The sequence below is a fragment of the Gymnodraco acuticeps genome, unplaced genomic scaffold, assembly GCF_902827175.1.
Source record: "Gymnodraco acuticeps unplaced genomic scaffold, fGymAcu1.1, whole genome shotgun sequence".
Lineage (NCBI taxonomy): Eukaryota > Metazoa > Chordata > Actinopteri > Perciformes > Bathydraconidae > Gymnodraco > Gymnodraco acuticeps.
The window spans coordinates 24,557-96,645 of NW_022992300.1; the positions used below are offsets into that span (position 1 = coordinate 24,557).

At 42.5% G+C, this 72,089-nt stretch overlaps 1 protein-coding gene across 1 annotated transcript; it reads left to right on the top strand.

Moving 5' to 3' along the window:
- Positions 1 to 3,586: 3,586 nt before the first annotated feature.
- kcnn3 (potassium intermediate/small conductance calcium-activated channel, subfamily N, member 3) lies at positions 3,587 to 48,752 on the top strand. Its single transcript, XM_034208060.1, has 10 exons — positions 3,587 to 4,106; positions 4,731 to 5,845; positions 14,834 to 14,929; positions 24,872 to 25,168; positions 26,176 to 26,297; positions 28,454 to 28,595; positions 33,443 to 33,553; positions 42,840 to 42,967; positions 44,326 to 44,395; positions 45,742 to 48,752. Exons 2-10 carry the CDS (start codon positions 4,757 to 4,759, stop codon positions 46,159 to 46,161), a joined length of 2,475 nt encoding a protein of 824 aa, XP_034063951.1. The 5' UTR covers positions 3,587 to 4,106; positions 4,731 to 4,756; the 3' UTR covers positions 46,162 to 48,752.
- The last annotated feature ends 23,337 nt before the right edge of the window (positions 48,753 to 72,089 follow it).

The following is a 72,089-nucleotide window of genomic DNA, read 5'->3' on the forward strand; positions in this document are numbered from 1 at the left end:
GGGAAAGAAGGACCTGAATTTTAAACTGACAGGAAGAGTGTAGATGAGTGGAAATCTGGCAGTGTCACTTGTCTGTTGACTTGTCTTTCAGTCGGCAAAGAGCTGACACAAAACACACATCCAGTACACCAGCATAACCACAGCATACACTTTTCTATCATGCTGACACTGTGAAGCTGCAGTTAGCCTTTGAACTCTTCAAAAACATCAAAGTAAGTAATAACATGACCCGTGTAAGCAGCCAGATTTGACACTAATTTGCTCCTTTTATTTTTCTTTATTCATTGTTATCATTTGTATCTTATAAAACAAGACCGGACATATTATCAGCAATATGATATGACTGCCTGCATGTGTCCTTTTCCTTTCATTAAGAGGGCACAGTTCTTTGGAGGCGAGACTTGAAGCGCTGCTTGCTTGCGACGTAAATGGGCAAGCGGACGCATTAGCAACAGCTTTCTGCGAGCTCGGCCATTCCCTCCCCCTCCTCCTCTGCATCTTGTACCCCCTGTAGTATCTCGCTCTATGTATTTGATTAGTCTCTCTCAGGCAGTCAGATTAGAGTGCTGTTTGCTGTGCAGAGACCCATCTGCATACAGCAGCGGTTTTAGGCTGTGGGTTAGCCCCCACAGCTTCCAGGCCCCTAATGCAATCTGAGCCATTAGGATACAATGGAGCTGGTGTAGGGCAGCGATTAGAGCATGTCTGATAGAGTGGGGCCAACCCAGTGGTCTATTAAGAAGAGCCATGCAGCTACACAATGCACTTACTCATCACCTCTCTGATGTTTATCATGTTGGCGGATTTTTCGTTATTTTTTGACTGATCTTGAGGTTCAGTCAGTGTGCGGCTGTGTTATTCAGTGCTAAGAAGTAGCCTTCTGTACTCTGGCATTTCTATTTAATTATTTTCCATCACATATTAGAAGGATATATTGGACTGTGTCTCCACCACATTTGTCTGACAGCTGTAGCTACAGGTTACTTTGCAGACAAGGAACAAGGAATTGGCAACAAATACTAAGCATATTTTTCAAAATATTGAACTACTCCTTTAAAGTAAAGGACCTGAACACTTCTTTGACCCGTTTGATATTTAGTGAGGTCTTCATAGTTAGGACGAGACAGAAGGCTAAACAAAAGGGCTTAATATTGTACGAGTCAGCGTTAGAAAACATGTGGTAGCAAATATGTTGAGGTTTATACATTTGTTGTTATAAGAATGTGATTTATACAATATAATTGTAAAGCTTTTATGTGGCTTTAAACTCGGAGGAAGACAAATGAGAGATGGAGATCAGGTGGAGTGAGGACTCATCTGTATACTACAGTGTTGGCATAGCAACTGCCATCCCACTTTATTATTCCTCATTGTATTCTATTATTCACTTTCTGGTTCACATTATTTCTCACACCCTACATCTGACGTATGCTGCGGGGCAGAACTGTGCGCTAACCTTTTCATTCAATGGGCCCATCATTACTCCTCTGTCACTCCCCTCTGCTTTCATTGCTCCAAACTCTCCATCTTTCTCTGCTGCCCCCTAACCTCTGTCGACAATATTAAGACTTGTGAAGATATATACAGTGTGGCCTGCCACCATTCCTATTTGCTGTCAGTCCTAATGTCACCCCAGACCTCTGGCAGCCCTTTTCCCATTTGCTGTGCTTTGATGTGTTGTGTTTGGCAAAGCTCTTTTTCCCTCTTGCTCTCTCTCCTGTGTTTTATTGGCAGAACAGCTGTGAAGAAACTACTGCCAGAACATTGAAGTTTATGATGATTATTCTTTTATATCATTTAGTTGACTCTTTTATTTTTTTAGAAGATGACAAAAACATTAGGGATGCCAACTGTGCAGGTGTGATAAAATCCACATGAGCTAACATCACACACTGAATTCATCCTTTAAGGGGTGCAGCTAATGATTATTGAAAATGCATCTTCACAATTTAATCAAGTTGAAACCTTTCAATATTGTTGCTTTAAAAAATACATAAACGATGACTTGGTTATCGAGGTTATTGCTTATTAATGTTGTCAGTGTTTGCTTTGCATTTGTTCATCTTGAAATTATCAACAAAACTAAGCCTATCCCTGACTTTAACAAAAACCCTGAGTCTCCTTAAAACTAAAGTAATTTCCAACATATTACAGCTACACTCCCAAAAACACATTTTCTATTCTACTATTTCTGTCCCATTGTCCCCAGTAAAGCTTTATATAAATTGTTTTGATTTGTGATGGTGCGGACCTGACCTTTGACCTTTCTTCGGTCCTTTCTGTGATGGATTTACAGTTGTTGAAGCAGACTCTCCATCACTGACCGATCACGAATCAGCCCAAGGCAGAAAACAACACATTACTACCCTAATGAGGAAGAAACCGGTGAAACAATCCACAGTCAAATTCAAAGGGACTCGTGTAGAGCATTTAGGGAATAAAAAATGGTAAAAACTAAAATAATACAAATTGATCTTGACAACAGATCAAACCACGACTGACCATCATGTCAGAGGTCTTCTTTAGCTGCGTGCATGGGTTAAGCGGGGGCCAATGAATGGCATTGCATAAATACTTGGAAATTTCCTGCAAACGATATGATTTGCTTTAGTGATATCTGTCAAATTGCATAATCACAGGATAGGTTGACCTGTTATAAAGAGACATTCTAATCCGCTCCCACACAATTCCGCGTCAGCGCTCATCCGATTAAGGGTGCGCACAGAACTACAATGTTAAACGGATTAGGACAGGTACAATACTCTAATTATGCAGGATTATGTCTTATACTCAGTAGAGGTATGGTTATAAATGTATAAGTCTAATATAATCAGACAAATCCCTTACCTTAAAACTACTGTAGCATGATCTCTCTCCTGTCAATTGTGCATAATTTTAATGAGGTCATTAATTGTATTATATGAATGAAATGCAATATAACTTCAGGCTACTTTAGTGAGTACATTTGTCAGCTCACTGCTCAGATCAACAGATTGGAAAACAAAGAACAACTATAACATATATAGGGTTAAATTAAAAACACCTTTTATAGTCTAAACAATACATATTTGAAGGGTGTTTCTGTATTACTCAATTTGGCTATTTCCATGGTGCTCCTGCTTCTCCTGTTTCCACAACCTCCTCCCAGTCATCCGTGCATTTATTTTGGACATAATAGTATTGGTTTAGCAAGATAAACGTTTTTTAATATATAAAATACATATTGCTCCTAAAATGCGAAAATGACTTGCCTAACATGAGGTTGCCAGATACAGCTTCCTTTTACGGGTGTAACAGGTGCTTATTTACGCGACTAGATATGCCTTTTATTATAGAGGCCGCCGCCTTTAAGCAGTTTCAAATACCAAACGGATCACATGTTTTCTGTAGCAACAGCACAACAAAAAGATAACCCCCAAATAGCAGGAGTAGCCTACATTAAATTAGACATTTGTTTGGCGCCTACATCTTACAAACCCTGCCACCTGTTTCCGCGCTTATTTCGCTCCTCTGATTCCGTCCAATGGGAATGAACGGCAGGTCTGGAGGCGGAGAAAGAGGGAGAGAAGTTGGAGGAGAGAGTGAGAGACAGATCCGGGGTGACACAGAGCTGTAGATTGAGTAGAAGTCGGTGGAGCCACACATTAAATCACAGACTTCACTGCTCATCTGAGGAGTGTTACTTGACGTTCAGCTTTGCGTTTTTTTTTGTTGCCAGTTTATGTCGCTGCATATTTTTTTGACGTGCAGCCACAGGTTGACTGATGTAATCCAGTCACTATGGATTATTCCTCTTCATCTCGAGTCGATTGTCACTGACGGGATCGAAATGGGCACCGTCGAGAGATCAGCGGTGATTGAGAAAGAATCAAACTGATCGTATCAGGTGGAGACGGAGGCAACATCTGTGGCGAGCGACGCACAATTTCTATAGACAAGAGAGGGACCTGTGGAGGAACCTTTATGAGAGGAGGCGAAGCGAAAAGATGATGGGATGGCCGTGACAACATGAAAAAGAAAAAGTGTGGTGGTCTATTTTCATCCAGCCAGTGATCCAAAGCAACTAACCTGGGGGACAGGGACCGAGAGAGAAGAGGTAGTAGGAGGTAGGTAGAGAAACAGACGGGGAGGAGGGGGCCGTGAAGGTGTCTCGTTATATCATGCTGAAAGTAGGTTATTATTTTTGGATTAATCAAATGAAGCCAATTTATGGTTAACTGAGGCATACACACAGTACTTCATGTGCTGTCAAAACGGACTGATGTGGAATTATCCTTTAGTCTCGGAGCTTGATCTCATTGTGAAGCCAGAGGATCGGCACCATCCCTCTGGTTTACATCAGTGTAACACAGATGACATTTTATTGCATAGATTGCTGGAAGCACTGTGGGATGTGAGAGAAAGAGAGGACACTGGGAAACAGAGAGAGAGGTCACTGAGGGAGGCTGGCTGGGCAGCTGACTCAAATGTGACTCAAGGAATAACATATTCCCCAATTATGGCCACTCTTCCTCACTCTGATGCCCCTCTTTGTCACACATCTTTAGCTTTTTGAGTTCAGACTTTACCCTTATTTGTTTTAACTAAGCGTCATCCATCACAATGCCCCCTCCAGCCACTCGCTCGCTCTTTCTGTGCTGTTCTCTCTGTCATGATGAATAGTCTGTCCGCGTGTGTACTCTATTTTTCTTTATAGTTCTGCTCTTCTCTTGTTTTGTGTTTGTTTGTAGAAAGGTGCGTGGCCACCGCCGTGACCATGGAGCCTCCCCCCTCTCTGAGCTTGGCTCTGCTAGGAGGGAGCAAGGATGAGGACCAGCGCTTCCTCCTTCCCCTGAGCAGTATTTCCCATCCCTCAACAACTGGCAACCAGCCAGGATCAAACCACTCCAACCACATGGGAGGATCAAGCGTTGACCGTCTAAATGGCAGCACCCTGTCCCTGTCCCCTACCACGCCCAACTTACCTCCATCATCGCTCCCTAAGTTGCCCCTGTCATCCTCTGGAGCCCAGCCTCTTCCCCCAGCCATCCCCAACGCCCTGCACCCCACCAGTACCCCCCTCTCCTCCTGCCTGGGCTCGCAGCACAGCCTGAGTGGGGACTCCCCAGTCTACAATGCCCTCTTTTACTCGTCCCACTCACCCTCCATGGAGCGGGACAGGGACAGGGAGAGAGAGAGGGGCTGCAAACACAGGCAGGCCAGCCCCCTGGTCCACCGCCGGGACAGTAACCCCTTCACGGAGATCGCCATGAGCTCCTGTAAGTACACAGGCGGGGTCATGAAGCCCCTGAGCCGCCTCAGCGCCTCCCGCAGAAACCTCATCGAATCAGACAGCAGCAGCGAAACCAAAGAGGGTGGCGTTTCAGCTGTTGCCGGGGCAACCGCCGCTGGGGGGCACGACCGACAGCGAGAAGCCCCTCCTACCTCTTTGGTGGCCCTGTCTTCTACCAATCCACCCCCAATTCATAGCCCTCCAGAGATTGTGATTTCTTCCAAAGAAGACTCGCCGTACCTCAGGGTGGGATATGACATCACTGACTCCACCTCCAACCAGATGTCCATCTACCACCAGAACCACGCGCTGGTGGAGAGCAGGCGGGCGCAGCCGGGGCGGGGCAGCAGGCAGGGGGCAGTGGGGGGGGTCGGGGGGGCGGGCACAGGGCCCAGGGGCAGCACCTCAAAGGCCTCCAAAAGGAAGAACCAAAACATTGGCTATAAATTGGGGCAGCGCAGGGCGCTGTTCGAGAAGAGGAAGCGGCTGAGCGACTATGCCCTGATCTTCGGGATGTTTGGCATCGTCGTCATGGTGATTGAGACGGAGCTGTCCTGGGGCGTGTACAACAAGGTGAGAGGACAGTCAAGGGATACTTCACTGATTTCACACCCACAGTAAAGGTCACTTCAAAGACATGGTTGTATAAGTTGTTATCTCAGGAGGAACAAATTACTGAGATGAAGTCATACTAACGTCATCAGGGAGATCTTTCATAGACACTCTGGATTTATAGACAAAAGGGTGTGAGAAGATACATTTGAAAAAAAGTGTTGTTCCTAGTCAGGTAGGGTCCATAGTCAGTTTAGGATCTGGTAATATTGGGGTTTGACTCTAAGTATGGACTAAAAGTGTAAATATCTCCGCATCTGCTTCTTACATTTTGACCACTCTATGTTTAATCTGTCCCTCTCAAATCCCGCGACTTTAAGTAAATGCAATAATAAATTGGTTGATTGCTCCTTTAATGAAGATGAAAAATACCTCAAATCTTCCACCAAGCTGTCTTTATGGGTGTAGATGTGTGCACTGGTGCTTAGCTGGAATCTCCTTGGGTGACATTTTGGTTACTTTTTGCCTCTATTTTGACTGTAGCCAGTAAAACTGACAGGAAAAAGGACATGTTACAACAGTCACCAGTAGGTATGTGCCTAACGACTAATTTCCCTGACGTTCAAATCGTCGAATATGGTGACTGGTAAAGAAAAGTTGTCCGAAAACTATAGAAATCTATTTTTAAGGCAACAGGACTACTCTGCATTATCTTTCCAGATCAAGCAGGATAACAATGTCTGCATTAGGGCGGTAGACCTAAATCTCATTGTGGTTTCCAATGTTTGGCTAACACCAGCAGCCTGCCCTCCTTGTAGCTTAACATCCACAAGCTTGTGCTGGATGTGGTTACGCATTCCTCGGTCGAGTGGTTATATGACATTTTATTTTGACACCGCGTACATACAGACTTATTTCCATTTTCTAGCTGATCTTAATTCAACCAAACTGCGGTGGTTTTACAATAAGTCATCATTGGCCCACTCTCCATCTTAATGCTTGTGGGATGACCAGGCGAATGTGTGGTTTGTTTGATTTTCCTCTTGTAATAAATGTGTTCAATTAACTTCAAAACATGTTATGGACAAATCATATCTGCAAATACGAAGTCTGAGAGTTTTTATTAAGAAATATTTAATCGACTAATCGTGCACATCTCTATCCACCAGCCAGATTTGAACCGTGGACACTGAATGGTAATGATTGTCTTCAAACCAGGACGCCCTAACTTTGGCAATTATGGGGGCAATTATTGGCCTCTCACCCCTCATGCATTGATGATTGGAACACCACCTCACCAAATGAAACCAGCACCATGTTGTTGTTGTTGTTGTTAACGTTAACGTTAACGTTAACTGTTGTGACCAGGCTTGACAGTTTCTTCTTCTCGATGATGTAATACAATGCTGCTAAGGACATTGGGGGGGGGGACCAGATTATCGGTAGGAGGCCAGGATCTCATTTGTCTGTGTAATGGGGAGTGTAATAAGCTGAATCGGCCTCTGGCTACTATTGTCTGTTTATTTTGTGTGTGTGTGTGTGCGTGTGTGTGTGTGTGTGTGTGCGTGTGTGTGTGTGTGTGTGTGTGTGTGTGTGTGTGTGTGTGTGTGTGTGTGTGTGTGTGTGTGTGTGTGTGTGTGTGTGTGTGTGTGTGTGTGTGTGTGTGCGCGTGCGTGCGTGTCACATTGTCTCAGCGAGCTCGGGAGCATGTTGAGCTCACCTTCATGATGCAGAGATACTTCTGGCCTTGTTCCATCCCTTTTCTCAGTCTGACATGTCACAGTAGCTTGGTTTTCTTTAGCTAATAAGGTGGAAACATTACTTCTACTTATGCAGCTTGTCATTCATGGATCACTGACCATGTGACGACGGGTAAAAGATGATGTGAGGGCACAGGTTTACAGGTAAGCCATTGGAATAGGCCACTTGGATGTGTTTTTCGTCTCAGAGAATCTCTTTGTTACTGTCGATGCTGGAAAAATCTGCCTCTTCCTGTTCCACTAGTGTCTTTGCCTCTGTCTCCCACCCATTTCTCGAGGAAAACCTTTTTTAGAGTCTATGTATTTTTCTTAATGAAAATCCATGTTTGGTATTCCCCTCTTTCAAGCTTTCCCTGTGTCCTTTCTTCCTTTCTGTGGACCCATTCTCCTCCCTGAAATGGACGGCGGACACTTATAATGCTCTCTTTCTCTGCCCGTCTCTTTTCTATTTCAACTCCACGCCTGTCTCTTTATCTTTATCTTTCTTTCTTTCATTATTCCCCTCACTTTCTCTCTCCCTCTGCTCCACTGCTCCTCCAGTGGGCGTCAAACTGGGGGTGTGTGATCGGAAGAGAGAAGCGGCTGGGCGAGAAATGAAAGGCTGAAGGAGGAGAGAAAAAGGGAAAGGCGTTAATGAAAAGCCTGATTTAGGACCTTAAGCTACAACCAATACAGTCTTAATCTGAATCCAGCAGCATTGGCCAACATAAGAATCTATGGGCAGCCGTGAATTTGAGCAGGGCGGCTGAATTGTTGCCAGTGCTCTCACTCTACATTGGTTGGTAGAATATCGTGTAAACTTCAATGTCTCCATTCAGGGTGGACAGTTGAGAATGCTTCAGCAAAGCCTGATCGAAATTCCTTTCTAAATCCAGATTAACAAAGTATACTTCTTTCTTTTTCATGGTTTGGAGATTTGATTTGACTCCAACAGATACTGGAGTTCCTTCAGACAGTTCAGCCCTCACTTAGTTCATTGAGATGGAAAGAAGCCCGCTGGTTGTTGTGAAAAATGGATATCGAGGTTGTCAGGGTGAAAGAGAGAAAGGGATGGGAGGACAGTCAAAAGAGAAGTGTAGAGGTTGATGCAGTGCTTTAAACCAGTCTAGGGGGGAGGCCTTCAATGATTTCTTGTATTGATTATTGATAATCACTCACCCACGCACTCACCGTCCACCCTGGCACACACATGCCGTACAAACTCACACACTGAAAATGGAAGCTGCCATTCTGAGGTGCTACAGTGCGTGCATCAGTGAGAGGTAGCGTGAGAGCGTGTGGGGAAATGTGATAGTACAGAGATCATTTTTCATTATTGAATATAAACTCTTCAATATAGTCTCTCTTCATCTCTCCCTCCTTATCTCTTTCATATATATATTTATAAATATATTTATCTACCCTGTTAACAGCACAGTATGCCTTTTGACTCTTTTACAATAGCTGGAAACTAAATGTCACTCCATGTGTGTGTATGTGTTTCTACCAAACCAGCTGCTCTATCTTGCTACCAAAAATAGAGATGAAGAATAAGAATGGAACTAAACAGTGGGTGTGTGTGGGTATGTGGGTGTGTGTTTGTGAGTATGTTAGGAAGGATACATGGATAGGGGTTAACAGAGGAGGACATGGTGTTCGTGACTGTGGGTTTAGTGAGTAAGCATACGTATATTCATGTACAGTAACATATTTCAAACACACAATGAAGCGGAGATTCATTGTATTTTAGTATCTATCTAGTTACTTTTCTATACAATCCAGGTCAAGGCCACTTTTTAGGTCATTAAGATAAGTTTGAATGGAGATAAAACATTGTTTTGTTTAAATATTCAGCAGTGGTGGAAAGCCTAAGCACAATTTTGAGGATTAATGCTAATTTACTTTATCCGAATACTTGCATTGATACTCAGCACTCTAGGCAGCGCAGTAAATCCCTGTACTGAAAGTGTCCAATCACAGTTGTTGAGCCACGGCATATTATGCAGAGGGAATATTGAATAATGAAATAATTCATGAAAGTGAAATTGTTTTATTTGCTCTCCAGGCAGACTTGTGATTTTTCCCACAACGAAAAAAATAAAAACATCCAATTCAATAACTAGTCGAGAGACTTTAGAGTCTCATGCATCGCATTTTCTGGGGCCTCTTCTCATGATCAGTGTCCCTGTGCCACTCAACCCAGGACCGTGACTCCTCATTAGGTGTTAATGGCATTATGATGACACATCCTTATAAAACACTTTTATGAGCTTCTATTATTGATTTGATCAGGATCGTGAATCCCGCTCTGACATGTGTGTTTATCTGAGAATAACTGAGGCTATCTGACACCTGGGACCTCACGATGTCACTGTCAGATCAATAGATCACTTCACAAAGGCCCATGTGGCTCCCCGGGGGACCTGGCTCCACACCACGGTTCAGGCTCTATTCTGAGGGAACACACAGCTGCTGCCGACTTCACCTGTCACGCCATCACTACTCACACACAACACCTCGATGTACAGGATGGGAGTTGTGTGTGTGTGTGAGCATGTGCAAACTTCTCACCACAAGCATTGATGATTTCGCAGATCTGTAGCAGTGCTCGCTTCCATTCTCCCTTTCCCTCCTTCTTCTCACTTACGAGGAGTGTTTATGTTCCTCCCCTGGAGAGTCTTAAATATGTCTTTGTTTCCCCAAGAGCGTCATTGCCATCTCAGCGGGCTTACACCATCTCCCACATTCCCCCTGCACTCCCAGCGTCTCTTCCTCACAACCCTCGCTTCCTTATGTATGACATTTCCTCAAGATATTTACTGGGAGACCTTTTAGACCTACATCTTGTGAGGCCATTAACAGCGGCTGCTTGATGCTTTTCAGACGGTAGGGTACCTGAAGATCACCAGGGAATTAAACTCACCAACTATCACCGTATTCTCTTAAAGAGCCATCTCAGCACTTCTGCACGTCACTCCCCCTCCTCCCTTCTGCCTCTTCTTCTACCTCCTCCTCTCTTTTCCTCCTCTCCACATTCCCTTCATCTTTAGATCAGAGACTTCTAAGGGACGGTAGATCCCACAGGTCTTGCTACTAACAGGTACAAAATGTGCTCATGTCTTTTAGTGTAACAGGCTAGGCTACCTCTCTCTATGAGTGTGTTGTTAGACCTGGGTGTTAGCATCATCCATCGGTAACCATAAACACTCACGTCACTATACGCGTCATCTCCTGTCATATTAGTTCTCATGGATGCACCTGGGTAGTGTGTATGACTGTAATGTGTATTTGCTCTCACATCTGTGTCAATAAGGGTGAGGGACAATTGAGGAAAACCCTCATCTAGATACTACTTGTTCAGTGTTTGTGAATGTTTGACTGCTGATTGAACTCAAGCAGCTCAAAAAGCTCATTATCTCTACAAGGCATTGATCAATAAACACTAATGGCACACTTATGCACAGCTGAACACACACTTACAGACACATGTAACACATGCACTCAAATGTGAGCATTATTATATCTGATATTGTAAACGATTGGTACAACTTTAATCTTACATTGATTCAAAAGACTTCTCTTTTCCTCTTCTGTTTTTTCCCTTTGAATTTCCAGAATCAAACAAATATCAAACTGATTTAAGAGAATTGCATTGTTGTCCTAATTCTATTGTAGATTTTGGAAGTTGTCATGCTGTCTCTTAATGAACAACAGTTTTCCTGTTTGCCTTTTCACATCAGACCTTTTGACTTGTCGTACTGGGAAAAACACAGGTTTTATTATTGACATTAATTATGGCTCTGTTCTTTTCAAGTGTCACAGTTGCCTGACAGTCGCCTTGGCAGTGTGACAGTGAGCCAACATGCACAACACAATTCAGTCATTGTTGATTTTTTACAAATGTGCTGGTTACCTGGCAACTTCTGACTATCCTGAAGAACTATTTATTTCATGTAACTTTGCATAAAAAACACATGTTGTGCCTTTTAAGAAAATACATCACTGCACCCAAAACCCCCCTTGTGAAACCATAACTTGTAATTAATTGGTAAACATGGCCGACGTTGGTAGATGAATTTGTGTTTTTATGACTTTTGATTAACTGTAGCTGAGCTACGATAATTGCCTGTATGCTCCATCTCCAACTTAACTGAAGGCTTGTTGTCATTAGTTATTTTACATAGAACGTTAATTTTACTTCATGAAAAAGCAAACTGTTTTTTTCTCTCCCAGATATATATATTTGATTTCTCTGAGCTTTTGCACTTCAAATAAAGGTATCATTGAGATTGTCTAGAATGGATATCACGTCAAAACATACTCTAATCCCAAAGAAAAGGGATATATTTGTAATTGTTCTCCAGTGCCATGGACCACAGTATGTAGAAGTGTGTGTGCATCAGCTGTCAACATCTGCAGTGATGGGAGGATTAACAAAACCTAAAACCTAGCTGCTGACCTTATCTAAGGTTTAAATCAGGTGCATTGATTAAGAATGACAGCTGCATTAGATGTGTTTAGTAACCAGAAACTATCCTGCCGACCAACTAGAATAGAGAATCAGTGGTCATGGTGTAAACAAAGCCTAAATAAACAGAAGGTGAGCATGTATGCACAAACGTCTCCGTCCCAGTTATGTCATTCAACATATAGGCAGAGTAAGGGAAGTAGAAACAGGCAGAAACTAAATGACAGCGTGGGCAGAACTGAAAAAAGCTGAGCGGGCAACAGACGGCTGGAGGTAGACGCAGTGAGAGAGGTGAGACAGAGTGAGGAAGTAAACTCTAAACAAATCACATTTCAGCTCACCAGTGTGACTGTGTTCAAACAGAAACAAGTCTGAATTGTTCTCATTAGCACAACAATGTTGGCTTCCTTTTGTACCTAGTTCGCTTCAGTGATTACAAATGAGATGTAAGCAGAAGAGAGACAGACCAAGACAGGCAGAGTTTGAGCAAATAAAGAATATAAAAACGGTTCGATTATTGGGCAAGCAGATAAAAGAAATCGGTTGATAAGCAAAGCTAGACGGCATTTTTCCTGTGGTGTGAAGTGGCCCTTAACCACCGTGTGTGGTGTGTGTGTGTGTGTGTGTGTGTGTGTGTGTGTGTGTGTGTGTGTGTGTGTGTGTGTGTGTATGTGTGTGTGTTGTGTTTAAATGGTAGAAAGGGTTCCCTGTTTCATTTCAATTCTCTCATATGTTGATAGTGAAGAGGAAAAGGAATAATAAACTGAGGGTGTGAGGATTTACAAGCTAGACTGTGCATTTGTGTGTAAAGTTCATATCATTATTACCATTAAGGCCATCAAGCATCTGCAGGCCCTCGTAGACTCAGTAACACACTCCATTTTCCAGAAGGCTGACTTGCAATATATATTCATGAACCCAAAATGCAATGTAGATTCTACCTAATAATGTCATGAAGGAAAGGCTGAGTACTATATAAAAACCCACCAGTGTACACTTAGATTAGGAGTGTGTTTGGTCATGAATGCTTAACAGCAGGAATAACTGATCTGAGATGCTGCGGTCTTTATGGGGCTCAACTATTCTCTTGAAGAATACAGCAGGCTTTGGTGTTCGTCACGTGACCCTGGTGATCTCGAGAATGAATTCACTTTGTTTTTTGCCTTTTATATTCTGCAGTTCAAGACATAGTCCTTGATCTGGTGTAGACCACTGAATCAATTAAGCTATTGTGGTTTATAGAAACCCAATGAATGCCTTTTATTTTTATGCTTGAAAAAAATGATCAGGCTGCACAAGCTTTGAAACTGAATATTAACACTTAAATGCTCAATTAGAAATTATAATCTGTTGAACTACAACAAAATACACACACCTTCTATTCATTCTTATTTATATTATAGATAAAGAGAACAATCTTTAGCTTACATCTCGTCTCACATTAACTTGACACTAACAAACATTGTTTACTCCGCTGTGCTTTGTAACTCCATTTTTAGCCAAAACTACTACACAACAATGAACCATACTGTTGCACAGGTTTTTTTTCAAACATCGTCCTGCTAGAGATACTCATCAGACGCTCGGCATTTTAATTGGCATTATGTAGAGCATATTTCTAAAAATAGTACCCAACAATTAGCACTTTACCCCTGTTTGAATATTGTAGGCAAAAACAACAGTGATCTGCTGTCTGATGAACTACCTTTGTTTAGGAAGGGTTTTACAATTGTTTAGGATTGTTTTTATCCAAATCAGGGGTATATATTTTCAAATATAGAGAACTTCAAGACAATCCAAACCATAGTAGTCAAGGTATTCTAGTCCGTACCAAAGTGGTGAACCACTACAGACCCTTAGACAGACTGACATTTGCATCCCTCGGGAGCCATGCCATTAGCACGGCTAACAAGGTTTCCTGATGCATGACAATTACGGATGAGGTGGAAGCAAGGAATAACAGATGGTAAAATGGATTGACATGTCCTCCACCAGAACGCATGAACATTTCAGATGTCATTAATTCACCTAAACTAACTAAATAAATAAAAAGAAAGCTGTGTAAAGCTAAAATGCGTGTTTTCTAATTGTCTTTCATTTATAGTTCCTGAAATTATTCATTTATTCCCAAAACACATTTGGCTCACAATCAAACTAGCATGCTCTCACTAATTAAAATAAAAATATAAATGAACACAAAGACCAAAAAAACGAATATACATTATTCTTTTCTCGTTTTATCATGTAATGTAGATGTAGTGTCTTCACTTGTATGTTTCCAGTGTAAATGTGCTGATGCGCAGATGTGTTTTAGTATATGTGTGTACGCACTTTCATATTATAACTCGTTGCTGTGCTCTGAGTGTGTGAGGTGAGGGGGTTAAAGAAGCCACTGAAGTGCTATGAGTTGTATTGATTGAACGTTCCCCAGTGCATGGGTTAGCAGCCATATGAAACCAGACAAGCAGAGGGTTGAAACCTCGGCTGCAGTTATATTGACGGGTGAAATACTTCCATTCTACATCTGCTCAGTGTTTGAACGTCTCTTTTGTAAATGTTACATCCTATTGGCTATGCTGAGGCTGACACATGCCATTTGAGCAGAGTAGTGACAGAAGACATCTGGGACTTGCTCCAGATTGAGCTATACAAAATGTGGACTATCATGAATGTGGGTTCACAGATGTTTTCTGTCATTTTACTCTCAATATTAAAACAATCATTGTGTCAAAATGAAACTTAAATGTGTATTTTATTTGTGCTGCATGTTTCTGATTAGGTATATGTTCTTTTTCTCTACAGAGCTCCATGTATTCTCTGGCCCTGAAGTGTCTGATCAGCCTATCTACGGTCATACTGCTGGGCCTCATCATAGCCTACCATGCCCGGGAAGTTCAGGTAAAAACACACATGCACATACACACTGACACAGACCAACTCACTGGCAGGTGTTCCACATTTTGGTAGCTTTAGTTGCTTAGCTTTGATAAAACAGTATAAGATCACCAATACTCTGTGATGACAATGACTGTGCCTATGGAGGCCAATAGCTTAGCTTAGCATAAAGACTGGAAGCACTGTAGCTAATCTGTATCAAAATCAAGAAGCTCACAAGTTAACACAATATATCTTGTTTGTTAAATTGTACAAAAGCTATATGCCATAAAAATATAGTTAAAGTGTCAGAAGTACAATTTGTGGTTTTGCGAAGGGTTATGTGCACGACTATTGCAATGCTGCAGAAAGTCACATTGTCTGGCCAAAATGTAGTTATACACTCTTAAACCCTTTTCTTTAATTATTGAACATTATAGATGCTGGAAGGAATACATTTAACTTCAAACGAAGACATACTAGCTGTTTCCCTTTGCTTACAGACTGTATGCTATGCTAAGCTAACAAATTGCTGAAGCGTATACTTAGTTGAAATCCTGGGTCTATTATGGAAAACATGGCGCGCACATTCCGTCCAATCAGTGCCGGGCTTTTTATAAAAACAGTCCTGGCCTCTGATTGTGCTTTATAATACTAGCTGATTTAGATGTTAAATACTGAACAATCATTTTCCTTTCTGATTTAATCAGAAGAAAATACATAGACTGTTTTTGCTCTCACCCTCTGACCGGCTGCAAAACACTTTTTTGTTACCCTTGCCCTAAAATAGATTTGTTTACACATTTCGTTTGTGGTAGGTCATACATTGGAATTGTATCAATATTCTCGTACTGTATTAACAAAGTGGTTTTCGTTTAAGATTAGTCGATGGCTCGATGCACATATTAGCTCTGTAAAAGCGAACACATAATGTGGTCTCCCTCCAACTCCTGAGATAGACCAAGAGACCCAGGTGTGTGTCAGCTCCAGTCCATTAATGACTATAATGAGCGTCTTTGTGGGATCGAAACAACAGTCTGAAACCGAATGTTGAATACACACTCAGCCAATAACGACCCTGTCTTTCAATAGATGAATACACACATAAACATATAAATACACACACACACACACATGCAAGCCACACAAACACACACACATAACTTCAACCTCTTCTAAGGCTGAAACAATCAATCAGAAAATGCTTTCATGCTTCTTGATATCTGCTTTGCTTTTTGTCATTTCACTAATATAATGGTACCTCAGTAATTTAGCCTGAGTTTTCATCTGAAGCCATTTGCAATCGATGCACATTGACTATTTATGGGAGCCTTGCGGGAATGAGACCCAAAAGTGCCCCCCACACCAGCTATTACTCCCACTAGCTAAACCACGGAGCAACACTCATCCATCTCTCCCCGTATTAGTTTAATGCTGTGACCTTTTTTCATCAAGTCGCAGCTTGGATGTTGCTGGAAATGTCTATTACAGCTACAGCGAGTTCTGATGCTTGCTGCTCTGAGGCTCTCAGTCTGTAGATCAATAACTTGATGGCCATCGCTTATTCACTGCCGCACACAGGGGCAGATAGACTGGCCTTAAGTCTGTAAGGCAGCCGCTTTGTATTAAGATTCACAACGATGCCTGTGTTTAAGGATAAAGATTGAGCCTTCATTGATAAATAGCCCTCATTTTTGCACACAAGTTTGATGTCACTTTCACATATGGAGTCAGTCATCCTCCCACGCTCACTGTGGCTGGCTCACGTGACAGGCACACTGATACCGATGGCAGAAGAAAATATTGATACTGTAAGGGCCCGTGGTCTTCTGTTAATCTCTTTGAGAAATCATTCCTTTTATTAAATGAAGTCAGGAGTTTCAGGAGGAGTGCGATGAAGATATGGATGGAAATGGCAGCAGGGTGGGGGAGGTGAAGATTTGATATATCCCCAAATCACTTTTGATAATAACTAGAGTGAGGATGGTGATAAATTATAAGCATTTTTGTACTCTCTGGCAGCAGACAGCTCAAGGGATTATCCTGGTTTATTACAGCTTGTATTATTTTGTAGTTTTGGCCATCATTTCTATTGGTTATGATAACACTGTACTCACGAAAATGGCTGAAACCTGGGAACACAGTGACATTGCAGTCAGATAATCAGGTTTTAACCGCTTTATTAAGAGGTGAAACCAAAGAGCAGCACATTTGAAATGCTGGTGATAATTCCTTATTGCACAACAACTAAACTGTCACAGGTGGCAGTGAAACAAACCTCTAAACAAAACATTGACATATTTGAATAGCTTTCAAGTTGATATTTATTATAAAACAGCTGCTTGCTTACACATTCAGCAGTAAGGGGTAACATATGTTCTTCTTAGGTGTCGTGCTCCCACTTGCTTGTTCAATATTCTTCCTCTTTCAGCTGTGTTTTCGGTCCACTCCTGAGGGAAGCAGATGGGTTTAAATGCTGAAAAGTGGCCTACAGTTGGAAGCAGTATTAAACAGCTAGCCTGGCTCTGACAGTGAATATGTGCAGCATCCCAAATTGCCTGCTCACATATAGGCTACGCCTCGAGCAATACACATGTTTCATTACATCCATGTTGGTTTTATTATTCAATACTGATGCCGAGCCTGTTTGCCTATATATGAGCAGTATAACACGTCTCCATTTGTCCCTGCTTTTATCGGTGGATGGGACGAACACAAACACTCACAGATACACCCCAAGAGAAGTAATGCTGTGCAAAATGAAAGGCATTGTTCAATAAAGATCTCATTCTTAGATTATGACACACTCTGCTGGAGCGTTTTGCCCAGCATGTAACAGGATATTACATGCACATGCACACACAAACACACACACATATGCACAGAAGGTAGGAGAGGCAGAGAGCCTAGAGATCAGAATGATATTATCGGGTTTAGCTGGCATTTATACCTCCTTTCTCTCTCCCTCCTCATGTCTCCCTCCTCTCTGTTTCTTTCTTTTTCTTTCTTTTCTCCTTCTGCTTCTTCGTCATTATCAGATTACATCTGTCTTCCTTTTTCTTCACAGGGCTTCAAGGAAATGTTGTGAGTTTCAGATCCTTTCTTCCTGACTACTCTCCTGCTACTCAGCATCCAGCTTCTCACCTATTCACCCCTCTCCTGTGGTACTTCCACACTCTCCTGCTATTCTCACCCTCACTGTCTTTTTTTGTTGCCTTTTATCTTGTCCCGTTTTCATTCATCTCTCGTATCGTTCCTCTTTGGATGCTTCTTCCCTTCCTCCCCTCTCTTCATCTTCACTGTCTCTTCTAATCTGCCAGGGGACAGCCCAAACCAATTGTGCTCAGCATGGAATAAGGGGGAAAGGGGGGAGATCAATGTTCTTGTTAACTATTGACAGTAATTATCTTGTTATGGAAGAGAGATAATTGTCCTCAAGCAAATGAGAGCTTGTTTCAAGAAAGAAGATTGTGACGCAAAAGGGAAAAGCTTTTTGTTACAGGGAGCTGACATCAAACACGTTTCATTTAGTTTTTATTTCTTTCATTTTGATACCATAAAAGGGAAAATCCTGGCCAAGAGTAAAAAAAAATGATAACAAAAAGAAATTCACCATTTCAATTCAACTTTGATTTTCATTTGTTTTATTTATTGTTAAAATTAGCGTAGCATAAATTCACATTGACAAACCCTTCCAACATCATTTTACAGCGTTCTATTTGCTGTTAAAATACCCAATGTTTGATCGTCACAGTTATCATTTATGTTCCAACATTTTGATGGGATGGCTTCTGATTGTGAAATGTATCAAGTCTGTCTTGCTCTCTTGGTTGTTCTCACATACTTCTTTGAGCGAGCTAATCCCTAAAATCCTCCTGAAATTCAGCTGGGGATCTCATTGGATAACAATGAAATGATCCCTGAGTTACCATTTCATCATTGTTTACAATGTACTTATTAGATTGTGTCAGTGTTGCTGCACAGTTGGGTTTAGACCCTTTACCGTATTAACGGTACAAGAAATCAAAGATGTTGGGGATTTAGTTACGTTGATTTTGCCTGCAATTCTGATGAATGGGATGAATTTCTTTTCATTATGGGAATTTTCTTAATTGATTAATACACTGATAACTATGTAGTACAATTACAGCCTCGTGCTGTTGCTTGTGTTTATAGAGCAGTGACCAGAGAAAACTGTGCTGACATAACAATAAGGCACATAAATAACTGGTAATTATAATATTCCTAGATTGTACTGTACATGTCCTTTTTTGGAAAGGGTCGGCTGTAACTGACCACCAGACTTTGCTGGCTCTGGCTCGGGGAAAAAGTTATGGCATTTAATGTGAAAGCAGTAGTGAGTCAATCATTTCCAAACAGTTCAGTTGGGTGCACTGTTACTTTCATCAATGTAAGAGTGTTTTCTGTTAGTAGTTCTTTTAAAATGTCTTTAGAAAAAACGTATTTGCACAGATTCCAGAGAATGTATACTATCTTTCAAGGAGAACTATAGAAAACCCAAAGAAAGAAGTTTGAAAGTTTTTTTGAGAGTTTACAAAACCTTGAGGCTACAAAGGCTACACCCAAATCTATGACTGAGTTTGTCAGCTGTCAAAATCCATTGTGGATAATGTAGGGACCAGGTTTTGACAAGTGCATGACATTTCTTTTGTATCTCTGCTAGATACTTTTTTTTTTAACTGTCCATCAGGAGTCCAACAGTGTGCTGGACTGCAATACTACATTGATGGAGTGGGGCTTAATCAGATTTAATCCGTACATTTCAACATTGGTTTTGAGAATGAGAACACTTTTTAAACATTAATTTACACTATTATGTATAGTGTATGCATTGTTGCCACATTTCGCATAAGATTTAAACGTATTAAAGATAGAAACACTCGTAAAATGTGTTGTTACAGTCAAGATTGTATTAATTTGAACAGTGTTACCGTGGTAACGCTACCATATTCCTGCTTGACTACGACACATCACTTAGTTTGTACCTACCTTTTCAAAATCTTTAAGCAAGATCGATAGCAAGAAGATGACATACAACTTATTGTATATTTACACACATAACACACTGGCCTGGTTATTTTAGCATTATAGTGGAATAGACTGAAAACACAATATGATCGAGGCTTAAACACTTTATCACTTTATTAACTCTTCAACATCAACCCGCAATAGTATTGTGTGAATTATGAATCAGTATCTTTTACAAGTGAGTTTAACCTTGCATTTAGTTTTTTTCATTTGTAAGCTCCACTGATTCTCTGTTACGTTGTTCAGACAGATAACGGATGGAGACTATTATCATGCAGATATTATTAGAATTTGAGCATAGATTGTTATCGCCTGCATGAACTCGGGAGACATTGTGAGAGAGCTGTGATTGAATATCAAATTTGTGCAACCCCACGCCATTAGTTTGAGTTAACACAGAGTGAATGAGATAGGTCAGGAGTAATGCCGACAGAGTATTAACAAATAATTAGTTTATCCAACGATGGAGCAAGAAATGCAGCTATATGAACCCCGGTTTCTAAGTGGCCCTTTGGTTGATCAGAAGATACACAATCCATAGGGCCAAAACCAAACTAGATTTTTGTTTTAAAAACGGCAAGTGTATCTTTCATGTGTTTAATGCAGCATCCAGGGACGTCCATGCATGTGCATTTATTTGATGAGCTGGTTTGTTGTGTGACTCCCTTATCTGCCAGCTCAACAATAACCTTAATTTCCTCAGACATTTTTTACCTTCCCAACAACAAGAAACTGAATGAAAGGATTCATTTTAGTGAATACACTTACAACAGATTCAGACTGAAAGGCAAAAATTGAATTGTTGAAATAAATCAAATAGAAACTCTAAAAGAGTGTGTGAGGAAAGGATATATTTCTCCATTAGTGCACTTTAAGCATTGCTGAACTGTGTTATTCAGTTAGATTTTAGAAGCAGTCCATTGATCAAGAAGACACACGCTTGGCACCCTCAGACACTCAAATACAGGAAGATGCTATTAGGAACATAGAGTAGCAGTAGCTTTCGAAAAATTGAGTTTTCTTCAAAGTGAGCCTGCAGTTCTGACATGTCCAACACTTGGATGCTCGTTTCATGATGTCATGTTCTGCATTGTGTACATCCGTCCTGGGAATTATAATGGAAGATACAATGATAGTGAGGTAAACCACAGCCCCCTCCTCAGATATAGACTTGACAGAAGCATTTAACTTGCTTATTTCTGGGAATTGTTTATTTATTAGATTCTATTTGCATCTTGTTTCCATCTGGCCGTTTTCAGATATAGTTTATTCATTTAATTTACACTGAATGAAGGAGATTCCTGGTCCCAAGACACCACTGGGGGGGGATTATCTCTTCACTCTCTTCCAGTTGCTTTTTTTAATTCTGCTTGTGGCAAACTAGGCAACATTGCTAATGCACACACAGAAACCCTGAGCCTTTCTTCATCTCTCACAATTTCCAACACTTCCTCTTCACTTCCATAACACCTGCTTTCCTTCCTTCTGTCGTCTGTGCAGAACTGGCAATGGGGGTGTTTTCTCAAAGCTGCAAATACAGTCAAGGAAATCGTGTTATCGTCTCTGCATATTTACGTATATCTATGTGCGGGATTCTGTGTTTGGCTATCCCTATTTATTATCTGCCTGTTCTAGGGATTTCCATGCTGTCGGACCCAGACATTTCCCGGAGGTGTCACTATGTGCGCAAAACTATGCGTGCATGCTTTTAAGTTTTTCACTTTTTCCGTGATTAGGGCCATCTCCGTCCCAGACTAAGGTTTAGTCGGACCCCCATGTGGGATATTCCCACTCGAGGCTGATTTGCCTGCATCTCCCTCTTCTTGAAAGTCTGTGCTGCGTTTAAAGGGCTGTCTGAATGTGTGTATGCATGTGTATGTGCGCTTGCATGTGTGCAGAATTGCCTCTGCATGTCTGGGTTGTGCTCTCGGCAGAGTCTGGCCAGCACTGAGTCTGCTTCCGTGATGAGAGAGGCATCTGCAATCAGGGCCGTAACGCGATTACCGAGGTACGATGGCCCTGGGCCTTGGAAGGGGTCGAGGCACATGTGGATGGATGGAAGGCTAAAGAGGAAAGATGGAGGGGGGGACAAACCCATCATGCATTGCAAGTGGGGGATGATTGAAATCGAGAATCTCATCTTAGACACCTGTGAATTTCATACATGTGTTGTCTCCCACTGGCCTGCTTGTGCTTGTTAGGTTTTCCTATTATTACGCTTTCCTTCTGTCCCCTGTGCTTTCTGTTGCCTTCCAATTCCCCTGCCCTCTGCCCTGTGATGTCAGGTTTTTTTTTAATTAACAAAATAACAGAAGATTTTCTGTGGTATTGGTTATTTTCCCCCGTAGGCTTGTTCTTTGTGTCCAAGTATATTTAGCTTCCCTGTTCCCTGACCTTCCCCCCTGTTTCTCTCCTGTTAGACTTGACAGTTTGTGTTTGGACTCCCTCACACACACACACACACACACACGTGCGTGCGCACACACACACACACACACACACACACACACACACACACACACACAAATACACACATTCACAAAGACAATCCCTACCTATTTTCTCTCTTGCCAAACCCTCCTCCCTCATCCCCTCCCTCTCTGGCCATGCAGGGGCAGTGGCACTCACTCACTCCCATTGACAGATTACTTTCCTAATGGAATTTAAATATTTATCCCTTCCTCATGGCGATTTAGCCAGGAAAAGACCGACGGCAGGAGCACGAGGGAGGACAGGACAGGAGGGGAAGGGAGGGGCGGAGGGAAGAGGAAGGGAGAGCCGCTCATTTCCTCCAGTGGCATGAAGCTGCATCACCTCTGTTTTGATTTGGGGAGATGTCATTCAGAGAGAGGAGGAAGGGGAGTGGAGGATGGTTGGAAGGAGGAAAAACAGGGAGGTAGACACAGAAAAAGAAACAGACAGGACTGAATGAAGATGAATGATGACTGGTTTGCAGATGAAAAGCAATGTTCTGATCTGAAAGTCATAATGAATATACATGAAGTTCGGTGACCTACTCTCCAACAAGTAAACAAACAGGAACGTATTTCTATATATATTTTGTTACATTGACTTACATTCATTTCCTGGAAACTTAGCCTCACTTTATCCAGAAAACAAGTCGTAATGCATAAATTCAGTAGTTTACCTTAGGGCAACCAGCTTTTTGTCCCCAATGGGAGGTGAGTCCCCGTAATGTGACAGTGCTACTAGATTTGTGTCCCCAGAACATGTGACTACACACTCACACATAAACCTTTGCAAGTGTCAGACAACCTGTCTGTGCTTTCCTCTCTGTGTACCTCTTTAGTCGCTGTCACACACACCTCTCCGTCTTATTCCCTATATCTCCTCTTCCTTTCTTCTTGCCTCGTCTCTCGCAGCGTTTCTCTCTTTTTGACTCTTCCTCCTGCTCTCTCCTTCCCTCTCTCTCTCGCTGGGGATCCTAATTAAGCTTGGCTGCTCTTTGATGTTGTCGCCTTGGCAACAGTCACCATGACGAGGCTGGGACTGCACACTCTCCCTCAAACTCACTCAGGCATACACAAGTACACAAATACAGTACACACAAACACACACTAATGCACGCTCGATAAAATCATGAAATAATACAGGCAGTGTTTGACCCTTGGTTCAAACGATAGCTTACACAATGACTCAGGCGTGTGCGTAGGCTACATATGTTTGTAAACATGTTGGCCACATGCGTGCACACGCATGTTACAACAGCTGAACAAGGGAAACACTTACAGCCTGCTGAGCCAGATATAGATAACAATGAAATATGCAATGTGTTAATTCAGCGGTGGTGAAGGAAGCAGCTGAGCTTCGGTCCTCGTGGCAGCAGCCGGCTGTCATGGTCTGACGTTTGACCTGTCATTGTTGTTTTATTGTTTTCCTAAATAAATGTTTGTGTGTGCTTAAAGCCCTTGAGATGAATCATGTGGTAAAAAGCAATTGTTAGCACCGGCTGTTTCTCTGGGCAGTATAACACCGGATAAACAGATTTACAGCAGGGGAGTTCCTCATCTCTCTCGCTGTGCCACAGCCTTTCTTTTTCAGGAGAGATTTCACACATCTCGCTCGCAAGCGTGAAGACCTTTTTGCTCATCATTTATTCCTCAGTGTTGTAAAAGTGCACATAATTGCTATTTAGCAAGTCAAATGTAATAAAGGTGACCAATTTCAATCAATGCCACAATCATTTTACAATTTGCAATTATTTTTCAGTTTTTCTGAAGAACCCCATTGAACAGAAAAGATTAACACCTTCTTAGTGCTAGAAACAGATGGAAATAGGTTTCCTGTAATCTAAAATCGACTGGCAAATTTCTCTCCGAATTCTCCTCAGTTCCTCTGCACTTCATCCATCTTTTTCCCCCTCTCATCAGCCACACCACCCCACCCACCCCCAGCAGCTCCTGTCACCGCCGTCTGGAGGAGGGCCCTCTAATGAAACCTTGCCACTTCCTTATAACAACAGCTTTGGCGACAATATCAAGAGTAACCACAGCAATTATGACCACGAAACACCAACATACAGAGAAGGAAAACTGCAATTAAATTCATGTTTTAAGTGGTCCTGCTCATGACACTGGCAGAGAAACAAGCAAGGTTTTTTTTTAATGAGAAAATATATTGTGAGTCTGATCAGAAGTAGCCTGTTTCTGAGGAAAAGCTGCTTCAGATGACTTTGGTTTATTTTAGGAAGAATCTTAGGTTATTATGTAAATGAGCCAAAGCGCTGAATAGATTACTGATTGCATGGATGGTGTTTTACATCTCAGGAAAAGAAACATTTACTCTAAATTGCTGCTGGTTTGTTTAATCATCAAATCACTTGCATAGGGACGCAGTAAAAAAAAGTGCAACTCCTTCCCTCTTTAAACTCTCCTCGTGTCCTTCCTGTCCCTGCAGTTGTTCGTCATCGACAACGGAGCAGACGACTGGCGCATCGCCATGACGATGGAGAGGGTTCTGCTGATCTCTCTGGAGCTGCTGGTGTCCGCGGTGCATCCCGTGCCAGGAGACTTCAAGTTTCAGTGGCGGGCGCGGCTGGCCTTCTCGTACGCGCCGTCGCAGGCCGAGGCCGACCTGGACATGGTGCTGAGCGTGCCCATGTTCCTGCGCCTCTACCTCATCGCCAGAGTCATGCTCCTGCACAGCAAACTCTTCACCGACGCCTCCTCCAGGAGTATAGGCGCCCTAAATAAGGTGAGAAGGGTTTTGTGTGTGTGTATCTGCAGTACACATTCAAAGAGTGTCTGTCAAAGCTCTGACCAGAGAGACGTAAAGGTATTAAGGTCAAGAGCGTTCTGCTCAGAATTAAATCTGTGACCACCTTGTCCCTTTCATTCTTGGCCTCTAACTCTTTAACTCTCTCAATTCCCTTCTGCCGCTTTGTCCTCCTAGTAACACGGTTTCTATTAATCTACCACTTCAAATGCCCTTCCTCGTCTTTGTCATTGTCGCACACGGAGACTTAGATGTAAGCTTTGGTGGATCTTTCATAATACAATATGAGACAGGAGCGTGAAATGAGAACAAGACACTGCGTACGCCTCAAATGGGGCATGAAAGCAAAGGAGTAGAGTGAGATTGCAATACGAGCGCAGAAAAATATGTACAAGCAATGAAATAAATGGTAGGTGCCACGTTTGTAATGACGATAAACGACAAGCGTTATTGTAAATTCAGGAAGTAGGGATGTAGCGTGTGGTGGAAGTATGCAAACTACACAGAGGAGGAGGATAGGAGATGGAGTAGATTTTGTATTGGTAATTTAGCGTTATGAGAGCGTATCTGCGATGGCACTGTTCTGCCCCTTCAGGCTGTAGTGACAGGGAGTGGAGGTGAAGCTGCAGCTCTAATATGACAACTCATTTATCAGCTGCTTAACCCTTCATGGTCTCACCCATTGCTCTCAGATCATCCATCTGCCAGTAGCTGATAACAAATGAGCCACGGATAAAAACTACTCTGAAATAGGCCAATTACTCAAAGGCACTGTATAGCTTGACCCGAGTCAGAGGGCGAGCCCTGATGATCTTGACTCCAATTACAGTGAAAATTCTCAGACTGCTGCCGCTGTCAAACGCTACTCAGAAAACTCATTAGTAAAACATCAAGTCTGTGTGAAATACACGTGGAAAACGTGTGTATTACAATGCCATTTATCAGCTCTGCTATACTGAATGTTTGAACTTGTGTGTGTCTTGCAGGTGCATTTTAATACACGGTTTGTAATGAAAACCCTCATGACTATCTGCCCCGGGACGGTGCTGCTGGTCTTCAGCATCTCTCTGTGGATCATCGCTGCCTGGACCGTGCGAGTGTGTGAGAGGTCAGTCGCTAAGCTGCTCCGTTTGGGCGTGTTGTGTTTTAAATCATGCATTAGAGTGACAGACTGTGATTGGACTAGGGATTCAACTGAGCAATACAATTCATTTGGCAGGAAATGTGATCTGGGACATGTGTGCAACATAATCCATCATTAGACTTCAGTTTATGAGGCTTTCTCACCAGTTGTACAATTCATTTGATCCAGGCGATAGAGTTGTTACTTCGTTTGTCCATTTCCTCTCATGAATCCACAACATAATTGTCTGCTGTAAGACAGCACTTTATTTTAAGCAGTATCCAAATACGTAATTTTGTTACAGCAAACTCTAATGTAATTGTAAGCCCATATAAGGACATTTATATTGGACCATTTGTCAACCATACCTTCCCCTATGACGCAGTGTAACAGGTATGAATGAATGATTGGTAACACAGTGGAAAACATGCTGTATGTTATATTAACATATATGAGCAGCATGTGAGCATGTTCTTACTGTTTATTCATGTGTACAATCATCCACAGGCCGGTTTAAAACTTTTTATGAATGTGATGCCACATGGGAAATAGCATTTTGAAAAATTATTCTATAATAGTTTACAATTTGGGGGAAAGAGCTAGATGTCAAGGGGATTACCATTACTCAGATCTGGCAAGAAAATCAAAAAGCTTATTTCCCAAAAGGTGCATTAACTTAATGTGCAGTTACTACATTTCCGTCTCTGCTGCTGGCCTTGTCATCTAATTGGATGATGATTGCTAAGGAAAGTGAGAAAGTATTTAGTGATTAAAAATTCTTCGTTAACACATTAAATACGAATAAATATACATATACATACCAAAACCTATATTTATATCATAATGACTGTTGTATTAATTATCAATCATTCATTCGTCATTTATATTTAGTAATTGATTAATATTTTCTGCTTATAAATGCAAAATAAAGGGTTGAACTGAAATATTGAAATCCCTTTAATACGTTGCAATGTATTTTAGTCATTTTTCCCGTGATATTCTGAAAGTTGTTTCTATGTACATAGGTAGACGAATATATTTTACTTAATACTAAGTATAAATTGATAAAGGGGCCCTATTATGCTTTTTGGGGGTTTCCCTTTCCTGTAGTGTGTTATAAACAAATGTGTGCATATTAATGGTCTGCACGGGCTGAAATCCAGAGGGAGTTTCTCTCCCATAAAATCCCCACTCTACCTGAAACACCTCCATCACAACAGAGCCGGCCAGCTGCCCAATCAGAGCAGACTGGGCTCTGGTTTCAGACAGAGGGTGAAAAGAGATGCTGCAGCACAGGCAGTATGAGAAAATAAATACCTTTTTGAACATTAAAGTATCTAAATATGTCAAAGTAGAGGCACTAAATAGACATTTGAACCTGAAAGTACGCGTAATAGGCCCTCTTTAACATAACACAACATGTTCAAATATAATATCTGACCGTGTCCTCTCACTCTTATTTCAAACCACTTTTGAATTGTAAATTAAATTGTCTGCTCAGATTTAAAGATTGATAATCTGATTATGTGAATGATGTTATTGATGTAACATCAAGTGGAAAGCAAGTAGTGACCATCACTTTCAATGAGTTCAAACGCTTTTGGAGATAATCAAGGAAATATGGGAAAATGTCAGTTGGTTAATAAGCTTGATTAAATGCATCATTGCCCAGCTGCTGGGAAGCTATCATTCAAGTTTAATTGGCATTTCCTCTCTTATCCAAATAAAATGATCGAAAGATAAAACATACAAAACTCAATTAAACTGCTTCAAACAGGGTGAAATCTGAGAGTTTGGAGTGTGTCACAAGGCTAGAATAGAGAAAATCTAGCTTAGAGCAAATGTTTCTCTTGTTAACAATCAGGACTACAATTAACAGGTCGTTTTTGTTGAATGGGTTTTGAGAAAACAACTTTGTTTCAGATGCACACCGGTTTAGTCGCTATGGCAACAGTGTTGTGCACAGGGCAGGAAGGATGGTGGAAAGCGATGCTGTTTATGTGTTTTTAGGTCACATGTTTGAGGTTTGACGCCCACGTTAGCAGACAGGACCAGTGGGCCAGTCGTGTTGTTTGTTTATGTATTTATATTTCACTATTGACTGACTTTATTCTTTGAACACGGACGGTGATTCTTTTTAGGTACCATGACGCTCAGGATGTGACCAGTAACTTCCTGGGAGCCATGTGGCTTATCTCCATCACCTTCTTGTCCATCGGCTATGGAGATATGGTTCCTCACACTTACTGTGGCAAAGGAGTCTGTCTCCTCACAGGGATCATGGTGAGTACATTCCCTCCCTCCCTCCCTCCCTCTTGTTCTCCCTCCCTGAGGCGCTGTCCTTGCCTCGTTCAAAGGTCAGCAGATTAGAGAGCATGCTGTCATTTTCTAGAGAAATTCTGCCATTTGTGTAATTTGGGCAATCCTCTTTGAATTAGCCTGCATCTGTGCTTGTGTGTGTGCGCTTGGGTGTGTAGGCACGCAAACAAGATCCTGTTAGGTGTGTGTGTGTGTGTGTCTTCATGCTATTGCCTGTCCTCATTGCATAATGAAGGTCCCACCTATCAGTGTGCCATGTCCTCCCACTCTCTCTCTCTCTCTCTCTCTCTCTCTCTCTCTCTCTCTCTCTCTCTCTCTCTCTCTCTCTCTGTTTATCCCTCTCTCTCCCTTTTCCTCTCTGTCCGTCTCTCCTTCCCTGAGGCCATGTGTTTATTTCGATCTCATCCATCTGTTAGTATCAGTGTTCAAGCCGCCGCCTTCTCCCTCTATTTGCATCCCTCACAGGTGTTCTTCCCTCTTGAACTTTTAATTTCTGTTTGTCTCTCCTGCTTTCTTTCTGTCTTTGTCTCCTTTCCTGTATATGTTTTAATTCACTGACCTTTTCTTCATTCTTCTTTGTAACCTTTCGTGTAAGCGAATACCAAGTTTTTAAATTGGTCAACTAATTTAATAATTTGAACATAGCCTCATATTTCTACGTGCTCTCATGTTAACACAACCTGCTCTGAATACTTTGGAAATGATTGTCATTTCAAATGAAAGAAAGCTAGATTTCTTTTTAATAGCTCCACAGCTAAATGTCAAGTAAAGTCTAATTTAATGTGCTTCTAATTACGGCGGCTTTGGCTGATTCTTAATAAGGTCAGGAAAGGAAAAAGAAAGAGCTAAAAAATGATGATGCTAATATGTTACCTGGGATTCTTCCTCTCATAGGACACGGTGTGCCACATGTTTTATATTGCCAGTGGGGAGAGTACCGTGAGTAATAGAAGACTCTGCGCAGCTAAAAAGATGAAATTCACTACACAGTGGGTGTCTGAGTTAGAGATAACGCCGTTTTTTTAAAATAAATTATGTAATTGTATAACTAATGTAACTTGTTTACTGCAGCATCCTTATGTGCCACGAAATCGCATACCTACAAAAAGATGAGAAAGACCTGGATGAGACATTTGAAATGTATTTTTTCATAATGCCACGGAGGTCACTATTGTCCTTTTTATGTTTCTAAAAACTGAGGAAATCATTGCATATAAGCTTTAACAATGCCAGCAGCAGAGATGAGCCTGTGGAGGCAATGTGCTCACACAAAAGAAGAACACTACTTAACATTTTAATAAGCACAGTGCTGCCATTAGTCAAGTTACATTAGATGTGATAATGTGACCACTATCACAGTGATGATAAGAAACACGCAGAAGAGTCTGAATTTCGTTTTTGTGTTATTGAAATAACAATATAAGCTGGTGAAACAGCATTTCTACATCAGCACATGCCTATTCTTAATGCACTTGTGCTGAGTGTATGATGTTATTTGTACTTGAAGTCAAGCAGCAACCATCATGCCTTAATATTGAAGATGTTGTATAAGAACCTTTCAAATCTGTTCATAGACTGCTGGATGAGGGTTGAAAAAAAATCAACAGAGCAATTAAAAAGACCCTCGGCATAACTCTCAAATTAAAAAGTAAATCAATATTTTCCACAGCAAAAAAGCAACCTCACTTATTGTAAATATTAGTGCCGTTTGTATACAATATGCAGAGCTGGCTTGAACACATAGATCACATTATTTTGGTGTCCATATTTCTCTCTATCTTTTTATAACATCCCCACAAAAAATGTGTCTGTCCAACTCCAGCTCCTACTTCCTATAATGTGAAGGCCATTAAATGTGCAAATAAACACACTCATACACAAAGACTCACACAAACAGACCCCCTTATTTGAAGGGTGAATCATCCAGTTTTAGAGTACAACTCTTTAATGTGAACACACTCACAAAGACAAAACAGGGGGTGGATGTAGAACGTCCCGAGCCCACTGTTACAGACTGCATCCCCCACACAACTCTAACATAGAGCTTGACATTCACTTTTAGTGTAACTCCCACACGCACTCTACTCTCCTGTCACACAAACACACTCTCGTTGCACTCTTCAGAGAGGCTTATTCTCGTTGATCATCAGAGGAGTAGTGAGGATGCAGGTAGAGGCTGAGGTTTGAGAGGAGACGTTTTTTAAAGTGGGTAAAAGGTCGAGGCCAAGGAACAGGATTTGATTTGTCTCTTTATAATAATAATTATGATTGTAATGAGTTTCTTTATAGGAAATTCTTGCCTTAGTTACTATGACAACACATGAAGGCCAACAGTGTTGGAATATACCATCGCCCGAGGCTATCTGTGGAGGTGCCAGGTGTGTGTGTGTGTGTGTGTGTGTGTGTGTGTGTGTGTGTGTGTGTGTGTGTGTGTGTTGTGTGTGTGTGTGTGTGTGTGTGTGTGTGTGTGTGTGTGTGTGTGTGTGTGTGTGTGTGTGTGTGTGTGTGTGTGTGTGTGTGTGTGTGTGTGTGTGTGTGTGTGTGTGTGTGTGTGTGTGTGTGTGCAAAGGGTGTTTGTTGTTTTAATTACAACTCATATTGTATGCTACAGTTCATGTGTGTTTTTTCCCACACCTATGTTGTTATGTCACTTATTGTAGTTATATGCAAATATAACTGTTTAATGTATTCATATATTGCTCACCAACTCAAGCACTCATCTTCATTGGTGCTTGATGTTTAAACAGACATTTATATAGAAAACATTGTATTATATAAAATATGTCTTCATATACAAAGCTATAAATGTAAAATAAATTGTACCTTGAAGTCTTAAAATGGTCTAATATCTGCATACTACAATATCTTTATGAAACGTTTATATACTGGTTACAAAATGTGTCACTGTTTGCCATTGACTAAAGCCTCTTGATATAAGCCCTCTGTAGTTCTTGAAGGGCCATCAGGTTGAAGAGAGTGTAGTTGCCATTTCAAACACATGTTTGCTTCTGCCTGTCTCTTTAGTGTTTATACTATGCACTCTAATTAAGGAAAATGTATTGTCACTTTTGGTTTGTTTTCCCCTCCTTCCTCTCTGTGTTCCTGCTGACCTGTTTGAGAAACTTCTTTCAACTGCATCAGGCTTATAGGGATGCTGTTTGTTTTTAGATGTTACACAGGAGCACAGATGGGTGATTCCTCCTTTTCTGACAGCGTAGATTGCTGCACTGTAGTTGAGGAAGCAAAGGAAACACCCGGGCGTATGAAACAAATCACAGCAGCCATCATCAGCCGTGTCACTCTGGAGATTGCACAGGGAACCCTGCTGAAATCAAATGGATGCAGGCATATACACAAACAAACTCACGCACACACACAGCCTGCCACGACAAACTAATCAGCACCCCGTTGTTTATGACCGAGGAGGACAATTTCAAACGCACACTCGCACGCACAGTTGGATAAGTGCAGGCTGCCCAGCTCTTGTACATACTGTACTGTAGAAATCCATCCAGGGGTCTTTTCTCTGAAGCACCGGCATGTATGAATTTGCTCTAAGGGTTTTCCATCTGCGCTATCATATTTTATTCATAGTTTTTGAATAAACACAAATAGAGTGGATGAGGGTATAGACGTGGGCACTAATGCCTGTTTGTGCGTTACATTTGACTGAACCCAGCCAAAGTTATTTATGGCAAACCTGTCTTATCATTCAAAAGTGTGCACGGTGAAGTCTTGGCTTCAAAATGTTGAATGCCCCCTCGCCCTCGCTCTCTAACTCACTACGTCTCCCTCCTTATCTCTTTTGCTCTCTCTGCACACACTCTCAAGCAGGAAGGAAGAGCACTCATACATTTTCATTAAACACTCTTAATCTTAATTCATTACTTATCAGGAGATGTGTGACCCCATTAACATTGCCTTCTTCTCCGTCTTTCTCTCCTCTTATTCTCTGCACACACCCTCGCCTCGTGAACCGCACCCTCTCTCCAACCCCCTGGTTTTTCTTTCCTTCTCCATTTATATTTACTCGTGGCTCTTTTTTATCTTCACCTCCTTTTTTCCTCTCTGATCCACCCCTTCAGAGGTACCTGTGAGCGCTCGACAGCCCCACTGAAAATAGTGTCTAATCTGAAAGTCAATTAAGTCTGTCTTCCTCCCCATGTTCCTGCTCCTCTTCTCCACCCAAGCATGTCTTTCTGGTTGAGGGACTGCTGTCACTCTCTCCCAAATGAATTTGCCACATGTCCCATGTGGATCGAGCTGGAATACAAACCATTTGGTGTTTCATACTTTTTTACACTTCCTGCAGGCCTCGAGCCTCCAGTGACAGGAGAAGACCCACACCATGTAATTCAGATCGACAGCATCCAATTAAATGAAATTAGGTGGTGTCAATCCTTGATGTGTTTTTTTATCTAAAAGTAAGATATTTCTTAGCTCCATATAGAGGCGATATAGAAGGGATCTCACACCAGATGGATTGGAATTGAAAATAGACTTGGCTCGCCGCTCAACATGAGGAAATGTGGATCTTGAACAGAGCTATCCCTCTTAATCCTTGCCTTGCTCACATGCACTTCTCCTTCTGTCGCACGGCTCCCATCCTCATATTTGTCCTCGTTCCCTTCAATCATCTCGACTAATTCCCCGGCCAAAAGCCACTGATTTACCAATTCCTCCTCTACTGACTGACTGAGTGCTCTCTTTTCTCCTCCATCCCCCCTCTCTCTCTCTCTCTCTCTCTCTCTCTCTCTCTCTCTCTCTCTCTCTCTCTCTCTCTCTCTCCTCTCTCTCTCTCTCTCTCTCAGGGTGCGGGCTGTACAGCTCTGGTGGTTGCCGTGGTAGCCAGGAAGCTGGAGCTCACCAAAGCCGAGAAACACGTACACAACTTCATGATGGACACGCAACTCACCAAGAGGGTAGGCTTGTGTGGTGTGAATGAGAGCTATGATTGTCAAAGAAAGCACATGTTCTCTGCACACACCATGATTGGCACTCCAACAGCACTTTTGTTATTTTGTTACAGTTATTTTGTGAAATCGTCGTATGGCACACAGCCTACTATATTTTCAGATTTGTTCTGGGCTATAAGGAGGTGGTTGAGAGCCCGGTAAAAAGGCTTGTTCTTCTCTCGCCCCTCCTTCACCCTCCAAAACTGCTTCACACCACTATCACTCTGTATTGGTGTGACAGATTGCCGTGTCATTTGAGTGAGTGAAGGCAATAAGAGGTCAACTCTTTCTCGCTCTCTGCTCTGCTCCCTCACTCTCTCCATCTTCTCATTTCCAATCTTTTTTCTCCCACTTGGCTATCCTTCCAGTATTCCCTTTCTCTCTTATTTTTCTTTCTCTGTCATCTTCTCTCATCCCTTTTTCTCGTGCCCTTTCCTTCCAATAGTCCTTGCCCCCTCCGTGCCTCCTGCCTTCCCTTCTCTGCTCCTTTTCAATTTTTCATACGGTTGAAGCCCAAGTTTTAAAAATAGCTCCGATATCAAATATGTAGGGTACATTATGGCAGCAGCGTATCTAGGATATAGTTGACTGAACAGGGCAGATTTATCAATATTTTGAATAAGTGCAGGCAAAATATTTACAGAGAAGCTGAATGGGTTCTCTGTGGAGGCTCCTCTCACCTGAACGCCTGCAGCCTCTGGGCAGAGTGTGTTTTCACAAGACGTTTAACACCTGGTTGTGGTTGTGTGTATCTGTGTGTATTTGCATTTACTTACAGTGTGGAATTCAGCTGACCTCCTGATGAAACTGTTCCCAACTTTAACCACCATTTTAAATTCATTTTAAACAGCATTGATCTTTTAAGGTGGATAGTGTTATAAAATCGTTTATGTAAGTACAAATGTAGTTCTTTTTTTAATGTAATCAATGCTATCAATTGTGGTTCAGTCCATCAACCACTTTGGTGGTGAACCGACAGAATATCTCATCAATTATTACTGGCCATGAGAGTGATGATATTTGATGTTCAGACAATTAGACCTATGACTTTGGAGATTCCTCAACATTTCTTCCACAATCATCAACTGGAAATATTTGGCCCCTCGTGTTTGGTTTAAATCTGCTCTCATGCCATTGATACAAATGGAAACGTTATACCACTCATGGTGTTTTATTTAGCCAGTAACCAGTACAACTGGTTGGTTGGAGTTGTGTTATTGTGTATTGGTTGGTGTGACTGGAAATATTGGCAAGATCAGCAGACTCTGATTTAACATTTTTATTTTTGTATTTCTATTATTATTATAGATCTTTATTGAACAAGGACCATGCATAACAATACATTAAATGACATTTATACATAAGAACATATGTGAATATATCTTAAATCAAATATGTATTCATTTTATCAAATTAGCTACCTCTTTTCCACATGCCCCGGGCAAATGTCTATTGCTCATGAAGTCTTTCATATTTAAAATGGAAAATAATGTTATGTATCTCTCTTTACGTCATTGCATTGATATTTATTGCATAAATATAGATCAAACTGATGGAGATCACCCCGTAGATAAAGACCATACATTTTAAAGTGTATGTCCTCCTCAATCAAGTAAAGTACTATATTGTAACAAAGCCAGTAATCATGTTGTGGAGGCGCCAAACAGCAGTTCTATTCAACACAATGCAGCATGCTGCTTGATGACATTTCCTTCAAAGGGTCTTTGGTTTATGTGGTGGTAATCGTCTTCTGCCCTCTATTACTGAGAGAGCAATGATTGAAGCTGTTGTATGCTCATTGATTTACATGGCTGGGGCCATTCTCTGCCATATCGTCGTAACAAGAGAATACAATCACTCAAGGCTTCATAATGAATAATGCAACGATCGACTTTACATCCTGCTGTCATCGTATGTACACACACACACACACACACACAAAAGCACACCCACTGTTTTGTACTTGGGTGAAATGGTGTTTCCTTCCCTTTGAAGGATTACCAAGAATGTCAATTAAATGTCAATCAGTGTAGCTTATTACCAGTGGCCGCCTGTTGTTTGTAATATCTGTGTTTAATTGACAAGACTGAAATCTTGTGTGGTGCAGAAGACCTTACAGCCTTATCAAGGAAGATGATGTGCTTTGAAAACATTGATCAAAGTTCAATGCACAGGGTTCATTTTAATGCAGTGATCAATTATTACAATTAATTTATTTTTGTATTACATAACAGTAAACTTTGCCGCCATGTCATTTGTACAAACTGTAAAGTCCACTGAGACAAATGTAACATTTGTGATATTGGGCTATATAAATAAACATTGATTGATTGATTGATTGATTGAGTGATGTCGACAATGTGAGTGAGGTTGTAGGCACTCATGTTTTATGTCTGGACTTGTTGTCTTGATGCAGAGTGTTAAAGCGCCTTCACAGGCTTCCGCTCTGGTTGCAGCGGTGTACAGTGGCTCCACAGTATTGGTTCATTCAGAGCACTGCTGAAAGTCCATCTGGTCAGAACATCGCTCTAACGTTCACCGAGCACTCTCAACACGGAGAAACAGGACACACTTACTGTAGGTGCTACGCCAGTTAAGTGGTGTGTCCTTCTTTTTTTCAAGGCACTTTTGAATGCCATTCATTGAAGCAATGGGCCGTGACCGTGTAAATATGGCTGTTTCTGAAGTCACTATTTCTGTTTCAAGCTTCTTCTTCTTCTTTTTTTAAGTCTCGGTTAAAGAAATTGTATTAATTTCTGTAAATTTGCACTCAAAAAGTGTCTTCAGCCTTCACTCTGGACGATTGGTTAAATCAGAGCACTTTTAGAAGTCCCTGCGGCATATTCAGAGCTTCACCCTTTCTGAATAGTGCACTTTGGGCTCCGGCCAAGAAGGAGGTGCTGCAGCGTCTTCCAATGTTTACACCACTAGCCAAATGAGAGCAATCTAACCCCCAAAGATTTCTACTAAGCTATCTTTCACTCCACTTAGTAAAAATAACTCCTCTTCCCACAGCCTTTTAACACATATGCAAAGCCAGATGAATCATTATTAGTGTGGATGTATTGTGACACTCAGTAAATGCATTTACACGTCCCCCTTCTTTAAACCAGATGAACATGAGCGTCCTCTAGCTTTAAATGCAGCCCTGTCTAGATCTGACCTCATTCAGGAGACAAAAATACACATATATAACCAGTGGAAGCTAATTGTAATTTCAATTTCACTGATTTGTTTGTGTTGTGTTTGTGTGCATTTGTGGAGCATGTTTGCGCGTGAGTCTTACTGGGTAGAGGAAGGTCAAAGCAGATAGGGCCACGGGTCGCAGGTGAGGTGGGAGGTTGTTTCCAAGGTAATTAGTTTGTTTGTTTATGTTTTCTGCTCTCCTAGAGAACACCATTGAATCTCTAGCACCACAGCACCTAATTACTAATTACATACATACCGCAGGTCATCAAGGCTCTCCTGGGTTGAAGGGGTCAGGCGCCTCGGCTTTTCCCCTGATGTTTGTCTAGAACTAGATAAATACTTGGGATTTTATGAGAGATCTTCAGAATTGGTTGGGCAGGAGCTGTGTCACTTTGTGTCTGCAGCAAATGTCTTTGTCAATTCTCCGGCCGTAACTTCAAATAAATCTTCAGTGTCTGCCAATCAAGTTCCAGCTCTCCTGTCTTCCATCACAACAGCAAATGAATGGAAAACAATCCAGGATGTTCTTTCCTTTTCAGTATAAGTAACAATGGAAGAGACCAGTTCTAATTTCGATATATCTTTGTGGTATCTTCATTGTTGGGCCCATTTGTATTAGAGAAAGAAAAATGTGATTATTATTATTTTCAGTGTTTGTGTCTGTGATGACATTCCTAAAATATTTCTATTTGTACTGATTGATTTATACTCCACAATATGTCATCGACCATCCAACATGCTGAGATGTAGGAACCCCTTGTTTCAACATATTTTTCAACATATTTCTCTTGTACCTGCCATAAGGTGTGCCACGTAGGAGGCAACCACAACAGATCTTTGACCCAAACCAGCCATATGGCGCCAACATGCAGGCCCAAGAACACACCATATGCTCCGCATATAGCTGCTGCTGCCGTCGTTTGGTTTCTTGTGGAGTATTCTTAGCGGCTTACATGTTTCTGTAAATGGAGTGGCCTCAGTTTCTACTATTACTCCCAGGAGGAGGGAGAAAGAGAATTAAAGAGGGCAGTGGGGAGAATTAACCATATAATCAAATCTAGGCAATATTATCGGTGCCTGTCATTTGCATGCAGAGCAGTCTGCAGGTTTTAAATGAAGGGTGAGGCTTTAGCATCATCTAATTAAATGGCCTGAAGCAGTGCAACAACATGCTGGACAGGTGTTTGAAGTGTGTGTGAACACTTCCACAGTGGGCCGGCCGGAGCGATACACAATGTCATTATTCATCATATTTCACTGCAATGATTAATGAGCTGATAAATAGGATTTGACATATCAATTTACCTATTGACCTGTAGATATGAGGAGTGTTAAATGTGCTCTTCAGTAACCACGCACAAGATAACTAAAGATAAGACATAATGCAGGTACATTTAATTTTTACTGAAAAAAATACAAATCTACCATAAAGAAATTAGAAGATGATGTTGATGTATATAGCCTTGGGCCCACTACCAAGATGATGCCTCTTCTGGATCTTTGCAGCTCTGTCAGGGTCTGTTGTTGCTACATGGATGGGAGCGCTGTAATCCTATTGATACACTGTGAGACGAGGCTCAGAGGGAGGAACATGGGATAGCCGGCTTTAAATCATACAGCAGGCCTAGATTTACATTCAAATCACATTGGTCATGGCCTGTGAACTGAACATACATTATCTTTAAATTAGTGGGGTTTATTAACATGAATTGCCAATCTTATATGTAAACAAGCCGTTATAAGATAGTGATTGTTTTGACTTTCATCAAAAGTGATAGGTGACCCGATCTCCTAATGGGTTTTTGTATATTTCCCAGAATATGTTGGATTAGCTGGTTTCGGTTTGACTTCCTCCGTCATTGAAAACACATCTGCAAGACAGGGCCTCCTACTCTCTTCATCTGTGGCCAATAGGGGTGTAACGGTACACGTACCCGTACCGAAATTATTCGGTACGGGCCCTTCGGTTCGGTACAGGTGTGTACCGAAGTGTACCGAACGAATATAACGTTAAACGTAAAAAATTGAGAACGTGAACAACTTGTTGGAAGTAATCTCAGGTGCTGCGTCGCAGCATTCAGAGTAATTTGCTCACATTGGGTTCAACGCGTCATAGAGTGAGCAAGTCATTTCATTGGATGAGAGGCATACGATGAGAGCTGGTCACAGGGATGCGTTCAAATGTAGTCAGTAATTTGAGGAACTGTCGAAAATTAATGGCGAACGCAGATAAAGTTGAGCTCGAAAATCCTCCAGCATCATTGAAGTCTCCGGTTTGGGAACATTTTGGTTTCGCAGTTACGAACAAGGATGAAGGACAAAGACAGGTGGACCGAACCAAAGCTGTTTGTCGGCATTGTTCAACTAACATTGGTTACGCGGCTGGCAATACATCAAACTTGCACACTCTTGAAAAGGCATCACCCGAACTTGAATATCACCGGTACCAAAAGAAAAAAGACTGAAGTGCAAACCCAACTCCCGCTAGCATGTAAGCCTCCACCACTCGCAGAGAGTTCAGACCGAGCCAAAGCTATTACAAACGCCAAATATCCTTACGGCCCGTCTACACTACAGGCGTCGAAAAAGCTTGAAGCTGGGCGTGTCTGACGGCCCGTCTACACTACAGGCGTCGAAAAAGCTTGAAGCTGGGCGTGTCTGAGGCTTGGCGCTTTCTCGCGCCCAAGGCGACCAACAACCAATCAGGAATCTCCCGCCCGCCCCCAGCATACAAAGCAAAAAAAAGCCCGGTTCTTCTACACTATTGCCAAAATGGATGCCGGTTTTGTAGCAACGGTAGCGTTGGTTTATGCAATGTCTCGCAGGAGGCCACGTATAGTGCGTCGCTGTTGGGTACATACAATACTCAGAAAACAGTTGTTATGCTAAACCACATTGCCCTTCACTGGATGTATAATGAGCTGCACTAAACTACATTTTAGCATTTAAAATACCTAGCCATTCTTTTGCAGTTATTTTGGTAAAGTAACTAAAAAGTAGTAGTGTAACTCATTACATTTCAGAGACAGTAATATTGTAATGTAACTTATTACTTTCAAAAGACAGTAATATGTAATATATTACATTTTGGAAGTAACTTGCCCAACACTGGTCGCAGCATTCAGAGTAATTTGCTCACATTGGGTTCAACGCGTCATAGAGCGAGCAAGTCATTTCATTGGACGAGAGGCATACTAGAGAGCTGGTCACAGTGATGCGTTCAAATTTAGTCAGTAATTTGAGGAAATGGCGAACGCAGATAAAGTTGAGCTAGAAAATCCTCCAGCATCATTGAAGTCTCCGGTTTGGGAACATTTTGGTTTCACAGTTACGTACAAGGATGACAGACAAAGACAGGTGGACCGAACCAAAGCTGTTTGTCCGCATTGTTCAACTAACATTGGTTACGCGGCTGGCAATACATCAAACTTGCACACTCATTTCAAAAGGCATCACCCGAACTTGAATATCACCGGTACCAAAAGAAAAAAGACTGAAGTGCAAACCCAACTCCCACTAGCATTTAATCCTCCACCACTCGCAGAAAGATCAGACCGAGCCAAAGCTATTACAAACGCCAAGTATCCTTATGTTGCCATGTTAGCAAAGCGCTACCTGGCTGTATCTGCTACCTCTGTCCCTAGAGAGAGGGTGTTCTCCACAGCAGGAGACATTGGTAGTGCCAGCAGATCTGCCCTTTCGACAAGTTAATTTTTCTTTAAAAAAACATGAAAATACAATGACAAGCAAGTCATAATGTCAAGCTGGCTGCTTAGGTGCTAGTACAGTACAGTTCAAATACAGATTATTTCAGTTCATCGAAAAGCTGCACCTTAATGTTTATTTTATTATATTTTGTATTTATTTGAGTGAATATTCACAGTTTAATAATAATTAAAAACCCAAAACTAATAGTTTATGTTTTGTGAGTACTAATAGCCTACAGTAAAGTTCAAATACAGATTATTTCAGTTCATCGAAATGCTGCACCTTAATGTTTATTTTATTATATTTTGTATTTATTTGAGTGAATACATTATTCACAGTTTAATAATAATAAAAAAAAAATATATATATATGTTTTGTTTTGTGAAAACAAATTCTGCTGTACCGAAAACGTACCGAACCGAACCGTGACCAAAAAACCGAGGTACGTACCGAACCGAAATGTTTGTGAACCGTTACACCCCTAGTGGCCAATAGTGTGTTTGTATAGATGTGTTTATGTGTAGGCGTGTATGTGTGCGAGCAGTCCTTGACTGCGGTGGATAGGGGCTGATTAGCCAAGCTGCCGGGGTCTTTTGTGCTCCTCGGACGGGTGTATAATTGTTCTTTGTTCAGTGCTCGGCATCCCTTTGAAGTCTCTCATTCATGTTATGTCCTTACAGATTCCCTCTCCCTTCTCAATGGTATCCACCCGCGTTATAATTTTTTCTGGGTGTCAGAACCCCTGTGTTTTAATAACATAGCAACGTACAGAGATGTTCAGAATGTGAACATTACAACAGATACGGATACAAATGTATGTTACTGAATCCTTATTCTAGTCCAAATTGATCTGAAGCCTAAACATTTAAACAAGTCTTTTATTAAATCACATCAATCTTACATTAAGATGGTCCGTATAACCTTATAATAATAATAATAATCTTGTTATTATTTCTGATGGCTGTTAGGCTTGACCATGAGTGAGCATCATTACGTAGGCTATTTCTCTATTATGTCTCTACTGCAGGGATGGGGATTGCCTTTGACAGCTCGTTTAAGAGCAGCAACTCATTATGCCATTGTTTCTTTCAGTTGCTGTCATAATTAAATGGAAGATCACTGGTTTTAATGTGCATCGACACTGTAGTGCATTACTTCTAACCAGCTGAGATGATGCAGCCCATTTTAGTTAGTCTAACATATTATGTGGTGTATAGACAGACCGAGAGGGGAGAGAAGTGTGTGAGGGGGAGACTCCTGTTGGTTCTCATTGCCTAAACTCCCAAAGGAGAGAGCTGTTTATGCGTGCATGAAAAGCATTAGCAAGGAAGCCAGTGTGTAAACAGAGAGAAGGAGGGCAGATTAATGCGATTAATCGCATGATTGTCCATAGTTAATCGCGATTAATCGCACATTTTTTATCTGTTCTAGATGGATATTTTTCAAGTTTTTAATACTCTTATCAACATATTCAATTCAACCTGGAACCTCTCTCATACAATACAAAGTGTGGTGTGGGTGTGTGTGTGTGTGTGTGTGTGTGTGTGTGTGTGTGTGTGTGTGTGTGTGTGTTGTGTGTGTGTGTGTGTGTGTGTGTGTGTGTGTGTGTGTGTGTGTGTGATGGATCGTTGGAGCTATGTGCAGCTCAAGGCATATATGCTCGAACGGGAGCTGCCTGGACGCTGCAATCATGTTGCGCACACTATCAGTGCTGAGTCGTGTGCTGACTTTTCGTACAATGTCCCACTGTCTGGCTTCCTGCATAAAGTCAAGTGCTCGGCGCAGTTGTCGGTGAAATGTCGCTCCTGTTTTCATTGAAACAGCTCCTTATATCCGTTAGCGCAGCTAGCTAGCACTAGATGCTAACAACAACAACAACACGTAAGGTGTGCCTCGTTCGCGCCACACATACACACACCCTCCCGGTCCTCCCGATGGCCAGTAGTGCCTGCCGGTGAGCGTGGAAGTGTGGTCTGCCGCAAGCGGACGGCAGGAGCGGGGCTGTCAGCATCAGCTTGTAGATGGTATTTTAAACTCGATGCGCTCTGAAACTACGGGGCGGCCGAGGACAAAAAATACACATGCGTTAATCGCGTTAAAATAATTAGTGGCGTTAATAATTTTTTTGCGTTAACTTGACAGCCCTAGTAATAATATTATTTAATATTTCACAGGCAGACAATGGAGAATACAGTGGGCTCTGTTCTCCTGTACAATAGCTACAAACCTGTTTGAAGGAGAAAGGTTTGGTTCCCAGGTTTGCTTAGCCACTGGGCTACCTGTTGCCTGCTTCTGTTGCCAAGGGCTACCTGTTACTAACAATGTGTGTGTCTGTGTGTTTATTGTCTGCGAGCAGATAAAGAATGCAGCGGCCAACGTGCTGAGGGAAACCTGGCTCATCTACAAATCTACCAAGCTGATGAAGAAGATCGACCACTCCAGAGTCCGCAAACATCAGCGGAAGTTCCTCCAGGCCATACATCAGTAAGAGCACACATTACATCCACCACACACACACACACACTCACACACATGCGCACACACACATCTGTGCTGCTCAGCTGATGACGCCTTTGAAATCATCTGTACTTTTTATCCACCCACAAGTTGAATGAATGAATCCCTTCACACACACAAACACACACACACACACACACACACACACATACACACGCACACACACACAAACACATGCACACACACACACATACAATGAATCATCATCTACTAAAGGTCAGGTTCATTCTAGGCAGGTATAGTTGTGGATAATCAATGCATTGTGTACGATTCGAAACACTCTTATCGTCATATCATCGCTACTTAGAGATGTTGTTATAGAAACAAATTTATGCAGCAGAACTTAATTGTGCGTTGTAATTCTTCCTTAGTGTAGTTGTTTTTCTGAAAGGCCACAAGGGTAGTTGTCTTGTTAAAGGTTGTTTTCCTCAAAGCTTTTTGTTTATCCTCTGTCTAGCATCACAATTAGGCATCCCTTTGCTCTTTTGATCTTCAATAGTTCAGCCTAGACCTGAGAACATATAACAAGTTCCTTCAAAAGCCAGAGTCAAAAGACTCTTTTAATTGTGACAAGAAAGTCCAATCCTGTGAATTCTAAATATGAATCTGATTCTGTGAACACAGTAACAAAGTGATTTAAGGAAAGAAGTTCATGCTGAGGTGCAGCCTCATAAAATCCCTCTGCACTTCATTATAATTGAGGAAGCCGGAGGGGATATTTTATGAAAACAAAGATTAGACCCTCAGTTCCCTTATTATTTTATTGTGTTTTGAGAGTTGGCCAAGTGTTATTTTTAATTGTACTGAAGAAATTTGATTTATTTTTATTTTATCTAATTTTATGCTATTGTTATATTCCCATAGGCTTTATTTTCTGTTCGCTTCCTCTAGAGCTTAAAGGGACCGTTCACCCCAAAAAAATGTCCCTCTTAGCTGTAATGCTATTCATCAATTTAGTTTCGTAAATAAATGTTGTTCCTTATTTATTTTGGGGGCTCTGAGCAACACTACTCAAATTGAAAATAGCAGGTAAGAGAAAGAATATGGGTTTTTTGATTTGTACTGTCTCTTTAATGTCTTCGTCTTATTCCAACATAACATGTATGCAGACTTTCCCCTGCTTACAACATGACAGTGTTTCAGAGCACACTGTGTTTGTACATTTGAATTCAGCGACACACTGCAGGTAGAAATGAGGCTGAATTAGGCAAGGTGACCGCTTGTTGTCTGGACCCGGAGGGATTAGCTCTCTGGACCGACCACTGTGTACCTACTGGGTTTCAAACTTGTGTGTGTGTATTTAATATGTGTGTATCTGTTTGCAGATTACGCAGTGTGAAAATGGAGCAGAGGAAACTCAGTGATCAGGCCAACACACTAGTGGACCTCTCAAAGGTGAGTCACACACACACACACACACACACACACACACACACACACACACACACACACACACACACACACACACACACATCTGTGGACATCCACTTCACAGACACATAACAATTGAACGAGGGCTAGTAACCTATACCAAACATACACCTGCCTCCCCCCCAATAAACAATATTTGGATACATTCCTCCGTTTCGATGATGACCTGCTCATTTCCATGGCTTTGCGTCTCTTAGCAACCGAAACAAGTGTTAAAACAGAAATGACTGAGTGAGAGAGCGAGTAGGAAATGAGAAAAGGGAGGGGGGTGCTCGTGTGTGTGTGTGTGTGTGTGTGTGTGTGTGTGTGTGTGTGTGTGTGTGTGTGTGTGTGTGTGTGTGTGTGTGTGTGTGTGTGTGTGTGTGTGTGTGTGTGTGTGTGTGGAGAGAGAGAGGGAAAGAAGGTCGGGCGTGTGTGTGTGTGTGTGTGTGTGTGTGTGTGTGTGTGTGTGTGTGTGTGTGTGTGTGTGTGTGTGTGTGTGTGGAGAGAGAGAGGGAAAGAAGGTCGAGCGTGTGTGTGTGTGTGTGTGTGTGTGTGTGTGCGTGTGTGTGTGGAGAGAGAGAGAGGGAAAGAAGGTCGAGCGTGTGTGTGTGTGTGTGTGTGTGTGTGTGTGTGTGTGTGTGTGTGTGTGTGTGTGTGTGTGTGTGTGTGTGTGTGTGTGTGTGTGTGTGTGTGTGTGTGTGTGTGTGTGTGTGTGTGAGGGGAGAGAGATAGGGAATAAAGAGGGAATTGTGTCTTCCTAAGGAATAATGCCTTTAGCACAAAATATCTTTGGCCAATTGTGCATTTACCATGGTTACGGAGGCCATGATGTGCAAGGCAGGGACACTCTGTCGCCACGCTTTCATTCCCTGTTTCCTCTCTTACTTCACAATGTTAGAAGGTTCAAGGTTCTTTATTTGTCATACGAACATAGCTACAGAGTAGTTATGTCGATGAAAATCTTAGATCACAGGCTTCTCCAACAGTGCAACACAATAATACAGAAAAACAGAAAAATAAAGTGCAAGTAAATATTAAAAAGTAAAAAGTACGCCCACATGGAGACTTTCCTCGAGCCTCTCCTTCAGCCCAGCTTCTACTCCCTCTTGGAAATGTTTTACTCAATCCTCCCGAGGCCCAGGCTTGTCCTCTTTTCTATTTGACTTCACTCTCTAAACCCCCTTTGCTGTCTCTTCTCATTCGGTCCAGATTGTTTTCTTTAAACAAGCTTTAATAAAATAGCCCTCGTAATACCCCTGTTTACATATTAGAAATCTGTCTTCAAAGTACTCTGTGCTCACTGAGTCGTCTCTGCTCTCCTCTCACAGATGCAGAGCGTCATGTATGAGCTCATGTCGGAGCTCAACGACCGCAGTGAGGACTTGGAGCGCCAGATGCTGTCCCTGGAGTCGCGGGTGGAGCAGCTCACCGCCGGCTTCAACACCCTGCCGGCCCACCTCTCGGCCACCCTCAGCGCTCAGCATGCCGCCCTGGTGCATTTGCTTCGAGAGAGGGATTCAAGGGACTGGAGAGGCGGAGGTGGTGGAGCAGGTGCCGTTGTCCCGCTGTCCCCAGCTGTGTCTGTAACTGCTGCTCCACCTTCACCAGTACGGGTTTCGCCTCCAGCACCGCCCCCATACCAAGTCCCCACTTTGGCCTTGGAGTCCCCTCTGACACCCCCACCTCACAGCCCCGAGGGGAGCCTGGAGGCGAGTCCCAACACCAACACCTGCACTTCTAGCTGCTGAGACAGCTCTGAGGACCAGGAGAGGATTTACCTGGAGAGAAAACTGGGAGAGAGTAGGGGGGAGGCTGTGCTAGTCCGCTTACTTCAGATTAAAAGGAGAGGAACATGGAGGGAGGAGGAGAGAAATTGGAGGTGATCCTCTGAAACCAACGCTCCATGAAGGAGGGATGAAGACAGAACTATGAGAAGAAATAATGGGATTAAGATGGAGAGTCAGGATGAATGATGAGACATCTTAGGGACTTTGGGGCGCTTTCCTTGAAGGAGGAAGGAGAAGAAAAATGGAGATAAAATGGAGACGCTAAAAGGTGTGAGGGGGAGGAAGGATGTCAAGAGGGTGAGAAATGGAGGAAGAGAGGATGTGGAAGGGGAAGGAGAGGGGAGGAGAAATAAGAAGAAGAATTATATGAACTCCAAGCTCCTAAATGGAATCCACTCCAATTACTGAAAAGGGCCTTTATTCTCTCTCTATCTCTGTCTTTTTCTCTCTCTCTCTCTTTCCTCCCCCCTCCCAATATCTCTCTCCCTTCATCAGGAATTAATGACCATGACTTTTTATCCTTATGATGTATTTTCTATCTGAATGCTAATTGTGTGTTAACGAGCATCCCTTTAACAGAAGGTTCGATCAATACGACCGTGATATTAAAAATAAAATAGTGGCATGTACCGCACACACACACACACACAGGCACACACTTGTGCACAACTTATATCTGCGCATTATCCACAGGAAACATGTGAACACAGCACAAACATAAAAACACAATCTTTAACAAAGCTGGCCCTTTATACTATTGCACAAAGAAATGTTGTGCTGTTGCCAACAGGATGATATTAAAGCCTATACTGCCAAACACTCAACGCACTGTCAATCTCCACAGAGCACTGCCAAGTAATGTAGACACACTGTAAAAAAAATTCATCCAAATGACTTGTCTTGAGTGGGTGTGAGCTAATGCAGTAGTTTAGACTTACATTGCATAGTTGTGACATTTTAACTACTCAGATGGGAGAATCATAAACATTCACTGAACCACACAAATCACAGATGAGGTTGAAATAAGTAGGTATGACTATGAGTCACCATAATGTCTGCTTGTGACAAGAAGACATTCACAGATCATAAAATAACCGAACACAACTACAGCAGGACTTTATTACTGCATTTATTGAATTACACATTAAGCTGAACTGATTTTACATGTGCTTGTAGGTTTATTGTTCTTAACTAACACTTTTAAGGGTTTGTTTCGTTTTATATCTGTGAACATTTCTTATGAGCTCCAGAAAATTGATAATTTATAGTTGAATTAAGTGCATTAATATAGGGATGTTTTTTGGAGGAAAAAGTAGATTGTAACACAAACATTTATTAAACTGTCTTTTCAATCTGGTTCATTAGTTTTGAAGAAAAAATAACTATACAAAACCGAGCTTTGCACAAACATAATGCTCCATGTTTGGTGATTGTTTTTGCAGACAGGTGAACTAAAATCAAAACTTTATTATTCATCAATAATGAATTATCTGTTTTTTGTCTGATGTCAGTGGAGTCAGATTGACTGAGATGCTGTATTTATTATTTGTCTTTCATTCTTTAGATATATTTATGCTTAGAATGACTAATCTTTAGATTTTTACATTAGAGATTTAATTAAAAATTGTTAAGCTATGTGATTAGAAGTTGATGTGATACATATTTTTCACAGTGTACGGTTGTGTGTAACACCCTTCATGAAGGGAAGAAGAAGAAATGTCTTACTACCATTCTTTCTTCAGGCTCGCTGCCCCAAAACGACACACTGTTATCATGAATGTATTCTATGTAAAGAAATACACTCAAAACACTCGCTTGCTCGATCACTTAAACTGCCGTGCAGACACAGGAACAGACACCAACACGCACGCACACACAGATATACACACACCTCGACAACCAAAGTGCTCTCTCTTAAATGGACTTCAATAAGAGGCAGGGAACGCTGCTGTCACTGGGGACAAAAGATAGCAGGAGGCGTTGCAGATATCTAGACAATATTCCTGAGGGAATAACTGAAAATCTGGGCATGGACTTGTTAAAGTGCTGTACATGGACTGCTCTTCACTGCTTTAAAACAGATCAAGGTGGACTATGGATAAACACAAGGGAACACAAATAAACCTTACAAAGGATAAATGGCCATGAAGGAACAGCTGTATGAAATTAAAAAACATAAAAAGAAAGAATTATTATGGTGTGAAGGGAAAAGAGACAAGCCTACTCTTCATTGGAAACAATATGAAACTGTCTTATGGCGACATGCTGTGGCCGGAATACTGAATTACATACGCTTGGAATATTGTATAGTATGCTGTTAACGAAATCTAGCTTTGTATTGCTTAGTCCTTTTCTACCATTATGATTACACGCAGTTATAGCTGATATATAATATTACTAAACTATAGTATTCTTCTCATTCGTAATGACAATTCTGATATGTACAACAATACGTTAAATAATTATGAACAAGGAAAGTGCCCTTTAAGGTTGAAATTATTTTGTAATTTTTATTTTATCAGAGAGAATTAATAAAGTATATATCTATAACATTACAGCTTCCATGTTTTCTGTGTCGCTGTTTTTTGTTAGTTCTTCCTTTTTTTATTTTGGATGCTACGGGACTCAGTGATTATTTAGAAAAATAAAGCAACCCATCTTCACATCTAAAACAAAGGACGACCCGCAACAAATTCATTTTAAAGTTGCTACAGGCTATTTGACTTATTTTGTAAAACAAACATATTCTTATAGCCTACTTCACTGAAAGGTTGTTTTGACCAACGAATTTCTGAAGTATGCTAATTCTGTTTCAGATGCTCGTCCTCTCAGCGATATTTGGAGATAACCCCACGGAAAGTTGGCTTATATCCAAGTAGGTTGTGTTTTTTTTAATAAGATTTGAATAAGTTACGTTTTATTTTGTAAACTGTTTTACTGTCACACCAGTGACGGCTGGTGATAAAAAAAATTGGGTGGGGCGCAAAAAAAAAAAGATCTACAACACCCCTGTAATGTCGAAGGAAATTGATTGTGATTCATGGACGCTCCGGTTGTAAGCTCGTCCTCGATCACTTGCCTGCTGATGAATTTTTAAATCGGGTCGGTCCGGACCAAGCTCCTCTATTATCTTTTTTTCTTCCAGTGGACGCCTTGTGAAAGGGTGTTTTTGTAAAGAAAAAACTGAATTTTCTGCGGCCGCACTTGAATTTGCCATGACATTATCATCCAGAAACCTAATGGCGAGTGTGAACATAAAAGACAGCGTCATGGCCCAATCACATCAGGTCAAAGATCATGAAAACAATACAGATTTGCTGCCAATAAAAGTGGGAGGGTCTGGGGGGCGCAGAGAGCTGCGCCCCGTGGGAAAATCTGAAGCCGCCAATCAGCGAGCAGCTTTTGGTCACCTGCTTACCAAAAGTTTAACGACTTCCATTCGCTCTCATTTGGCCGGCGTCCCTCAACCAGGAAGTATGTATTCTACGGAGCCCCCTAGGGGACATGGAGAAGAAGAAAAAAATTTTAAATAAAATGTTTTGCGAGATATCGCAAAACCTTTGCGAGATCTCGCAATACTTTTGCGAGATCTCGCAAAACCCCGTTGCAGTTTGTAGACGGTCCCAAAGCACTCCTCTCCCTCCTTCAGCTGCGGATTGTGACCAATTCTTGATGTTTAGCTCGGATGACGGCGCGTATCGAACTGTTCTGATAAAAACGACTCTGTAGCTCGTTGTCTACCTTGCTATGATTGTAAAGTCATGTTGTTTGTATTTTTACAACGTTATGTTCATGAGTTATTGATCCGCGAAATTCGAAACTGTCAATAACTCAGCTCAGAGGAACGTGCATGTCCCCTCGCTCTGAGTGTTTTCTTGAGGTGTCTTCACTTATGTGAAACCCTTTATATATACAGTCTATGTGTGAAACCCGTGCTATTGCCAAGCACTGATGTTATATCTTTATATTTAAGGCCAAGCTCAAAGTAAAATCGATGAACCACTCCATTGTTGTGGTGTCTGTGTTGCCGTAGCAGCCGAACTGACCAGGAAGTACTAAATGAAAAGTATTGCGAGATCTCGCAAAGGGGTTTTGCAGCAAAGGTTTTGCGATATCTCGCAAAGGTTTTGCGATATCTCGCAAAACATTTTTTTTTTTTTCTGTTCAAATTATTTATTTTTTTCTTCTCCATGTCCCCTAGGGGGCTCCATAGTATTCACACAAAAATACCCAAAATGCAAAAAACATTAATAGCTAAGGTAAAGTATGATAGGCTACTACATGAAGTAGCATTTTGTAAATGTGAGCAGGTGTTTGAGTGCTTTACTCTTTGTTTTCAAAGTAGATTCCTTGATTTAGTGTGTCAGTAATACTCACATGTTGCCTACCTGTGCAACAATAGGATTAAAAAGTCATATTGTGCTACATTTAATACAATGGCTGAATTTGCTAAACCTACAGTCTATGGGCTAAACGGAACTGTTCTTAATTAAATCCTTGCTTAAGTTATTATGCCAGACATGTCTGTGGTAACAACCTTTTAGGTCCCTAATTTAGTCATAGCCGACTGCAAAATGTTCCTATTTTCCTTTTTTTCTGCAAATTAAATAAATTGAATTGTTTCTTATCAAAAAATGATGCATTTATAGAGCATAAGATTGTTTGATTTAGGATCTTGAAACAAACATCACTGTTGTAAAGACATCGCTGTTCAGAATATTCCCAAATAATCTACACAAATTCTTTATATTTATCTGCTCACTGGCCATACCTCATGATGTAAAAGAAATAAGTTACATCCAATATATTGAACAGGTTGTTATCTGTTTTACCTTCCTTTTTTCTTGCTGATAGTTGAGTCAATGCTATTTGTTTTTAATCACCTTCTCATTAGTCTTCACACTAGCGTTTGTCCCAAAGGTGATCATGTAATAATCTTAGAGCTTATCATGTGTAAATCTGTTCACATAAGCATGAAGGCAGTCACAGTATTGATAGCATCACGGCTTGAACAGGAGAAATTGATTATCATTTTTTCATAAAACAGGGATCATGAACCCAGCCCATTGTGTGTATAGCCCCGGGTGAAAATAAAGCAGAGTTACAGAGGTGTGAAAGGCAGGCAGCCAGAGGCAGTGTTCTGCCCAGGGCACAGCAGATGTGATGAGCTTGTTATCTGTCTTATTTACTGGCTGGTGCGAAGTGCTCCCGGGGCGTTCATCATCTCTCCCGTGCATTTTCATGATTGTGCTCTGTAATTTTAAGGCCCGAGGTAGTACTTTTTTACTACTTTGCTCTGCTTCTCTCTTTATATCTCCACATGTCTCTCAGTCCACTCTTATTTTCTCAGGAATCCCATTTAGTATTTCAGGATTGCTGTTTGATCAAAGGATAGCACATGACCCAAAGAAAATATAAATTTCGCATAGCTTTTTATTCATAATCCAGTCCAATTTAACCAAAAGATTATGACTGCAAGAACATTTTGTTACGCAACAACAAGCAAAAGCAAGAAATGGACAAAAAGAAAAGTCAAAACAAGACATTTTAATAAATGTAAATTAGATGCATTATTAGAATAAACATAGACAATATATTTGCAGGTTCTATTGAGTCCTTTATCATACTGAATGACCCGTAGCATTAAAGGCGACCATTTTTCAAAGGACCTCGTTTTTTGGAAATGAATAAGAGGTGGTTTGTCCACTAATCAGAATCTACAAATTCAAAAAACACTATTTGTCCCCAAGGGCCAATTTGTATAGCTTGCAAGACTTGCACATTAAAAGTAAACACAATATAAGACAAAATTGCAAAACAACTTAAAAAAGCTTTTTGTTTTTTTTATCAAAAAATGCATGCAGGTCAGGTTAGTGCCTCATGTTGATTCAAACCCTAATTTTCCCTATTAGGCCCTGGCTTATGAATGGCATTGCATAGTGTTGCCATGTGGTTCTGCAAATGGCTGAAAGATATTGTAATGTAAATGCAAACCGTTTAGAAAATCACAACATGCTTCCAATATGAGATGTTGTGCAATGGAAATGAAATGAAACAAAACCAGCTATTTCTTATTTGAAGTTGTATAGTCTCCTTCCCAACTGACTGCCCATATCTCTACAGAGACAGATAAGTCTACACAGATTTTTTTTCCCATCATACACTGAACAAAAATATAAATGCAACACTTTTGTTTTTGCTCCCATTGTTCATGAGATGAACTCAAAGATCTAAAACATTTTCTATATACACAAAATAACCATTTATCTCAAATATTGTTCACAAATCTGAAAAAATCTGTGATAGTGAGCACTTCTCCTTTGCCAAGATAATCCATCCCACCTCACAGGTGTGGCATATCAAGATGCTGTTTAGACAGCATGATTATTGCACAGGTGTGCCTTAGGCTGGCCACAATAAAAGGCCACTCTGAAATGTTCAGTTTTATCACACAGCACAATGCCACAGATGTGGCAAGTTTTGAGGGAGCGTGCAATTGGCATGCTGACAGCAGGAATGTCCACCAGAGCTGTTGCCCGCAAATTGAATGTTAATTTCTCTACCATAAGCCGTCTCCAAAGGCGTTTCAGAGAATTTGGCAGTACATCCAACCGGCCTCACAACCACAGACCAAGTGTAACCACACCAGCCCAGGACCTCCACATCCAGCATGTTCACCTCCAAGATCGTCTGAGACCAGCCACTCGGACAGCTGCTGCAACAATCGGTTTGCATAACCAAAGAATTTCTGCACAAACTGTCAGAAACCGTCTCAGGGAAGCTCATCTGCATGCTCGTCGTCCTCATCGGGGTCTCGACCTGACTCCGGTTCGTCGTCGTCACCGACTTGATTGGGGAAATGCTCACATTCGATGGCGTCTGGCACGTTGGAGAGGTGTTCTCTTCATGGATGAATCCCGGTTTTCACTGTTCAGGGCAGATGGCAGACAGCGTGTGTGGCGTCGTGTGGGTGAGCGGTTTTCTGTTGTCAATGTTGTGAATCGAGTGGCCCATGGTGGTGGTGGGGTTATGGTATGGGCAGGCATATGTTATGGAGGACGAACACAGGTGCATTTTATTGATGGCATTGTGAATGCACAGAGATACCGTGACGAGATCCTGAAGCCCATTGTTGTGCCATTCATCCACGACCATCACCTCATGTTGCAGCATGATAATGCACGGCCCCATGTTGCAAGGATCTGTACGCAATTCCTGGAGGCTGAAAACATCCCAGTTCTTGCATGGCCAGCATAATCACCGGACATGTCACCCATTGAACATGTTTGGGATTCTCTGGATCGGCGTATACGACAGTGTGTTCCAGTTCCTGCCAATATCCAGCAACTTCGCACAGCCATTGAAGAGGAGTGGACCAACATTCCACAGGCCACAATCAACAACCTGATCAACTCTATGCGAAGGAGATGTGTTGCACTGCGTGAGGCAAATGGTGGTCACACCAGATACTGACTGGTTTTCGGACCCCCCCGGACCCCCCCAATAAAGCAAAACTGCACGTTTCAGAGTGGCCTTTTATTGTGGCCAGCCTAAGGCACACCTGTGCAATAATCATGCTGTCTAATCAGCATCTTGATATGCCACACCTGTGAGGTGGGATGGATTATCTCGGCAAAGGAGAAGTGCTCACTATCACAGATTTTTTCAGATTTGTGAACAATATTTGAGATAAATGGTTATTTTGTGTATATAGAAAATGTTTTAGATCTTTGAGTTCATCTCATGAAAAATGGGAGCAAAAACAAAAGTGTTGCATTTATATTTTTGTTCAGTGTAGTATACATCCAAATGCTTAATGTTCTTCTATTATTTTTCTAACGGTTCTTGTGACTTTTTGTAAAGACATTCCTTAGGGAATTTGTATTGAATAAATTGTCCTTGCCTCTGGGTTGAGCCTTAACCCAACTTTATTAAAATGACTTAATCATTTGAATCATAAACCTCTAAGCTAAGGAGGTGACGACAGTTTGACCATGTCTTTTTTGGAGGAAATGCATCGCTTGCATGCACAAAGCCTTCAACCACACAGAGGTGTATTTTCCTCATCATTTTCTCCAGACCTGGTTGAATCTGCTAAAATGCATGCTGCTTTGTCTGCTCAGTCGAGTGATGCTGCGTTTTTGGCAAATAAATGAACCCCATACCTGTATTTGTGAAAATTTGTTTTTTTCGGAATGCATCTGGGCAGCTTTTTCAGTGGAAGAGGAGGCTGCCAGGTGGAAGCTGGAAGTCAGCCACCATTGTTATTATGACTACACTGTCCACGATCATGTGTTACACCTGTCGACTGTTGTCATCATAACAACGGACCGGCACAAATGTCACCCGGGCTCTGTCAGGGGGAAACCGTTTCCATCGCAACAGGATCTTTGATCTCTGACTCCTCTTTGTGCCGACTGAGTGGTGTACTTAATGCTACCAACGAAACATGATGTCAGGGAACAGCCAACACACACACACATACACATTATTGTTAACTCTCCCTCCCTTTTCATACCAGTGAAACCCTCTGATGACCCAACCAGTCACAGTTCACCAGGAAGTGGAGATCTATGACCCCACCATACTAATGCCCTATGCTGTTTCCCTGGCAACCAGAGGGACAGATTTACAACACTTTCATGTCGGTATGATCGTGCATACATGTGTGTATTTATGTGTGTATGACGACAGGGTTTAGAAACGGAATTGCATTCAGGAAGATTGTATTTGGTGTGCGCTTGTGTACTATTATGAGGAGATAGAAACGGGGAAGCAGCATTACAAGATGGTTAGAAAGTGACAGTGATGTTGTGATGATAAAAGGAAAAATAATAGCGGAGAAATGCTGGGCCAGATGCGATTCACTAAGCAGATGGATTTAACCCTCAACACGCCACCACAGGATACTGAGGGTTAGACACACACAGTTGGAGTCACGGGCCGTTTCTCAGGCCGTTTCTCAATCGCGAGGATTTTGGCTTCCAAGCCAATATTTCAAGGATGCTACGTCATCGAGTGCCGCCGAAGGACTGTTCCAATCTCCAGCCAGCGACGTGCAGTCAGGGGAGGCAGGGGAGGCAGAGCCTCACCTGTCATACTCATAGACTGGCCATACTACAATGTAACGGAAAAACAACTAAAGAAAAACTAAATAGTCATAATAAAATGTCTCCACTGATCTGTGTTGTAAGTGTGATTTCTGTATGATTCTAATCGCTTTTTATAGTCAAAATCAGCAAATTTGCCGAGCTCCGCTACAACTACGGGTAGCGATGAGAAGTGAGGCAGGGACGAGCTCTGCCTCACGTAAGCCCACAGTAACTTGCTGGAGCGCGGGCACTAATTTAACGCGGGCACTTATTTTGTGAGCGCGCTCAAGCCAGTTACTGTGTGGTAAAGTGAGGCACAGATGAGCTCTGCCTCACCTCAAAATGCGTCACCTCACAGAAACTGTCTAGAAAGCGGGCACTAAGCGCATGCCTGTTACCATCTCACTGTAGGTCACCAATGTAATGTTTGTAGATCCCTTTATTACATTTATCCTCGCCATCCATAGTCTCTAAATAACTTATTTCACGTATATGATATTTAGGCTCGCCGTACAACGGCAATGAAAAAAGCACCAGGGGAGGCAGCCATAACCTCTGCCGCACAGGTCCTTGTTGCTACTGTTATTCTACGCAGAGACGGTAGACCAGACGCAAACAACAAACTAGACTTTTGAAACTAGAGGAAGATAAGGAGGACTTTTACAAAAAAGTAATAGAGATTGTTGTCCTTGTCCAGAAGGATAGCATGGACTTCATCTTCAAGTCAAGGTAAGACCACATTGGTAATGAAAATTGGATCTTACTAAGAAAGAACAATCCAATATTTAGATTGTGGGTATCCTTTTGTTGAACGGTCTGTTTAAAATGAATCGAAACATCAGACCAAAAAAGCCATGAACCTCACCGCACGCACGTCACTGTCTCCAGCAGTGACGTGCGGTGAGGTTCATGGCTGGTGAGGCACTGACTCTTTCAGAGTCAGATTTACAAATATTATATTCTGACCTTAATCGAAATATTCTGTTATTTTCAAAAGCTTTTTTGGTCTGATGTTTCGATTCATTTCAAACAGACCGTTCAACAAAAGGATACCCACAATCTAAATATTGGATTGTTCTTTCTTAGTAAGAACCAATTTTCATTACAAATGTGGTCTTACCTTGACTTGAAGATGAAGTCCATGCTATCCTTCTGGACAACAATCTCTATTACTTTTTTGTAAAAGTCCTCCTTATCTTCCTCTAGTTTCAAAAGTCTAGTTTGTTGTTCGCGTCTACCGTCTCTGCGTAGAATAACAGTAGCAACAAGGACCTGTGGGCTCACGTGCGCCCCCTTCAGTGCGGCAGAGGTTATGGCTGCCTCCCCTGGTGCTTTTTTCATTGCCGTTGTATGATGAGACCAGCGAGCCTAAATATCATATATACGTGAAATAAGTTATTTAGAGACTATGGATGGCGAGGATACATGTAATAAAGGGATCTACAAACATTACATTGGTGACCTACAGTGAGATGGTAACAGGCATGCGCTTAGTGCCCGCTTTCCAGCCAGTTTCTGTGGGGTGACGCATTCTGAGGTGAGGCAGAGCTCATCTGTGCCTCACCTTACCACACAGTAACTGGCTTGAGCACGCTCACAAAATAAGTGCCCGTGCTAAATTAGTGCCCGCGCTCCAGCAAGTTACTGTGGGCTTACGTGAGGCAGAGCTCGTCCCTGCCTCACTCCTCATCGCTACCCATGTAGTTGTAGCGGAGCTCGGCAAATTTGCTGATTTTGACTATAAAAAGCGATTGGAATCATACATAAATCACATTTACAACACAGATCAGTGGAGACATTTTATTATTATTACTATTTAGTTTTTCTTTAGTTGTTTTTCCGTTACATTGTAGTATGGCCAGTCTATGAGTATGACAGGTGAGGCTCTGCCTCCCCTGACTGCACGTCGCTGGTCTCCAGCATACTTGAAATTCCACCGAGGCCGCGTCATTCTTTCACACACAGTGACGTCACGAGCTACCCACAATGCAACGCGCCATATATATATATATATATAAATACGCCATTTTCCTGCAGGTGCAAATATCCTGGAGGTGCAAATATAAACAGCTAGCTAACGTTGCCAGGCAGAGCGCACTAGGTTTTTTTTCTGAATTAACGACCGAAGAAATCGCTGCATGTCTTCGGATTACATCTCTGGACTTGAGGGGTGTGCTCTAGGTCGTTACCAGCGTAAACTAGAGCTGTGTGGGTTGTCGGATTGCCTTTACAGACTGCCTGCAGATGTATGGAAAAACGACCCTCGAAAGTGGCCTTCGTCGATTTTGGCTGCATCTACGTCTAATTTCTGGAAACACCAGGTGAATACCCCACTTGTCACAATAATATTATCATGCCATTGCATATATGTGGTATTTTAGAGTTGACTAGATATTGATTAAGGCAATAGACTATGATATTCAGTACAGGAAGCTTAGCAACACCTAGACGGTGTAGCCTACGGCTAAACCCTCGGCCTGCTTGCACCTCGCGTAAAATGGCGGATACCGGAAGTATGGTGTCGCCCTCGGCCCAATACCCGTATGTGTGTGTGAAAGAATTGGGGGTAATTTCGAGGCTGCACATGGGTAGACTTTGCGTCCTTAAAATCCCCGCAATGCTTTGCGCACGGACCAATTTCAAAAACCCTTGCGGAGAATGGCTGAACCGACGCAGCACACATTTAAATGTAAGTATGTAGTGGCGTAGAACATGTGTTGGTAAATATATTACTTTGTTACATTTGTTTGTTATCACCAAAAATGTGTCCTGTGAAAGTAAAGCAAGTTCATAATTAGATAGACATCGTGAGGTATTTATTTTCGGTACAGTTTATGTTGAAACCGTTAGAGAGAGTGGCACACTTGTTAGTCTGTTCCATACTTCCTCGTTTTCCGAAGCCGTGGCTAAGTTGGAAGCATACTGGCTTCGTTTCTGAAGGAAGTGACTTGGAAGTACGCGACTACCAAGCCAGCATCCTCGCGATTGAGAAACAGCCACGGTCCTGATCTGTCAACCAGATGCCCGCTAACATACCCCGCTCTGAGATAGTCACATGACCCTGCCCTTCCCTGCACACACTGTCCCTCATTTAGTCTCAGAGTGGATTCTCTAAACCTGTTAGTGTTTGATGTCTGTGATCTGGACTGACTTCATGTTGTGATACTATAAGCCTCTTTATATGTGGAGTAAGGACTAAGATCTTTAACTCAAGTAGAAGTAAATACTGTAACACTGTTAACACATACTCTGTTGCAAGTACAAGTCCTGCTATAAAAATGCTACTTAGGCTAAGTGTCAGTTTGTAAGTAGGCTACTATCAGCATCAGCATGTACTTAAAATCACAAACATCAGTGTTACGATTATTGTGTTATGTCACGTTGTCTATGTCTTGGTTTGGGTGTTTTGCTGTTCTCCCTGTCATGTTTTTCTCTGGGTATATTGTCGGGTCCTTTTCCCTGTGTTTTTCCTCCCGTCGTTAGTTTCCCTGGTGTGTCTAGTTGTCTGATTGTTTTCACCTGTGCCGAGGTCTGTCCCACCAGCTCCGGTTCCTGTCCGGCCGACACCGAGTCCTGCCCGGCCTCCGGCGCTGTCCCGTCAGCGCCTTCCTGCCTGGCCTCCGGAGCTGTCTAGTCTTCACCCTCGATCCCGGCCCTTTGAGAGCCACGGCCTTCGCCCTCGAGCCCGGCCCCCTGACTTTCCCGGCCGTGGTCCTCGCCCTCATGCTCGGCCCCCTGAGTTCGCCCGCGGTGGCCTTCGCCCCTCCATAACCCCCACCTTGGACTCTGTCTTGCCCCCGGGTCGTTCGCCCCAAGTCCCCCTTCTCGGCTTCTGCCTTGCCCCCGGGCCGTCCGCCCGAGATCCCTTCCAGGTCCTCCGCGGTGCTCCTGGGTTGTCAGCCCAAACCCGTCCTCCTGACCCCCTCCACCCACCCTGGTGGCCCTAGTTTTATGTCCCTCCTCCGGTCCCCCTCTACCCACCCTGCTGGACATTGTTTTTTTGGACGTTTATGGGACTGTTTTGGTGTTTTAGGGACGTCTGGAATCCGTCCCTTGAGGGGGGGGTTCTGTTACGATTATTGTGTTATGACACGTTTTCTATGTCTTGGTTTGGGTGTTTTGCTGTTTTCCCTGTCATGTTTTCCTCTGGGTATATTGTCGGGTCCTTTTCCCTGTGTTTTTCCTCCCGTCGTTAGTTTCCCTGGTGTGTCTAGTTGTCTGATTGTTTTCACCTGTGGCCCTTGTGTTTCTCCTCCCCTGCCCGGCTGTTTCTCGTCTTGTGATTACCCCTCCCTGTATTTAGTCTTGTCTCTTCCTGTGTTCAGTGTCGGTTCGTCTTGTGTCATGCCTAGTTCGTCGGTGAGTGTTCTGTTTTGTCTTTGTTTATCACCTAGCCTTGAAATAAAGGAATTTTCACTTTAATCTGCATTTGGGTCCTGCCTGCTTCACACACCGTAACATTACGAACCGACCTACAAATGGACCCAGCAGATGATCCATGGGAGGTAGAATTACAGCATTTTACCTTCTATCTGGCTTGCTGCTTCGATTGGTGGAAGGGAGCGTCCAGTGTTCGGCAGAAGAGGGCCGCTCTGGTAGAGGCGCACCGATTGGCAGCAGAGAAACTATGTTTTGTGGAGTTCTTACCTGACTGGATTTTGGACTTCCTTGAAACATGTGATTCCCGGCATGCTAGTCCCAGGCATGCTAACTCCATGTCTCCCAATTCCCAACCTGGCACCATACGCCTTGGTGGGTTCCGCCTGAAGTCAACCCGTGCTTCTGCCCCAGTTCCTGCTCCTGTCCAGGAGTTGTATTCCGGAACTCGGCTGGCTTATGGAGGTCCACGGAGTATTCAGGCGGCTGCTAAGAGGAGTCGTCGCAAGGCCAGGCTAGCAGCCCGAGCAGCCACAATTCCGGCTCCAGAGCCGGACCTTACAGCCATGTTTCCGGCTCCAGAACCGGACCTTACAGCCATGTTTCCGGCTCCAGAACCGGCACCTTACAGCCATGGTTCCGGCTTCAGAACCGGACCTTACAGCCATGATTCTGGCTTCAATTCCGGCTCCAGAGCCGGCCCATTCAGCCATGTTTCCGGCTCCAGAACCGGACCTTACAACCATATTTCCGGCTCCAGAACCAGACCTTACAGCCATGATTCTGGCTTCAATTCCGGCCCCCGCAGCCATGGTTCCAGACCCAGCTTTGGCCCCAGCTGCCACAGTCCCATCTCAAGTTCCTTCTCAAGTCCCCTCTCGAGTCCCCTCTCCAGTTCCCTCTCGAGTCCCCTCTCCAGTTCCCTCTCGAGTTCCCTCCTCTAGTCCCTCCTTTAGTCCCTCCTCTAGTCCCTCCTCTAGTCCCTCCTTTAGTCCCTCCTCTAGTCCCCTCTCTAGTTCCCCTCGCGAGTCCCCTCTCGAGTCCCCTCTCTAGGTCCCCTCGCGAGTCCCCTCTCGAGTTCCCTTCTCTAGTTCCTCCTCTAGTCCCTCCTCTAGTCTCTCCTCTAGTCCCCTCTCGAGTCTCCTCTCTAGTTCCCCTCTCGAGTCTCCTCTCGAGTCCCCTCTCGAGTTCCCCCTTGGTTCCCCTCTCAAGTCTCCTCTCGAGTCCCTTCTCGAGTCACGTCTCAAGTCCCTACCCAATGTCCTGTCCCGTTGGAGGCCCCGTCGACTACTCCTCTGCCGGGGGTCCTACCAATCGTATGTCTGTCCCGTTGGAGGTCTCGCCGTCTACTTTCCTGCCGGGGGTCCTGCCAACCCTTTGTCCTGTGCCGTTGGAGGCCCCGCCGACTACTCTCCTGCCGGGGGTCCTGCCAACCCTTTATCCTGTCCCGTTGGAGGTCCCGCCGTCTACTCCCCTGCCGGGGGTCCTGCCAGCTCCTTGTCCTGTCTCGTTGGAGGCCCCGCCGACTACTCTCCTGCCGGGAGTCCTGCCAGCTCCTTGTCCTGTCCCGTTGGGGGTCCCGCCGACTACTCTCCTGCCGGGGGTTCTGCCAACCCTACGTCCTGTGCTGATGGAGGTTCCGCTGGGGGTCCTGCCGGCTCCATGTCCAGTCCCGTTGGAGGTCCCGCCAACTACTCTCCTGCCGGGGGTCCTGCCAACCCTATGTCCTGTCCCGTTGGAGGTCCCGCCGACTGCCCTCCTGCCGGGGGTCCTGCCAATCCCGTGTCCTGGTCCTCTTCCGTGGGGGATCCTGCCGAGGTCTGTCCCACCAGCTCCGGTTCCTGTCCGGCCGACACCGGGTCCTGCCCGGCCTCCGGCGCTGTCCCGTCAGTGCCTTCCTGCCTGGCCTCCGGAGCTGTCTAGTCTTCACCCTCGATCCCGGCCCCTTGAGAGCCACGGCCTTCGCCCTCGAGCCCGGCCCCCTGACTTTCCCGGCCGCGGTCCTCGCCCTCATGCTCGGCCCCCTGAGTTCGCCCGCGGTGGCCTTCGCCCCTCCATAACCCCCACCTTGGACTCTGTCTTGCCCCCGGGTCGTCTGCCCGAGTCCCCCTTCTCGGCTTCTGCCTACCCCGGGCCGTCTGCCCGAGATCCCTTCCGGGTCCTCCGCGGTGCTCCTGGGTTGTCAGCCCAAACCCGTCCTCCTGACCCCCTCCACCCACCCTGGTGGCCCTAGTTTTATGTCCCTCCTCCGGTCCCCCTCCACCCACCCTGCTGTGTGCATGTGTACTTGAATATAATGTACTAAGTTACATTTTATTTTATTTGTCTAAAATAGTTTTGATTAAACCGCCAACCTGCTCTCCTCTTTTCGTTGTCCCAAATGTGAATAGTGACGCTTTTCCCATACTTCCTCTTACATCTCTCTTTTTTGCCCGTCTTATGTAAGATGTAAGCGTCGAGTCCAGTTCATGTTGTGTTTCTACCGATGAGAGGATACTGCAACAAGGGAGACATCTCCAGTTTTCCCTCACTCGCTTTATCAACTCGCCATCCCTTGTTTTCATAGACACTTACATAGACATTCTCACTCAATGTACACTTACACCGGCTGCACACAATAAATGGATTAAGTACTTTATAGCAGGCACGTGCACACATATCAAAGTGGGCTTGAGCCCCTGCCCTTTTTCTTCCTCCAGAAGATTTTTTTAAATAAATGAATATATATCTACTGCTGTTTGCGCACAGTTTCCCTTTCCAAAAATATATTGATTGAATACAAAATAAAAATATCAGGTCGGGAGATTGGACTGAAGTTCCGATGCTCTCTCTATCGTTCTTCTCTGACATCATTACCAAAAACAACGCACGTGCCTTGTTTGCTACCGTCGACAGACTAACTAACCCCCCAGTGTCAGTAGCCTCTGAATTTCTATCCACCAGACCGTGCAATGATTTTACCTCCTTCTTCACTGACAAAATTCAGAAAATCAGACAAGCAGTCAGTGCCTCTGCATCAGGTACAGCAAATGTGTTGTCTCTGTGTCCACTTAAAATCAATTCAAACACCATGACACAATTCCATCAGATTAATGATAAAAACCTAGAGGACATTATACAACTTCTGAAATCCTCCTCCTGCTGCATTGATATTATTCCAACAGGATCTTTCAAAGATGTTTTAACTTGCATGGCCTCAGATCTACTTCATATAGTAAACAAATCTCTTCACTCAGGTATTTTTACACAGGCCCTGAAAACTGCAGTCATTAAACCGCTCTTAAAAAAGAATAATCTAGATGCTTCAGTAATGAACAATTACAGGCCCATATCAAACCTCCCATTTCTAGGTAAAATCATTGAAAAAGTTGTTTTTCAACAGTTGAGTAATTTCTTGCATTTAAATAACTGTTTTGATGTGTTCCAGTCAGGCTTTTGTCCAAACCACAGCACTGAGACTGCTCTTGTAAAGGTCTTCAATGACATCCACTTAAACACAGACAGTGGCAGAACTTCAGTGTTAGTATTATTAGATCTCAGTGCTGCGTTTGACACTGTTGACCACAACATATTACTAGACCGACTGGAAAACTGGGTGGGACTTTCGGAAACAGTTCTAAATTGGTTTGAATCCTACTTAAAAGACAGAAACAACTTTGTTTCTATAGGTAAATACACATCTGAGTTGACAAATATGACATGTGGGGTACCTCAAGGCTCCATCTTGGGGCCTCTTCTCTTTAACGTCTACATGCTACCACTGGCTCAGATAATGAAGAACAACAAAATAAATTACCATAGCTATGCAGATGACACACACATTTACGTAACAATTTCACCAGGAGACTATGCTCCAATTCAAACACTGAGTAAGTGCATTGAACAAATCAATGACTGGATGTGAACTTTCTCCAATTAAACAAAGATAAAACTGAGGTAATGGTTTTTGGTGCCAAGGCAGAATGTATAAAAGTTGCGCTGAGCTTCAGTCTGCAATGTTCAAAACAACAGATAAAGCCAGAAATCTTGGTGTAGTCATGGACTCTGACCTGAGTTTCAACAGTCACATTAAAACAGTTACTAAATCAGCCTACTATCACCTAAAGAACATATCTAGGATTAAAAGACCAATGTCACAGCAGGATTTGGAAAAACTTGTCCATGCTTTTATCTTCAGTAGACTCGACTACTGCAATGGTGTCTTCACAGGTCTCGTTAAAAGATCTATTAGAAAGCTGCAGCTGATTCAGAACGCTGCTGCTCGAGTCCTCACTAACACTAAGAAAGTGGATCACATCACTCCTGTTCTGAAGTCTTTACACTGGCTTCCTGTGTGTCAAAGAATAGATTTCAAAATACTGCTGCTGGTTTATAAAGCACTGAATAGTTTAGGCCCAAAATACATTTCTGACCTCCTGCTAAATTATGAACCATCCAGATCTCTCAGGTCTTCCAGGACTGGTCAGCTTTCTGTCCCCAGAGTCAGAACTAAACATGGTAAAGCAGCATTCAGTTATTATGCTCCAAATATCTGGAACAAACTCCCAGAAACCTGCAGGTCCGCTGCAACTCTTACTACTTTTAAATCCAGGCTGAAGACTTTTCTTTTTGTCGCTGCTTTTAATTGAACTATTCATATCTTAGACTGCACTGTAACTTTTATCCATGTATTTTTTCTTTTAATGTTTATTTTACTAGCTTTTCTTTTTAATGACTGATTTTAAATGCCATTTTCTTAATGTCTTTCATTTTTTGTAAAGCACTTTGAATTGCCTTGTGTTGAAAAGTGCTCCTCTCTACCCATCCCTCCCTCCCTCCACGTCTCCTGCACAGCCGTGCGGACATCGGCAGACACTTCAGACAGACAGGTAGCAGCACCTCCCACCTTAAAGTCCCATGTTATGCCGGCTTTTCTTGGCTTGTTTGAAGATGAGCGGTGATGACATGATTAAGCTGCCAGTGCCTCGAGTTTACAGCTAATTAGCCATAAGACAAAAACAAATAGTATAGTTAACTAAGGTAGGCTACTACTAGCTAATGGATAAATTAGCTCAAGGTTTAGCTAAGGCAATTTATCATGGGCGCAGGCTAATGTACTGTAGGCCTACTTAAATGGAGACAGACCGTTCTCGTCCTCGTGTGCAGGAAGAAATACAGTAACATATGTATTGTTAGAGATTTAAAGGGATATCTGGTCCGCTTTTCAAATCTCCGCGCGTCCCTATCAAGCTGGTTAATACAGGAAGGAATCCAGAGCTACCAAGTAACCGTTAATCTACTTTAATGGTAATATGACAATGCAATACAATCAATACAGTACAAATTCAATACAGTTAATCTTTGGGATCCCGAATTTACCTGCACGTGAGCCAGCCAGAGGAAAGAGGCTGAACACCGCGTGTGTGTCTGTGTTTATACTCTTTGACAATGGGAGGAGTTATCAGATCCTCCCATTTGGACCTCCTTGATTGGCAGCCCCAAATATCCCTAACACCTTAGACCTTAGGTTTCCCCAATCACTGTAGCTAGATCTAAGTTGAATGCAACTCAAGACATGCTCTCACCTTCCCCCATCTTCCTTTGTCCTCAAAAACACATGTCAACAGGCCCCAAATCCAGCTCACAGTTTTACCCAAATTATTCCCATTTTAAGCTTATCCATAGTTTGCTAACATGAATAAATACAAATATTTCACTACAAATCCCCCTTTTTATCTCCTTCTCCAGAGATAAACTTAGACAAGGCATTTTGAAATATACCCACTGTCATTCTTTTCTACTGTGTCCGTCCCCCAAACATTGTATAAATCCATCCGAAGCTGGTATTTAGAGTACTTGAAAACTTCATGGAGAAAGAACACCACTTTCCATGGCAGTGAAGGAACCATGAGGGGGCAGCTGAGTGCTAGAATCATCAGCCCCCCCCCCCCCCCCCTCGGAGGAATAGCCCACAAGGACAACTAATAGGGAGGGGGAGATGCGGCTTTCCCTTCACGGGTGGAACTGATCAGAGATAAGTAGACTCCTCTGCTGCCTCGACAAGTCCCCTGTGCCGACCTGGCTTGCCGTGTCTTTGTCCCCCCGATCCGCTGACAGCAGCTTCTGGGCTGCCTGCTAGAGAGATGTCTTCCTCCTCCTCCTCCTCCTCCGGCCCGCTGATGGTGGCTTCCGGGTCGATGCTGTAGAGATGTCTTCCCGATCCTCCTTCTCCGGCCCGCTGATGATGCCTCCCGGGTCGTCTGCTGTAAGGATGTCTCCAGGGTCCTGCTCCTCCAGTCCGCTGCTTCCGAGTAGTCCACGTCTGCCAGGGCCACGTCCGTCCTGATGTCGTCCCCTGGTCCTAGCAGGTGGTTTCCCCACCGCACACTTTCTCCCGTGGTACGAGCTGTCCCCCTTTTCTCCCAGGCAGACGGCATGAGAGGTCCGCTGGGTCACTCGGTCGGGGCCGGAGAGCCTGGGGTTGAGCCACTTTGTCCTGATGACCTTCAGCCAGACGAACTCTGCTGTGTCGGCCTACGTGCTTCTCGGGTCCCCCTTTTGGCGCCAGCAACCTGTGTGGAGAAATCTGATACAACTCCCTCAAGCCTACACTCAGCTGTTTTGACCCACTTGGAGCCTGTTGGTGGGGTGTCTTGAAACAACAGCCGTCTGTGAACAGGTTTTCTAAATTAATTGTAGACCTCCTATCTGCCAGTGCAGCTTCAGAATCTTAATACTTGGATTGTGCCAACTAAATAAGAACCTCAACATCTTTAGGTAAACTAAATAACATATTTCAATAGCTCTGAATTTCTGACAAGCATCCGTGTTTATTTTTAAATGAAATCCTATTTAAAATCCAAATATAATATGAACTGCTAATGTTTCTGGTAAAGAAACACACTAATGTTATGGATTCAAAAACAACCAAAATCATGATACTAACAAAGTGAATGATTTCCTGGTGATACTGCTTCTACCTGTCAGTGCTTAGATATTATCACGCTGAAAAAATGAATACAGAATTCCAACAAACTGTTGTCAAATGTCTTTCTATTATAAATTTAGATGAAATGTATATCCCCATAATGACCTAAACAATAAAGTCTATGGCTTTTACTTCTTTACCAGGCTAGTTACATGATGTTGTCTAAATTAAATTCTGTCTCAATACACTACTATGTTTTAGCTTTCACTGTAATATGTTCTTTCTACATTTCAAACCTCAGTTACTCTAATGTCTGTTAAACTATTACAAAATTGTTTCATTATCACAGGTCAACTTCTTCGGTATTCTATTCTGGAATTACATCTCTCACAGTAGCCCCTTGGCCACTGCTTCTGTGTTCCTGTGTTCTTCCTGTTATAACTCAAATCAATATTTAGAAACATCTCAACATTCATCAAACAGTATCTTATCCCCAGATATGGAGCAGGTTAATTACATTCAATGCTCAGTTTGAACATCTGGGTTGGGGTGGAAGGTTTCTGTCAATCCTTAAAAGAAACATTTAAATTGTGAATTTTACAGCCATGTTGACATTTATACATTATACACACTCCGCGAGTCCCTATCAAGCTGGTTAATACAGGAAGGAATCCAGAGCTACCAAGTAACCGTTAATCTACTTTAATGGTAATATGACAATGCAATACAATCAATACAGTACAAATTCAATACAGTTAATCTTTGGGATCCCGAATTTACCTGCACGTGAGCCAGCCAGAGGAAAGAGGCTGAACACCGCGTGTGTGTCTGTGTTTATACTCTTTGACAATGGGAGGAGTTATCAGATCCTCCCATTTGGACCTCCTTGATTGGCAGCCCCAAATATCCCTAACACCTTAGACCTTAGGTTTCCCCAATCACTGTAGCTAGATCTAAGTTGAATGCAACTCAAGACATGCTCTCACCTTCCCCCATCTTCCTTTGTCTTCAAAAACACGTGTCAACAGGCCCCAAATCCAGCTCACAGTTCTACCCAAATTATTCCCATTTTAAGCTTATCCATAGTTTGCTAACATGAATAAATACAAATATTTCACTACAGTATCTAATAACGTCATCACAATCGCCATTGATATGCAAAGTAGGCGTTAACAGGCCTAATTAAAATGCGCTAATTTGCATGCATTTTACCAAGGCATTGCAGATTAAAAGGATAAAACAAAAAACAAACAAAAAAACATATCACCTCACAACTTCCCCAGATAGTTACTTACGTCAAGTCAGTATTTTCCCCTTAAATGTTATGTTTAAATATGTAGATTAGCTTTAAATCTATAGATGAATTCAGACATGCAGTAAAACAAACACCATTTATATGTGTTTTTTGGACGTTTTCTTTCCATTAGAGTGAAAGAAAACATGGAAGCAAAATAGACCAAAATAACAAAATGTACAAGTAGCCTACATGAAAAACCGATCTTTTAGCCTGGAATGTCCTTAAACAGTAACTTCATAATTTTTATTGTTGGCTGCTCATTTAATAACTATTAATTGTACTAGTTTGTTGTCTGCTCTTCTGCGTAGTGAATAATAAAGAAGACCATTGTCTCTGTGTTAACTGATTATTTTGTAGAATTCTGTTGAGTATTAAACACTTGCGCGAGTGTGAGGGTATTCAAATAAATTGGTCAGAGATGTGCAACTACTAGCCTATATTTAACTTTTTGTTTTACATTTTTTTTATAAAGGATTATGGGAAGTGCCCTTTTTCTCACTTGAGCTCCCACCCCTCAAAATGTCTGTGCACGTCCCTGCTTTATAGCAATATGCTTCTGCCTTTTCTGTTCAGTCCATTGGAGACTTGACTTGATTAGTGGGCTATCTAACACACACACAATCATAAAATAATGTTGATATTCCATTAGCTGTAAAGGATAACAAATATTAAGGTGTGTGTTTGTTGATATCACAGGTCAGACGACTGCTCTTAAATGTCTCCCCTGATTCATTCTAGCTTTAGTTTATTAACACACTCTCACTGTGCTGCAGTCCTGTAATGCTTTTGGAAAATCGATAAATGTTTTATGTACTTTTTACGCCAGGCTCTGAGAAATTTGGCCAGCACCCAAACAGGGATAAACAATGAAGCTGAATATTTACGTGCCAGGCAGTCTAATACAAGGAGTTGATTATTCCTGGAACGAACTGATACAGTTGGTGGAGTGCTACACATATCGTCTCCAGGGAGCTGGCTGCTGTCCAGAGTAAATACCCTGTCAGTTTTTCTCATAATGCAATGAGAACTAGTTCTCTTCTTGATATCACCCGCATGTGTATAACTGTTTAGGTTTCATCACTACAGAAGAGTACTGGTACAAGATAAGCTCCATGGCAACACTGCACGCCCACACTCCCCGCAGGCTGCGTTCAGGGGACGCGTGCGTGCGTGCGTGCGAGAGAGAGAGAGAGAGAGAGAGAGAGAGAGAGAGAGAGAGAGAGAGAGAGAGAGAGAGAGAGAGAGAGAGAGAGAGAGAGAGAGAGAGAGAGAGGTGGAGTAAGAGAGGTGGAGTAAGAGAGGTGGAGTAAGAGAGCAGATGCTGTTAATTGATCTATTTTTCAGGCTGTTCAGTTGAATCAGGATGAAGGGAGAGACACGTTTTTTTTAATGAAACCACAGGGGAGTTCAATCAATCAATGTTTATTTATATTGCCCAATATCACAAATGTTACATTTGTCTCAGTGGACTTCACAGTTTGTACAGAATATCAGTATGACAATAAGACACCCTCTGTCCTTAGACCCTCACATCGTACAAGGAAAAACTTCCGGAGAAAACCCACAGTTTAAAGGGAAAAATGGGAGAAACCTCAGGGAGAGCAACAGAGGAGGGATCCCTCTCCCAGGACGGACAGACGTGCAATAGATGCCGTATGTAAATCGAAGAGATAATATATTTTTCAGCGTAGGTAGACCAAATGTTTGGAAATGCATGTGTCTATAATAAGATGATGAATCCACGAGGATGTCAACAATCCTGTGGGAGCCATCAGGGAAGTAGTATGATGAAAGTCAGGCAGGACCACAGTGACAGGTTCAGCCACAACTCGAAGTCCAGAACTCAGAGGATCCAGGACACAGGACCACAGCAACAGGATCAGCCACGACTCAGGATCCCGGCGTAGATAGACACCAAAAAGAAATTTGGGGGAAGCTGGGTTATTCGGAACATGAGAGTACACAGGTACAGACAGAGAGAAGGAAGAAGTAAGGTGTCCCCCAACAGTCTAAGCCTATAGCAGCTAAACTAACATGCACTCCGTAGCAAGTAAGAAGTAAGGAACAGAGGTGGAGAGGCACAACGTGTCTACGTACATGCACTCCCTTAGGTTAGTTGTGCTCTGCTTCCTCCCCTGACAGGACTTTTTCTGTTGCCTCTTGGTCGGACATAACTCAGCTACCTGTAACTCCTCTGATTTCGATCCTCACAGCCTGGCCCGGTGTCAGTCATACGTTCAATTACCAATCGACTCTTTCTTTTTCTCTGTCTGTGCTTTCTTCTTTTCTAGGTTTCTGTGTCTGAGGCATTGACCTCTATCAGAGTGTAACGCCTCATTGTAGAAGGTCCCATGTTTTGGCCTCTGGCCCTGAGGAGCAGGATGTGCACAGGCTGAAGGTGGAGACAGTCAGCCAATTAGAGTCCAACGGGCAGCAGCATGCCTGAAGTGCTACCTGTCTCTCTCTCTCCTGTTGGGACTCTGGTATGTGGTTCAAGTCAAAATATATTTTTAGCATCACAGCCGTACTCTACAGTTATCTCTTAACATCATCACTCTGGGTGCATTATTATATGAACTGTATGTCTGTCCAGCAGCCACCTAGTGTTTGCCATTATTGAATATTCAGGCCTCTATCTACCAGATTTCAAAGAAGAGAAGTGGACTGTAGATCCCCTGTTTCTCCCCCTCCCATCTTCTTCTTTTTCTTTCTCCATCTGTACCAAACCCTGCCCTCAGTCCCAGTATCCCAAAAGCACAGCAAGTTTCCTCATTCCTCATATTTTCTATCTTTTCTCCCTGCTGCTAGAGTTATACCTTCCTCTGCTTATCACACGTGTGCACTCATAGACAGACACTGAGACTTTCACACACGCACACGCACACAGAGGATTACATTTGAATTTCTTATTCATTCGAACTGCTCCCCCCTCCCCCCTCTCTCTCTACCTTCTTCCATCCCTGCCCAGTTACTGAAAGGGATGTCGGTTTCCATAGTGACTGTATATGTCTGTATCAGAAGGGAGTTTCCTAACACGCACCAGAAAGGATGGCGAGCACAGGGAGTCACAGAAACACACATGCATGAATTGGGGAAACTGTTGATTAGCAATCAGTATGTCTTTCACACTGGCTCCATTTTTAATGCGCTCGGTGAAAGCTGTTGATTTGGTGATTCTAACAGGAAGAGGCTTCAGCGTTTTTACAAATAGGGCATTTAAGTAAAATGGATGTTGTTGTGACACATGATGTAATGGGAAGAAAGTGACTTATATTGCCCAGCTGCAATATATTGATCAACAAGGTTTGTAGGGTTTACATTGTTTTTAAGGATGAATGAATACAGTATATTACAGTCATTACATGGTGTCCTATTTCACAATTTGAAAATGAACATTTGTGTAGATATAGATACAAGTTGTGCTTTATTTTCCAGCATTTCTGGTTGCTGTTTGTGTCTCTCTTTGCTGCTGTGGTGGAGACTGTAAATTGGCTATTTTTGTGAGTGTGTTTGTGTGTCCCCTGTCTTCCACCAAATGCATTCAAAGCTACAGGCTGTCGAGACCTGGAATAGGAATAAATGGGTATAAAATAATACTGGACGAATAAATGAGGAAACTAAATGGATCTCTGTGTGACATAAAGCATAATTTTCTTTTTTTTGCACTACTTTTGAAACATCACAATCAAATAATTGCTCAAAAACATGTGATGACTTTCTTTTTTGTGTAATCTACCATTTGAAATATGTATGAGTTTAATCAAATACATTTATTCTGACTGCAGAATTGTTCTGACATTGGTAATAATCCATTGGCCGTCTGTGTAAACACACTAACAATTGGCTAACCAAAACAACTGAGAGGCATCTGGCTGGTGATTATATGTATATTTACATTTTCTGAGCCTCTCTTCCATGCAAACAATCTACAAAAGCCTTAAAACATTATCAGTCTCATCCATTAGGAGCTCGACTGCAATTAGCCAACACCAAGTGTGCTCAAACACTCTCAGTAGGTAGGAACAGCCTGTGTTGACATCTCTCTGCCACCCTGTTTTTCTCCTTCCAACTTATTCCCCTCTATCACGCTATTTACTGCTTTGCTAATGATCTGAATACATATTTTTGATAGATTTATTCCGATGTCCATCCACCACCTCTTGTACCTTTCTCCTCTCTGTTTCCTCCATGTAGAGCTGCAGGTAAGAGGGTTTGA

Bases quoted from the DNA above. Each gene is read 5' to 3' on its own strand.
- kcnn3 (XM_034208060.1), top strand. From the start codon at position 4,757: ATGGAGCCTCCCCCCTCTCTGAGCTTGGCTCTGCTAGGAGGGAGCAAG. The intron at 26,298-28,453 runs GTCAGTCGCTAA...GATTCTTTTTAG, and splicing joins ACCGTGCGAGTGTGTGAGAG to GTACCATGACGCTCAGGATG. The intron at 44,396-45,741 runs GTGAGTCACACA...CTCCTCTCACAG, and splicing joins CACTAGTGGACCTCTCAAAG to ATGCAGAGCGTCATGTATGA.